This window comes from Carassius auratus, unplaced genomic scaffold (genome assembly GCF_003368295.1).
Source record: "Carassius auratus strain Wakin unplaced genomic scaffold, ASM336829v1 scaf_tig00013521, whole genome shotgun sequence".
Taxonomy (NCBI): Eukaryota; Metazoa; Chordata; class Actinopteri; order Cypriniformes; family Cyprinidae; genus Carassius; species Carassius auratus.
Genome location: NW_020524405.1, coordinates 124 through 72,212, shown reverse-complemented (window position 1 = coordinate 72,212; position 72,089 = coordinate 124). Strand labels below are relative to the sequence as shown.

At 36.1% G+C, this 72,089-nt stretch overlaps 4 protein-coding genes, 2 non-coding genes and 1 pseudogene across 9 annotated transcripts; 4 read left to right on the top strand and 3 right to left on the bottom strand.

The window, feature by feature from the left end:
* Nucleotides 1–18,715: 18,715 nt before the first annotated feature.
* LOC113074045 (GSK-3-binding protein-like) lies at nt 18,716–20,346 on the top strand. The gene has a single exon (XM_026246758.1). The coding sequence runs from the start codon at nt 19,102–19,104 to the stop codon at nt 19,540–19,542; it is 441 nt and encodes a 146-aa protein (XP_026102543.1). The 5' UTR covers nt 18,716–19,101; the 3' UTR covers nt 19,543–20,346.
* Nucleotides 20,347–33,058: 12,712 nt separating this feature from the next.
* Nucleotides 33,059–40,762, bottom strand: LOC113074047 (potassium voltage-gated channel subfamily V member 1-like). The gene is made up of 3 exons (XM_026246759.1): nt 40,370–40,762; nt 37,363–38,331; nt 33,059–33,861 (listed from the first exon to the last, which is right to left on the bottom strand). The coding sequence occupies exons 2-3, from the start codon at nt 38,306–38,308 to the stop codon at nt 33,353–33,355; spliced, it is 1,455 nt and encodes a 484-aa protein (XP_026102544.1). The 5' UTR covers nt 38,309–38,331; nt 40,370–40,762; the 3' UTR covers nt 33,059–33,352.
* A 3,951-nt stretch (nt 40,763–44,713) lies between these two features.
* Nucleotides 44,714–44,785, top strand: trnae-cuc (transfer RNA glutamic acid (anticodon CUC)). The gene has a single exon. It is a non-coding gene; the product is annotated as a tRNA-Glu (tRNA).
* Nucleotides 44,786–45,262: 477 nt separating this feature from the next.
* Nucleotides 45,263–49,945, bottom strand: LOC113074044 (protein DEK-like). Of its 2 annotated transcripts, none has more exons than XM_026246757.1 (11): nt 49,812–49,945; nt 49,098–49,275; nt 48,425–48,633; nt 48,215–48,309; nt 47,832–47,952; nt 47,384–47,683; nt 47,154–47,273; nt 46,666–46,777; nt 46,435–46,580; nt 46,015–46,083; nt 45,263–45,925 (listed from the first exon to the last, which is right to left on the bottom strand). In XM_026246757.1, the coding sequence occupies exons 2-11, from the start codon at nt 49,258–49,260 to the stop codon at nt 45,914–45,916; spliced, it is 1,347 nt and encodes a 448-aa protein (XP_026102542.1). In that variant the 5' UTR covers nt 49,261–49,275; nt 49,812–49,945; the 3' UTR covers nt 45,263–45,913. The 2 variants fall into 2 exon arrangements, with proteins under 2 accessions (XP_026102542.1, XP_026102541.1); XM_026246756.1 differs by having other exon boundaries at nt 49,685–49,821.
* Nucleotides 49,946–55,621: 5,676 nt separating this feature from the next.
* LOC113074043 (protein DEK-like) lies at nt 55,622–57,765 on the top strand. Of its 3 annotated transcripts, none has more exons than XR_003280586.1 (6): nt 55,622–55,973; nt 56,110–56,229; nt 56,567–56,678; nt 56,794–56,942; nt 57,093–57,206; nt 57,311–57,379. XR_003280586.1 is itself a non-coding variant. In XM_026246755.1 (6 exons), exons 1-6 carry the CDS (start codon nt 55,689–55,691, stop codon nt 57,609–57,611), a joined length of 732 nt encoding a protein of 243 aa, XP_026102540.1. In that variant the 5' UTR covers nt 55,622–55,688; the 3' UTR covers nt 57,612–57,765. The 3 variants fall into 3 exon arrangements, 2 of the variants coding, with proteins under 2 accessions (XP_026102540.1, XP_026102539.1); XM_026246755.1 differs by lacking the exon at nt 57,093–57,206 and adding an exon at nt 57,600–57,765 and having other exon boundaries at nt 56,125–56,229; XM_026246754.1 differs by lacking the exon at nt 57,093–57,206 and adding an exon at nt 57,600–57,764.
* A 1,657-nt stretch (nt 57,766–59,422) lies between these two features.
* trnae-cuc (transfer RNA glutamic acid (anticodon CUC)) lies at nt 59,423–59,494 on the bottom strand. The gene has a single exon. It is a non-coding gene; the product is annotated as a tRNA-Glu (tRNA).
* A 386-nt stretch (nt 59,495–59,880) lies between these two features.
* LOC113074042 (sterol regulatory element-binding protein cleavage-activating protein-like) lies at nt 59,881–70,599 on the top strand (annotated as a pseudogene).
* The last annotated feature ends 1,490 nt before the right edge of the window (nt 70,600–72,089 follow it).

Genomic DNA, 72,089 nt, shown 5'->3' with positions numbered 1-72,089 from the left:
ATACATAAAATACATAATGGGGAATAAAAAATAAAAAAAAAATATATATATATATATATATACATATATATATATATGATATATAAATCAATATAAATTGTTTTGACAATATAAATACATCTTGACATTTTAGATATTTAAATCATATTCATGTAAACACTGTCAAATTTTGGGGAATAGGTTTAATACCCCTAGAGTAAGTTTGATCTGACTTCTTGCTGAGTCTGTAAATCTGTGTGAAACAGGTTTATAGGGGTATTCAGATGAGTGTAGGTTTACAGTTCAGTTCACTGTAATATTGCATGTTTTTTATGTGTAACCATTGTTGTGCAGTATAGTGATCAACTGAATTGTTAATGAATTGATTATGGTTTGATTGAATGTCCAAAAAAATTGATTTTTCGCCTCTTCTCATACATACAGTAAACAGCTGTCCTGCATGTGTGTGTGTGTGTGTGTCAGTAGGGAGCTGTAATAGACGCATACGAACAGACGATGTGTCAAACTCTGGACTTTTAAAAATACTTGAGTGACTGAGATCTGGCCAGCGAGCAGCTGTTCGCCCCATTTAGACACCACATCCGTCCCACCTTAGCGATTAAATATAACACATCTGCAGTGCCACTGAAAACTGCAGCCTCATCTAGTGATGAAGCTGATCCTCAGCACCAGTCACCCGAGGTGAGGAGTGATATTCCGCTCTATAGACACTTACCAAGGCAGCAGGTGCCACGTACATCACCAATTTGGAGCTTCGAGCTTTAGAGGCTGATTCTGATGTGGGAGATAATGGGTGAATCTAACTTTAGCCTGGGATTGAAAGCTATGGCAGTGTGTTTCACCTTGGTGCATGGACATAATGAGGGGAGTGGGGAGAGTAGGGGAGAGATAAACTCCTATTCTCTAATGGCATCTACTGAGAGAGAGAGAGGGGCAGATGTGTTTTCAGCAATGCTATAAAAAAAATTGCAGTTGTATACATAGGTTAAAAAAAAAGAAAAAAAAGACAATTCTAAAAGCAGCAGAGGAGCATAATAAGGAGCCGCGGTCTTAGATTGCTATGGCTGCCAGTATGTGGCCAGCTTTAAAAATGTGACCTTGCATGATAAGTTGACAAAGGAAACTGAGGGCCCACACACACACACACACACACACACACAGCCTTTCAGTATTCATTATTCATGTGACCTCCTTCATTTTGGGCTTTCTATACACATTTTAAACACCACTGGATCTCATTTGGATGTTGGCAGTTGGTGAGGTAACATCTCTCAGAGCTGCATCTTTAATATTGTTTACTGTTTTGTTTAGTTATCCATCTCTCCACATTCTTCTCTCCCTCATGCCTCCAGTCCGTTTCGTTTGAGGGGCTGAAGGCTGACGAGGCCTCTGGCGACACACGGCAGATCCAGTGCAAGCCGCTAATCATGGATTCTCTTCTCTGATCTCAGATGATGTACAGATAACACATAGGGTGCCCTTCAAAACATTATGAATCGAGCTAGTTATAATTTTTCGAAAACAATTTTATTTTGTATACAACCTGCATCTATCTTACCATTCAAAAAAAAAATTGGATTTGGTAAAATGTTTTGGTAATAAGTCTCTAATCATTTATTTGATCAAATATAGAGTAAAACCAGTATTGTTGTGAAAAAAGTTTACAATTTAAAATAATTATTTTCTATTTTTTCAAGAGTCCAAAGAGTTCAAAGAACAGCATTTGTTTCCATTAAGATATGCTTTTCTCACCATGGTTATCATAGTTTAAACTCTTCAAATCTTTTTTTCTTCCTTTCTCTTTTTTATTTTACTTATTTGTTTTATAATACTATATTGTGGTTTTGGAGTTGTTATTATTCCATTGTCTTGAGTCTTTATGTAAAAGGTGTCTCTGTGCATATTTGGGCTAAGTCTAAATTGCATTTAAATAATTTCGACCAACATGTGGTATTTTAATAAACAGTACTGTTTCCATAACTACTTTTTTTTACAGCAATAAATAAGCAAAATAACAATAAAATAATCTTCAAATCACTAGCAGACCATTTATATTTTAAGGAAATACAGTTTCTCATGTGGAAATATTAGATAATGTTGTTATATTAATAGCATTGGTCATTTTAATGCTTTATGAACTAGGTCTCCTCTAAGTTAATAAATTCTAAATATTTTAAGGATTGTTGGGAGCCATTCCGGATGAACACAGGCTGTTAAACTTGCAGTCTGTAGTGCAAAAATCTGATGAAATAGAACAGTAATGATTTCACTATAATTCCTCTGCCCTAAAGATTTTGCCATCAGTCTGACGAATCTGAGAGCAGAAATGAGGTGGGCCGCACTGACTATGCAGGACTGATCAAAGACAATGTGTTGTTTTGAAAAAGCCAGAACAGAAGGAGACGCAGCACAAAGGAGGAAGAGAAAGTGTGGTGGAGGAGACGGGAAAAAGAAAAGGAAAGTTTTAATAATGCAGTCTCGATCCTTGAGTCCAATTAAGTATAAAATAGTAATTCTCTGCTCCCTTTGCTGTGGGGTGGCGCAAATGAAAATGGACCAAAGCTAAAATGTTAAGTACAGCTTTTCTACTGATTTTCCATGACAGTTGCTAGTTATTTGGCTTAGGAAAGCCACTGTTTTTACCAGCTGGTTTTAAGAATAAGTTCTTGATTTTGAAAGAATAGTAAAGAGTGGTAGTAAAGAGTAGTAAAGCTTTGAAACATCCCGTCAAACTCAATGTGGAATAAAAGACCTCAGCTATCAGTTTTCACTGCCTAAATGATGGCTTATAGTTCTTCAGATGACTTCACTTAGAATATTTAATGCATGAAAGAATCTTAGGTTTAATCAATTTAATTCAAATTGACAAGACTTTTATCAGTTGACTTTGAATCACTGATTCTAAATGATTTATTGATTCAGTTACTTTCAAACCGATTCAGTTCAGTTTGATTCAGTGCGATGTAAATCTGTTCAATGCAATTCTTTTGAATTGTAGTTTTCACGTAGATCAATTTAACTCTTTTCAATACAATTGAATTGTGAGTTATAGTTTATTGTGGTTAGTTAAATGTAGTTAGTTTAATTAGTTTAGTTTGATTTCCAGTCTGTCAAATACAAATCACATATATATATTTTAAGTAATTCAAGTGCTTTGTTAATTATATTGTTTTATTAATTAATTATTTCTATCATTTTATTTCAGCTTTTTATATATATATATATATATATATATATATATATATATATATATATATATATATATATATATATATATATATATATAATATATATATATTAATGTTTTTAATTTTGGTTAACCCTGATCCAATTCGGTTCAGTTTAATTCATGTTTAGTTTAGTTTAGTTATGGTAGTGAACAAAGTAAACCAAACACAATCCCTTACAAATGCATGTCTATAAGGATTCATAATGACTTGAAGGAAAGCACGCATGCAGGCTTTATGATTCAGCTCTTTGTAGCATTAAAGTCAAACAAAGGTGAATTCTCACTCTCAATCTCAGCAGTACCCATCAATGATGTCATTCTTCGCCGGGCACATTTAATTTTAGGGCCCAACCGCGGCACTGTGCCATTTTCTAATCATCATGAGCAGAGAACAGAAGAGTGAGTTAGAGAGAAAGCATGCAGTTTGTGGTGGATCAGCATTCAGCTTGAGTCGTCCGATGCACCGCGTCGCCCTTCTGCTGGCAGTGACAGATCTTCTGCAGCTCGTGAGGGCCTGGTTCATTTTGCCCTGCTTGTTTTCCGTGCACTCCAGCCTCATTGTTTCTGAACCCTGACAGAAGTGACCAGTACAGAATATACATTTTCACAGTCTATTGGCCTGCTGGAAACACACAGGGACTCTCTCTGCTGAGGAGATAAATGAGGATGGACAGAAGAAGAAAAAGGCTGAAAACAGAGCAGGAGATAATAGACAAGGATGATGACTTGTGTCAGAGCTAAAGTTCACTATCAGAGGGAGGTAAGTATGCAAGAATAAAAGCACAATCAAGGTTCTTATCACAACTGATTAAGCCCAAAACTATTTTGAAACCTGTAAAACTGTGCTAATTAGCTGAGAGGACAGAAAAGAAACACTTTGATGGCAAAGGTCTGCCCTCAACAGGCATTTTAATAGGTGAAAATATTCTTCACTCATTATGGATGCACAAATTCTCAGTCTATTTCCATTTTGCACAAACCAATGCAACTAAAACGGTTAGTAACACCTTTTCTATTGAAAAGAACACTTTTTTTTCTGGTTAAGGTGCACTTACACTTACAGCAATTAGAGAGATGGAGGTCACAAAGCCACTGTACTATATGTTGCTACGGTAAATCTTACTTGACTGCTGTATGGGTATCTGTTTAGTGAGGTTATAACGATTAAAAAAATCAAAGGGGTAAAATAAAAAATTATCAAATGTAATAAGAAAATAGAAAAAAAAAATAAATTCTAGTATATTAACATTCATTTATGATACAAAAGTATATTACTGTTATATATTAAACTGTTTTCAATTAATTATTTATAATAAGAAATGTTGCTTTGGCAGCAAATATATATTAAAATATTAGAAAAATCATGTGACACTAAAGACTGGAGTATTGACTGCTAAATATTAATCTTTGGCATCAGAGGCATAAGTAAAGTCATCACTTGCACTTCCACAATCTGCTTCAGGACAGTCCAGACTCCGGAAACTCTCCCCACCTCTCTCTCTCTCTCTCTCTCTCTCTCTGTCCACTGCAGGGCGCTGTGCCTCTGTAAACCTTAAAAATGTTGATTGTTATGATGTGATGTTCAAAGTCTGATAACACCAAATGCAAATTCACTAGTTTATATATACTATTATATTATATACACTAGTTTTATATATATATATATATATATATATATATATATATATATATATATATATATATATATATATATATATAAATGTAAAAAGTACAATAACATGGTGTGTTTGTGTGTGTGTCTGTCTGTGTGTGTGTGTGTGTGAGTGTGTGTGTATGTGTGTCTGGTCAGCTATCCTTGTGGGGACTCCATAGGCGTAATGGTTTTTATACTGTATAGACCGTATTTTCTATCGCCCTACACCAACCCTACCCCTAAACCTAACCCTCACAGGAAACTTTCTGCATTTTAGATTTTCAAGAAACTTCATTCTGTGTAATTTATTAGCTTGTTTACCCGTGGGGACCTCAATTTAGGTCCCCACCGTGAAACGAGTCTCCATTAGTCTGTGCGTATTAAGGTTTAAGTCCCCACCAGAATAGAAAAACAAGTACACGTGTGTGTGTGTGTGTGTGTATCTTTGTTCTTGCTTTGCCTTAGACAAGGCGAATGGTGTGGCCAGTGTGCAACAGAAATGTGTTACTGGTACAGACATAAAGGGGGATTGAAATATAAAATAGACTTTTACAAGGATGAAGATAACTGATCAGGCTCAGACTGGATCTCTGTCTCCCCAGTGTGTCTAAAAACAGTACTGCTGCTTACAAAAAGGCAATATCATAGTATTGTATCAGATGAAAATAACAACATTACTTTAATATACACCATGGTATTTTAATAATACACCAAAATCAGCCATCCTATAATTTACAACGAGGCCTGTATTTGCAACCAATTGCACCTTTAACAATAGCCATATTTATTCCCCACCTTTATATCTGTCCTGTGAGCCACTGCAGTGATTTGTACATTGTATTTTAAGATGCTAAAAATGTAGAGGTGTGTACCCTGAACGGTCTGTGTCATTGTCTCTGACACTTAAGTCAATCACCTCATCCGTATTTGACCATCTCCCTAACCTGACCTTCGCCTGCTATAATCAGAAGCCAGTGGCAGCATGCAGTCGGTTCACCTTGGCAAACGCTGTGATTCCTGACCTCTGCTGGATGGATTGCCCTCCCGTTCTGTTATACAAGCATAACTCACTGGGCATGTTTGGTTACAAGCCTGTCAGGGGCCAGTGGAAATCAGGGTCAGATGTTGCCATACTGATATCTCTTCTGGAAGAGCTGGATAGATTGTTGTCATTTGTTAATTCATGTACTGTAGAACAGTGTTTCTCAATTGGCGGGTCACAAGCCAATAATGGGTTGCAGGTTTGTTGATGGGATTGTTGACAACACTGAAAAAACAATGCTACATGAAAATGATAACATGTATAATTATATTAATGCATATACAGGACAGCAAAATCAACTCATAAAGCTGTAAAAATTAAGAGGAAATGCTTCCGTTATCTGTTATATGTTGTTGACGTCAAAAGTTGTGCATCCAGTCAAATTCCACAGTGTTTTTCATCTTTCAATTGGAAGAATCCATATTCAAATGTACATTTAAATTTCAATGAGAATGTTCTAGCATTGTTTTTTATTATGTTAATTATATATATATAATACATTTTGTCTATTTTGTTTAATATGTGTTTATGTTTATTCTAAAAAAAAATTCAAACCTTATATAAATTGAGTATAAAATAAAACAAGTCATATAATATTTACTTTGACCTCCAGAAACTGGCAGTCATCCTTTTCTGGAGGTTAAGAGTTTCAGGCCCTATTTATTTTAAGGTCAACCTGTCATTATCTGAGCATCTTTATTACTATGCAATGACTTTTCTTGCAGCTGTCCTTCTTTCTCTAGTCAAGTGCTTTGTAGACACCACAGGGAGCTGTAATTAGTGTTTCTCTGTGATCCCGCATGTCTCAGACAGATAGCCATGACCTGGAGGTGCTGCAGCGATCGTGAAACTGCACTCTATTTTTAGGGGGTGCAGATGCTTCATACAATGGGAGCTAGAACACTTATTATACTCCACGAAGACCTTCTCTATCCCAACTCCACTAAAATTACTTGATGTCATTCTTCTGTCCTTCTAAGCCTACAACATGAAATAGCTTACAGAAACCATGAGACAATAACATGTCAATATTTTCATTAGAGGCAGGGGAAATATGATAATGGTTAATTCTTAACAGACTTGGAAAGTTCAAACACCATAATTGTGATGTTTTAGAACTTTTCACCAGCAGACTCACAAACATTACAAACAAGCTCACTTTGTTTCATTCATCTTTTGACTGAGGGCCAAACATCTGAAGTCCTTGTCAAAGACATCACTGCTTTGTAGTGAACTTCAGGGACCTGATCTGTTCAGATTACTGATTGTGCTGATTAAAGCTGCTTGTTTTGTGGCGGTGGCAGAGACGAGGCAGGTTATTTATGTTTGTGTGAAGCAGCACCTAAGAATTCACTCGCCAGGGACAGCACTGTAAACAACAGCAGTCAGATACAAGGCCTGCAATATCACACACACTTACAGACAGTCAAGCAAGACTTTAAACAACACATAAATCACTGGAAAATTAGAATACATCCTTCTTATGTTTAGAGAAAGTGGGTACATTCCGAAAAAGTTAGTGGAGGTCAAGAAAGACCTGTTTTGCATGTTAAAGATTATTTATTTCAGGATTAATATTAACAGGTTACAGTTTTAACACTGACCATACAAACAGGTCGCACTCTGATCTTGTTGAATATACTAGACATTTATATAAGCCTTTATGAGTCAACAAAAATAATGGTGGGAAATAACACCTATCGTTTAAAAAATTATTTGTGTCAGGTTTGCTTGATGCAAAATTCTAGCTAAAAATGAGCTAAATGCTCTCCTCCAGAGAATGTATCTCATTAATTTTAAACTACTTTTATATATATATGTATGTATGTATGTATGTATGTATGTATGTGTATATATATATATATATATATATATATATATATACATACATACATACATATATATATATATATATATATATATATATATATATATATATATATATATATATATAAATTATTTTATGACATTTTTTATTCATTTTTAGATAAAAAAAAGTCAAATATGATATGATTTTATGATTTTAATGGACTGTATGCAAATAATCCACTTCATAGCTGTTATTTTAGTATTGTTAACATAGTATTAATATTTTGAATTAGCTTTTATTTATATATTTTTCATTTTAATTTTAGATTAATATTTAGAAATTTGTAATGTGCTTTTGTAGTTTTTTTATTTCTATTTAGCTGTCATTTATATTAATATATTTTATTTTATATAGTCAGTTTTAGTCATTTTAGTATGTCAACTTAAATTTATATCAGTTAGTAGCAAATGGTAATGTTTTTACATTTTTAAGTTTTAGATTTTATTTAAATCACTGAAAATTATTTTTAATACTTTCAGTTCTACTTCTGTCCTCTATGTTCAAAAGTTTCATTGTTTTACAAAGACAAATCACTGTTTTTCAGAGTGAATTGTGAATTGATTAGAACCATTTTTATGACCAATTCCTTCAAAGTAACTGAAAAAAATAAATAATAATTAATGATTCAGGAATCTCTATGAAGAAACTTTAACATCCATGGAACCTTCCCACAAAAGGTTCTTTAAAAAATTATAAACTGTTCTTCAGAACACATATGTAAAATGCAACTGTGTCACATAAAACATGACAACAACAGCAATCCACTAGAGAGACAACTGTTCTGTACTTGAGTGACCTCATCTCAGTAAAGTGATACGGAGCAGCTCAGAAAATATAAATAACTTTCTGTAGAATATTTATAGCTTCACATAGTCAATTCTATAGATACCGTTAAGCTTATATGGCTCTGGGCTTGCATCATTCAACTGAGCCTACATAAAAAGGGCATGCTTTGAGACTGACACATAGAAATGGTCTGCCCACAAAGATCACATCTTCATGTAGTATTTTGTTCTTGCTGTGAAAAGAGCAAATCAATCAATGTTTTAACATTAAAAAAAGAAAGAACATTCAGAATGAAATACCGTATTTTTCGGACTATAAGTCGCACCTAAATATAAGTCGCATCAGTCCAAAAATACGTCATGACGAGGAAAAAAACTTATATAAGTCGCACTGGCCTATAAGTCACATTTATTTAGAAACAAGAACCAAGAGAAAACATCACCGTCTACAACCGCGAGAGGGCGCTCTATGCTGTTCAGTATAAGCTTAAGGAGAACTGAGTAGCATAGAGCGCCCTCTCGCGGCTGTGGACGGTAAAGTTTTCTCTTGGTTCATTTCTCCCGGTTCATGTTAAAGGAACACTCCACCGTTTTTTGAAATAGGGCTTATTCACATTATTTCCTACATTTAGATAGGTGGGCAAATGCATTTTTGTGTCAGTGCATGCATTGTTTTAGTTTGACTGGGTCGGCGTTAGCTTAGCTTAGCACAATGAATGGAATCCTTTGTTGCCAGCTAGCATGGCCGGATTAAAAGTGATCGAAAAAAAAAAAAAAACACCTAATTACTTCTTGTGGCCTGCGTATTCACAACGAGTACAAATAGCGATCCAGATTAACACTAGGCGATTTCCTAGGCAGATATTGACTTGGGACTATATTATGGGGAAGCACAGGCGAAGCACTGCTACTTCGGTGCAGAGAATCACGCAACACATGAAAACTCTATGTGAATACAGGTATAATATGGGTCGATCTATACATGCGTCATGATTAAAATAATCACTTACTCTGTGGACAGCTGTCCATTTGGTCCATTCGGCGTGGGGCGTTTTTTCCAGTTCACTTTGTCACACCGGAAAAAAAAATCGAGTACTGCAGAATGGATCAGCGCCGTGAAATCCTCTGTATATGTGACACACACAACTTCGGGCACGCTCATCTTGATCTGACGTGTTGAGCCTGGTCATCAATGGCAAAAACATGTCCCACTCTCTTCAACACAGACACTCTATTTCCGTCGGCATAGATTGGCATATTCCCCCACATTCACACCACCAGTTCATGTTGGCTCTCATCCTCACGTCCTCAGGCTGTTGAGCGAACGCAACCTCCTCCTCCTGTCGTTCTATTTCCAAAGCACGCAGCTCGGCTTCTGTAAACTCTGGTTCAAATAGGTATGGTTCTGGTTCTTGACTGTCTGAGAAGTCACCCTCTTCGTCTCTCTCAAAATCAGCCATGTTCATCGCCATTCGTGTACTGTAAGGAAAACAGCCAGGCAGCTACCATTCACGCCGGTGTGTTGACGGAAGTCGTGGGATTTCATGTGTTGCGTGATTCTCTGCGCCGAAGTAGCAGTGCTTCGCCTAAGCAGCAGTGCTTCGCCTGTGCTTCCCCATAATATAGTCCCAAGTCAATATCTGCCTAGGAAATCGCCTAGTGTTAATCTGGATCGCTATTTGTACTCGTTGTGAATACGCAGGCCACAAGAAGTAATTAGGTGGGTTTCTTTTATTTTTTTGATCACTTTTACTCAGGCCATGCTAGCTGGCAACAAAGGATTCCATTCATTGTGCTAAGCTAAGCTAACGCCGACCCAGTCAAACTAAAACAATGCATGCACTGACACAAAAATGCATTTGCCCACCTATCTAAATGTAGGAAATAATGTGAATAAGCCCTATTTCAAAAAACGGTGGAGTTTTCCTTTAAATTAATTTTGATAAATAAGTCGCACCTGATTATAAGTCACAAGACCACCCAAACTATGAAAAAAGTGCAACTTATAGTCTGGAAAATACGGTATATATATATAAATTGCCATCTAGTGGCCACATGCTTTTTTTGTTGAATATTTTATTCAGCATTTACTGTTGTATACATATATGCATATGGTGAATAATATTAATCTTAAAACCCAAATAATTGATTATAAAGATTACAGCACTATGAGGGTGTTCATTTTTACCAGTCATATAAACACATAATCTGATCACAGGCATGGAAAATGAGAGTCGATTAAAGTGCTCCATCTCTTTAAAAGTGAAGTGTATTGAACAGCGCTTCTGAGACAATGAGTTATGCATTTTTCTAAAAGTTTTATACTGTAAGTGATTTCATTATCATCTGTTAATTATAAATAAGTTAGCTATTACAATATTTTTTAGCTTTCCATTGTATGTGTGTGTGTGTGTGTAATAAAATACATATAATAAAAAAGAATAAAATGTATAAAATATATAATATATATAAATAAGTGATTAATAAATAATATATTTTATTATTAAATAATTATTGAATTCTAAGATAATTTGATTTGTATATTTGTTTTATGTTCTAGCTATTTGTGTGTGTGTAAACAATGTATATATTTACAAATAATTCAATATATAATTATTAAGTAAAATATTAAAAATAGTTACACTGTTTTTAAATACAATTTTATTTATTTTCATGTATGTATAATTATGTAAATATGTGTATATTTATATTCATGTACACATCATTTAGCATAAAAATGAACAAAATGTATATATTTATTTGCATATATATATAATTAAATAATTAATAAATAGTTACTTATCAATATTTAGATTTTATATTTTTTTATCTATTTATATGTACATACAGTTTATTTTTATCATACAGAATTTATTAACCTACACACACACATTTTAATTGTATAAACTGATTTGCACATTATTTCATCGTGATTTATGATCACCACGGGATGGCGCTAGAGAGAGCGGTTATTGCGCGCTACTAAATGGTCCAAAGAGACAAAACCAAAACACATCCAAACACGTAACATTCTTTACAAGGAGTGGCTGCCCCATACATTTCCTTTACCCAGTGTTTCCAAGTAACCTGTTACTACATGACCTGTATCATTTTACAGAGCATAAACATAAAGTTAACTAGGACTTTGCGTTAACAATGTGGAACAGCATTGGCATTCATTAACATAGCATTGGCTATAGTGTAAGACTGACCAATGCAGTTTCTTTGAAATCATATAACTTTACTTTAATATAAGTATACAAGCTATGCTGAGACTAGTCTGAAAACAATCAGTTTCAACATACCAGACAACAAAGCGAAAGTGTTTAATGGTTGCTCTTCTGCATTACAACCCACAACTTCTTAAATAAACACACACACACACATGCTTACACATGTCATGAGAGGAACAGGTGTGTTGTACGTGAGATATGTGCACGTCTTAAGTTAGGAAGAAGACCCCTCTGCTGCTCACCTCATTCATTACTATCTATGTTTTGCTTACTCTGTACTGAGGTCAGTGAGAGAGTAAAAGGGAACAACATCATCCAATGCATGTGCTGCCCTTCTAGGGCCACTTTTTTGACATCATGAGGGATATACTGTACTCTATGGATGAATTAAAAACTGTCATGTCACTCACTCTCTGTTTAATGAAATTACATTTCAGATAATTACTCATGATGGATCAGAGCCATAATTAAACTGATGCATAAAAAAATGTTGGGATCAAAAGATGTTCAACTTTAGACGTCTTCAGTCTTCAGATTTTAAATGTGAAATAGGCTATATTCTGTCAAATGGCTCTTAAGGGGCTGTTCAAACAACACAGATGTGATTGACTGTTGATGGCGCCTCATAGCTGCGTTTCACGCACGACACCATGTTCTAAAAATGCAGTGTCAAGTTAAAAGAAGTTCTAAAAGAACTTTTAAATAATGTGTCCCAACATTTTTTTTATTTATTTAATGCAGGAATGTGTTTTGTATGAAAGCTTCTGAGGCATAAAGCCATATCCCAGGTAAAAACAAAATTGGTTTCCAGGACTTTATGGGAACGTTCTCTTTATAATAAAAGGCAACATTCCTAGAACATTCTTATTTGGTAAAAAAACAAATGGGAACCATGCAGGAACGTTAGGGGCATGTTCTGTGTTTGCTGAGATAATAATCTTGTCACACAAACATAAAACGAAGGGGGTGTTTACACAATGCTGTTTCCAGCTCAAAACTGCAGTTTTTGATGCATTTCGGCCATTGGTTTACATGACATTGGTGTTTTGGGGGCCTGAAAACTCAAACTTTTGAAAACAAGTTGAAAAGGGCACGTTTTTGAAAGCAGTATCGTTATTGTCTCAGTGTAAACTACAAAAACACAAATAAGTGATAATGTTGATGTGCATAGTGTTTCTTTACAAAGTGACATCGCCAGCCACTGGCCTGGCAAACAGCATTTTAGTCATTTTTGCAGAGCCATTTGAAACAAGGATCATTTTGACAATGTTGTCACCTATATGCAAAACCTTCCAAAAATCATTATTAGTCATTATTCACTGAAAATCTTTCCCTTCGCTGTACTTAAAATTTCATGGCTTGAAGTGGCAACTGACTTTAAGGCTCAAATCCTAAATCCCACTTCAACTGTATGGAAAACAAAAGCTTGGCAATCTCCTTGTGTGTTCTTTGGAAGAAGAAAAACATCATAAAACATTTCATAAAGCAGACTCTAATCTAACAGCTGTTTGTCTGTTGTACAAGCGTTTCTTAGAACAGTCCTCATATTTCCACACTGACCACTCTATTGGTAATTGTGCTACTCCACAGTCCAGGTCATTTGGGACTTGCTTCACGTTGTGATTGTTCTGGCATGAGCTCTGCTGTGTGAGAGGGGTTTATGCTTGAGACATACGTGCGTGAGGCTCCAGTGAACCGGTGCTGACCACAGCACTTCCCTGCGTTTTCAGCCACCAAATGGAAATCCAGAGAAAGTCAAAAAGCAGAGGGAGGGGAGTGCGCCGTTGTAAACACAGTCATTAGAGCTCGTTTGTTGGCTGAAGCCCAAGAGCCGAGGGCAGTCAGTGCAGCGCTCAAACACGTGCTCCCGCTGTACACAAACACGGCCTCTATCAACAGGGGAGGGCCGCTGATTCTAGGAAACCAAAACTGACTGAGAAAAAAACGCAACCTTCACCAAAACTAACATGTGCCAAGGAAAAATTCTCCCGTCTTCCGTCATGAGCGAGATGTTTTAGCGCCTCTTTAATGTTTAGTATTTTATGCAGGCTGAACAGCCACTCATGCTTTTTTGAGCACTTATTTTGAGCAATATGCTGGATCATATATCACACACTCATACTATCTACCAGGCAGTCATGTTTATTTCTAGACTATGATAATGTCAGGAACGACATAAACACTTGTTTGTTAAGAGGCATCTTCGAGCAACGTGTTTTTACTTACTGTGTTTATAAAAAAGTATACAAAAGTATACAAAATATACAAAATTCTGATATTTCGTTTTAGCTTATAGCGTTATATACATGCATTAACATTACCGTTTTTGACAGTTTTGGGTCATGTAAGCACCTTATATAGCCCAAATGCTTAATTGCAAAAATATCTTATGGACAGTGTTGGGAAGGTTACTCTGTTACACTGTCACCGTTACTCTCCAACACTGCTGTTGTGCTGCATAGTATGTTTGTGGAACAGCAATACTTTCAAAAGAAAAGCGTTTATTTGAAATAAAAATCTTTTGTAACATTGTAAATGTCTTGACTTAGCCTTTAATAATGATTTCATAAGACACTGACTAATAAAAGTATTCATTTCTAAAAAATAAAAAGTCTACCTTCGAACGATGGTGTAAACTGATTGTTGTCTCACTATGTATTTCAAGTAATAAACTGATATGATCAGGAAAAGTGTAGAGCATGCAGCTCTCAGCCTTCTGGTACTGTCCCCGCTGTAATCTCAAACTCTGATCAGGATGAGCCTCTCTAAAGTTAGACCGTATGAGATTTACTATTGTCCCTTGAGCAGAAGAGCCCAACCCCCAACTGAGTCCAGTCAGCAGCTGTAACTGTGCTGAGTACATGAGTACACTCGTCTGAGGAGGTCAACAACAGGCAGCTACACTAACATTCCTTTCAGGAGGAGTTTTCTGGTACAAATCTAATTGAGTGCTTTGTCGAAAGTTAGTATTGTTTGCGTTTATTCAGACACCATTTATCCACCCCCACATTTCACACCAGTATAATGAATCAGGCAATTGCAACTTGACAGAGGAACATTATTGGCATCTGTGGCTCCATGAAGAAACTTTAGCATCCACAGAAACTTTCCAGAACTTTTACAGCGAAAAAGGGTTCTTCAGATTATTAAAATATTCTTCACACTAGAAGACGGTTCCTGTACTGAAAGGTTCTTTTGGGAACCAAAAATAAAAAATAAAATAAAATAAAAAAAACACCAGTTTCGGAACCTTTATTTTTAAGTGTAGATATGGCACACAGAACAAAGTTCTTTATTCACATCTATGGTTCTATTAAGAACTTTTGTCCTTAAATGCAATAACAAATTTGTTATTTTAAAAAGATTCTGCAGTAGCTCTTCTATGGCTCTGCTGTTAAAAAAAAAAAAAAAAAAAACCTGTAAAATAATTTTAAGCCCTGCACTTCAATGTTTTTCATGTAAGCTAGTCAGATAATAATAAACATGTTGCCCATTTAAAAATAAGCTATAAACATGCACCCATTTATTTCTGTATTAAAATGTTTGTAAGACTAAAGCTGGTCTTTAAACAGGAAGATGAAACAAATAAGGAATAAAGCTTCTCTCTTGTAGCTATAAAGGATTATCTCATTGGTTACTTTTCCCTGATTTATTGTATGCTTCCATTTTAAACAAAGCTAAAAAAAACAAAAAACACTTAGAAATCCCACAACCCACAACACAGTCTAAAACCAGATCCCTTAAATACTTGAAACAGACACAGTTCTTCCTTCCTCATCATTGATCTGTATTAAGTTTTTCTGTTTATTAGCCTCGCCTTCGACAAATAACCCATGCTCCCCACCCATATAAACTTCAAGGACTGAGTGTTCTTCCTGTTCTTTCCTTCTGAGAAATTAAGCTAGCTAAGATAGTCCAAAAGAGACAGAAGAAGTTTTACAACTTTCATGATAGCTTTGCAGGTGTATGAGATTACAGACCATTATAATCTCCATTCATATCAAACCTTTTATTTAGACTTACATGTAGAGTTCAGGGGTTTTGATACCAAGTTCCTCCAAATATTACGATCCCCTTGAGGGACTCCTCCTTAAAATAAAAAGCAGCTATACTTTTTTCACTATATACAAAAATAGTGATTATATGCTAAATTAATAATTTGCTTTTATACTGCTGAAGCCAAAACAAATCATCTGAAAAATATTGACTTTTTATTAGGTGAAACATTTTTATACCCACTATTAAAATGTTAAATCCAAGCTGTATTTTCACAGTAAACATATATTGATCACAGTAAAAAATTATACATAATCTATTGAATCAGAGAAGAGATCTTTTGTAGTTGCTTGCTCATATATATATATATATATATATATATATATATATATATATATATATATATAATAGCCACATAACACATAACTAGATCACTAGATTAACAAATTAGCAATATATTTCAGTCAGATTCTTATAAATGCGAAAACACATTTTTCAAGAATAAACATGATTTGATATGACATTCATGTCTGTGGCACATTAATATTTAAAGATCAATATATCAATATTTAAGATTAAAGTTTAACCCTACCTACTAATAGTACCAATCATTCTGTGAATGAATGTTAGGCGTATGCTCAGACAACGTATTAAATATTTACTCATATCACGATATACTAAAATGTCTGAATAAAAAAGAATGACCTCAACCTCTTTTATCTCAAAGACCACATGGCACATTGGTTTCTGCAGTGAGGTGATTTCTGAGAAACAAGTTCCCTGTGGGCATGCTGATGATTGAGACAGAGAACAACGGCACACCAGTAGCCTGTGTTGATACATCGACAAAGGCTCAGTCTGTTCTTCAGACTGTTCTCCTGCTGTGAAGTAAACAAGGAAAGCTGCTATGGTTGTTGGATAGTGCAATCTGTGCACATACAAAATCAAATGGTGAATCACAGCTTGCAGGAAGACATGCCTATATTTTAATTTACCATGAAGAGGATATAAGAAACATCATCTCATTTTTAGATGTAGAATAAAGAGTTTAAGATTAGTCCATCTGCCATAAGTGGTTCAACTGTAAGGTTATGAAGTGACTAGAATACTTTTTGTATGCGAATAAAACAAAAATAATGACTTTATTCAACAATTTGTCTCCTCTGTGTCTCTACACATCACCGTTGTGCCATTTTGGAGAATATCAGCTGAACGCAGGCAGCTTACGCTCTTCTGTGTCAGCCGCGCCACAATGATGCACTGTTTTCTTTCAGATCATAGCATGAATATATGTAGAAAACAGTGCATCATTGTGGCTCGGCTGACACAGAAGAGCGTAAACTGCCTGCGTTCAGCTGATATTCTCCAAAATGTGGTTACATAAAGTCTTTATTTTTGTTTTATTTGCTTACAAAAAGTATTCTTGTTGCTTCATAACGTTACGGTTGAACCACTGATGGCAGATGAACTATTCTGATGATGCTTTTCAAACTTTTTCTGTACCTTGACAGTGTTTTTCACTTGGCAGTCTACGGGACAGTCACAAGCCTCCTGGTTTTCATCCAAAATATCTTAAATTGTGTTCCGAAGATGAATCAAGCTTTATGGGTTTGAAATGGCATGGGGGTAATTGATTAATGACAACATTTTCATTTTGGGGTGAAGTATACATTTAATGACAGAATTTTAATTTTTGGGTGAACTATCCATTTAATTAAATGGTTTGGTGCCATATATGCAACCAAACATAGTAGTTGTGTTAAAATAATTCACAATCTGTTTCTAAGAACTCAGAGGCCTCTTCCTCTAAAAGAGGACGTGGTCAGACTGACGACTGTGAAACAGAACTGAAAGTACCAGAGTACATTTTAAGAAATACTAATTACATTGTGGCATAATGTTACAGGAAGAGTTCACTTCAGAATGATTTTTCACTCATAAGTGATTTGTTCATTTACAATAAACAGGTAGGCCTACTGATGTTTTCAAAGACACAAAAACATTTTAAAGTAGTCCATACGACTCTTGCACTGTATTTTGAATCAACCAGTTTTGTGAAATTAATTCACTGAAAACATCTAACTCAAAAGAATTATTTACTCAAAGCGAGCTGATGTCAAGAGTAACATAATAAATAATAATAAAATAAATACATTTTGGCCTGTTTCTCACAAAAAAGCACATGACTCATGGACCAAATGGTAAATGATGAAGAATTTTCATTTTGAGTCGAAGTATTCTTTTAATTTGTGAGGATGATTAAACAAACAAACTGCTACAGCTCGGCAAACAACTGTAATGAGTCACTGCTGCAAGTCTGAATAAATCCAGTTATTCAGAGGGATTTTTGACACAGTTCCATAGAGACAGATCACACATTTAATATTGGCAAGACTGCAAATATTATGCAAACACACCCATAGGACACCTCAGTCATTACCTAATAGCTACACACATGCACATAGCTAGCTACAATATATATATATATATATATATATATATATATATATATATATAAACACACACACACACAGCGAGATGTCATAGATCTGCATACCTAGGAAAACAGGACCATGTTAACAATCACAACCTTTACTCCTTTTACGGCGTCACTGCCTACATCTCCTAGTTCAATCTATTTGTCATGTTTATTTTATATCAGTGTGTATGATACAATTGTATTCTAATATTCCCTTGATTACTTCCCACAATAACTGCCTAACACGTGCCTCACAAAACAAACAGGTCCTTCTTTCCAAATATGGCTATGAAGTTATCAAGAAAGATACTGATTTGATAGCGAGTGTAATTCAGATTCTTAGTAAAGTTACATGAAGTAATGTCACATTCAGTTGCACCAGCATTTGGGTGCATTGAGTGCACACATGTGGCTGTCTACAACGTTTTTTTACAATCGAGAACTGTTATGTAATGCTACAATTGATAATACAGAGATCTGCAGACACGTATGGCGGTGCCAAGATAATTATAACCGCTAAGAATGATAAAGGGAGCAGACAAAGTAATATATGTAGCAGTTGATCCGTATAACATCACTCTGCAACTTTCTGATAACAATATAACACATGCGTTTAGATTTTAAAACGACTGAGCATGCGCCCCTCTCGCTCTTAAATGGTACGTGCCGGATTCCGCGTCATCCATTGTTTACAAATCAACCCTTGAGCTGTTTCTGTTGAGCAGCGTGGCGGACGCCGACTAGACAGTCCCATCCGTTTGAATAAAAACAACCATCAGGGCTGGATATTTGTTATCTAAAGCTATATTGAAGATGCCTTGTCGAAAGGAGAACTATATCTTTTTGGAACAGTCGGTAACGGTGGATTCAAAGGAAGTAGACGCTCTCGTGTCGAAAATCGGCGAGGTGCTGCAGCTCCACAACAATAGCTCGAGCCAGAAGGCGATGTCACGTCTTCACGGTAGCAACAACAACAACAGCAGCAGCAGCGCGGCGGGCGGACAGCGGTGCATCCGTATCCGCAGCCGGAGTTTACGTTCCAGGCGGGCCAGTCCGTACAACCCACCCGGATCCAGCGATCAGGAATGGGACCATTTCAGATCCTCGTGGAACCGAAAGAAAATCGACGAGGACGATCCGCACCAACTCCTCCAGGAACTCATATTGTCGGGAAACCTGATCAAGGAAGCGGTCAGACGACTACAGTTTCCCTCGGAACCAACGGAGCACGACATCTCCAAATCTGTAGACTGACCTCACGAGCCCACAGATGCATGGACGTCCTCACGTTTTCAGAGCTCATTATTATACGTTGGTTTTTTACAAACTTTGATATCGCACCCTTATGTTTTTTGTTTTTGTTTTATTGTATATTGCTGAGATGGAAACGTTTTGTATTTTGGACTCTTTAGCAATGTGACCCTACCTTGTTCTCTCATTTTTAAATATCAGTGTTCGGATTGAAATGCAAGTGTAATGCAAAAAGCTAGTGGTTTATAGCAATGCATTTTATTATAGTATTAACTGGCCTCTGGCTGGTTTGTCCTAGAATGGTGCATCGTGTTTTGGTTTGCTGGAGTTTAGCACTCTCAAGAACTGCTCAACTGTTTTGTTTACAATGTAGATGTGCTTGGGCTGCTGGCTTGCGGTCCTCGCCTAGATAAGGCAACGGGTCACACTTTTTGTTTACTCCTTTTAAACCTATGTTTGGATACAAAGATAATACTAATTTGGTTTCAAGCAGGTCCTGTGTGCACCTCATGAGGGCCCTTGTCTTCTGTCCCTTTGGTTTCCAAGCAAGGACAACACTCCTTAAAGAGAAACTGAGATCAAACTCTGTGTGTGGGTAAAAGTGTTAGACATGTGGGATGTGATCACAACACAATGACACTGTGGTGCTTTTTGATTCCAATATGGATTTTTAAAGTTTTTTTCTAATGATGTTTTGTGTTTTCATTTTCACTCTGTAAACTCTGTGTATGCTTCGAAACGAAGTGTTTTTAATAACTCTGATTGTTCAGAGAGTTTGGTGTCTAATAAACATGGTGTTTTTGCATACGATGGATTCATACGTATGTTTCTATAACCAATTTTGGTTTGCATGCACATTTTTGTTGTTTGTACCAATTACGTGGATCACCAGCATTATTATGAGGCAGTTCTTCAAAGATCAAACATCCAAAATTCTATGTTAAAACAAGTTTATGATATTAGTGACTTATTCTTATGTCACACATGGTACTTTACTGCACTCATAAAGAAAACATCAACGTAGATTGTCCAAAAATATGGCCACATTATAATGATAAGTAAAAATACAAGCTGACTCACCACAGCTATGATACCTGAAGTGATAAATGTAGCCATGCTCTTTGAACACACTTTGTGATTTAAAGTTAATTAATGACTAGTAATGTGTATACATGCAAAAAAAAAAAAAGTCCCACTTCCGTGTAGGCATATGCCCAATCGCCCAATAGATGGCAGCACAATGCAAGTCACAACTGCGCTGTAGGATCCGGGGGAAATATGAGAGGGATAAATACTTATTTCACGAATAACTTACTGTAGTATTCCTCAATATTGCAAGAATTGATTATGCTAATGTGGCTGACATGGCTTACTTGATTCTGATTGGTGGATCACGACACTGAGCGGAACATATTTTTAATATATGTACTGTAGATTTCTATGCACAGTCTACTACATCCTGAATGAACTGTAAGTCGCTTTGGATATAAGCCTCTGCTAAATGCATACATTTAATATCTTAATTTAATTTTAATTTTATTTTATTGTTATTAATTTGAACTATGATGTAATTCCACCAACTTAATATATATGTACACACATAGGATATATGTATTTATAGAGAGAGCGACCCCCCCCCCCCCCCCCCCTTTCTGGTTAATACATCCCCGCCTCTGCTGAATTATTTTTATCCCCCATGGGGATAAACATCAACACCAGTCAACAGTCACGCTCTGAATCAAATGATTCGCGATTCGATTGAAACGCTTCGAAACAGTGAATCATTTTGTGGCTGATTCGAGTTTCAAACAGCTCTTTTGATATTGTGTTCTTTGGTCGCTTTGACTATATAATTTATTCGATGCTTGAATAACCGTGGAAATGAAATCATTAGCCTACAGTTAATTGTCCTAGCTTGTTTTTAAAAGATCGGGCTCATACAATTCCCGTCGTATTAAAAACATTTCATGACACCCATTAACCCATATGGTACTTGCCTATAAAAAGACGGGTTTATAATGTGTTTATAATGTTAGGCTACTTAGGGTACTACAGCCTTACCCTTACCTATCACCTATGGAGAGAGAAAAAGTTTTCAAAAGCATACCCCATCACCCCCCACCATATGCTTATATTTTAGGACGTTTAATTTATTTGTCATAGTACTTCTGCATATTATAGTGTTGGGAAGTATGCATTAAGCAAGTGTATTTCCGTTTGCTAGTTATACTTTTCAACACAAGGTCACTGGCGCCATCTTGCAGTTTAAAAGGGTACTAAAGAAAACTTGTTAAAAATGGCCTGTGGGACTTCAGTGTAAATTTTTATGGTGAATATAAACATGTTGATAGCTCAGGGGTCAGTTCAAGCAAGCAAATGAAAACATTACTCAAAATAACAATGAGTCAGCTTAGAAAGAATATACACTAAAAATATGGAGGGCTCTTTTTGGTTCCACAAAGAACCTTTCAGTGAACTGTAATTAAAATAATAACTTTTTCTTATTAGTGCGAAGAACATTTTAATAATCTGAATACATACATATATTTATAAATAAAAATAAATGAGTAGATATTTATTTATTTAGTTCCTTGTATAGTTCATTGGATGTTAAATGTTTATCATGGAATCATATATGCCAATGAAGAACCTTCATCAAAAAGTAAAATAAAGAACTACGGTATATGCTAAACTAGCCCACTAACTTGAATTGTAGATGAATATATTATTTGCTATTTTAATTAATGTTGATGATATCTTAAGATTTGTTGAGCATGTTATTGTCCTGATATTTTGGCAATTTTATTTATTGACTCCCAAATCTTTTGACATTCTTCATATTCTGTCAGGACGTTATTTTGCAGGAGTAACAGAAATGAACTTTAACAATAGGTTTAAATTGATTTTTACCTATTATAAGGCCATTTTTCTAACCTATTTAAATATATGCATCATCTTATGTGTCAATTTCTTAAACTTAAATTCTAATAAGACACTAGGGCTGTTACCAATCAAAAATCAGTATCAACAAAATTTGTGTTTGCAGTGCAGAGTTGGGGTGTGAGGTGGTGAGTCATTGACTCATTCAACCAATTCACAGACTGCTTCATGTAAAATAAATTATCTGGGATGAACCGTGATTATTGCCGACATTAGGCTATTACATTAACAGACTCGATAACAGAAATTTAATGAATAAAGCTGTTTCAGCATAAAAAACACTGGATATTTTGTGCTGATAATCCTGTCATAAAATCAATAAAAGTGGATCTGGCCAATTCAATCCAAATTACGTGTTTACGTGTGATTTTTTTAATTCTGATTTTGTTAGTCGGATTAGTAGTGACAAAGGCAGTGATTTACCGCCACCTACTGGCGCTTTTAGTTTCATTTTTGAAAAAACAATTTAATTTATTGAAATAATTTAGTAGCCTACTTCTGTATTAAAATCTTTATATTTAAACATTAAACTCACCCTCGTTAAACAGTCTGTAAATATACATAAATGTCACATTTGTGTTCTTCTGTACCACCTCTGCAGTGCAAAGTTGATACTGATTTAATTTGATTGGTAACCTAGTAGTTATGCTTCCTGTGCTGCATTTCCCAAAATGGTTTATGTTCAGCGTAGGCGGAAATGCATCTATAATTGTGTCGTATTCTTATTCCGTTTATTTGTTTCATTTAAGTTTTTTAAAAGGTTGATAATATAAATTTATGAATTTGACATAAAAATGACATTTAATAAGGTTAGAAAAAATGCCATTACAAAGGCGCCCCGGTGAGTCAAATCAACTCATAATGGGAAGTTTCTTTTTCAATGTCCTATTTTTTTTTTTTAGGAGCACAAGTGCTTATTCCCCTTTTTTTATTATTAAACACAAAGTTTCATTCATGATGCTTACATTATCACATGTGCAGATTCCTACACAATGTATGAATTACATAGGTGATTATCTCCAAGCAGAGATTCTGTTGAATGAATGAGTTTGTGCCCCAAATAAATAATGGATGTTGTTCGTTGACCTGTAATGTGATCTGTAATCTCAAGATAGACAGGAAAACATTGAAATTAACAAATGGAAAGATGAAATGTGTAATGTTATTCTAAATTATAAAGGTTTTTATTATTAAATACGGAAAAGTCATCTAAATTGACCCAAACCCCTCCAGGCAGAGTTCCCCAAATTAATTTTGGTCATTTCCACCACTGTATAAAAGTAATTAGGGGACATTTTTGCCCCAATATCTTGAATTTAGGGGGAATCCTGAATGTATTTTAACAGACTAAATCAGAACATGAAAGCATTAACTAAATGTGCGTGCACAGTACTAGTAGTCTAACCTACATCACAGTGTACGCGTGAACTTTTTTCCTATGCATTTTTACTCTGCTTCAGTCTAGAGACCCTAGACTCTTCAGAAGCTGCTTTTTAACTTTTCACAAGGCACCAGCTGTCTTTGTCTGAGTGCATCCTCAAAGTCACACGGGAACGGCACAGTTCTCACCTCACATCCCCAGCCACCAAAGGCTTCTGCTGTTCCTTCACATGTCACCAACACCCAAGGCTCAAAAAATTATACGTAAGCCTTACATAAGAGCATTTTTTTCCCCTCATGTCTGTCCTACATTCTGACCTACATCACAAAGTGACGATGATGTATTAGGGGTTTCAAGATCCAAACCAAGAGAGTGTTACTGATTTTCTTGCTTTGAAGGCAAGGATGAGCCACACCAAGGGATATTTCACTTTTGAGATCATGTGGTGTGTCTCTTCATTTCTCATGATGTGTTATGCAGCTGGACATCTGACTTAAGTTGGCCAAATGGAACATGCAATGTTTTTTAACTGATTGCTATGCAGTTGCTATAGGGGTTTCTCTATATAGTTGCCAGGTTGTTCTTTGTGGTTGCTAGGCTAGTACAAGACAAGTCTACTGCCAATTTATAAAATGACTTGGATTCCTCCTTCAATGTTTATATTTTTTGTTTTGTATAGAGACGGACTATCAGTTTTTTTCAGTTCAGCCAGTTGGTGCCAGCAAATGAGTGACTTTTCTTTATATGTGAGTCATAAAATCATTTATTTAACCAATTCATTGAAAAACACATTCAGCAACAAAACACCACAATGTTTGTTGCTCGGAAATGTGAAACAGTGAATTCTGAGATGGCTTTTTCGTGGAACAAAACTAGTGTAAATTATAATATTCTACTTAAAATGTAAGTTAATCACAATTGACTTTTGTCTACTGAACTCTTGTGTAAAAGCAATGTCACACTTGTTTTAAAGCACCCTTGTTCTAATTATATTGTTTATTGATATCAATAAAGTTTCCATTAACCAACACAGAAATAAGGTCCAGTTCACACAGAACCCATTTTTGCATTCCACTGCTGCTTTTTGTTTTTCTATATAAACATGCGTGCGGCGTCCCGCTTTTGCATAATGTCTTTTGTACACATTTATGGGAGGAACAGAGACAGTTTTCACTCCATATTGAAATGCCCATGCATGTCACATTTTAAAGACACAATGTCAAGTTAAAATAAGGTTATTTGTCTCGCAATTTTAAACTCGCAATTTTAAACTCAATACATTTTTTTCTGTACAAATGACCACTAAGACACAAAATCAGTCTAAATTACATCTGCACCTACCAGACAAAAAAATAGATATTTTGAATACTAAGTGGAAGATGCTGATTTCAAAGAAAACCACACACAGACCCAGACGCGCACAGTCTGTTTTTGTCTAATTAGTGCCCATTGTGTGGCATCATTCTCTCTGATCAGATACCCGCTGGTTCACAGAGCCACTTCAGGGCACACCTGTGAGCAGTTGGAACATGAACAAACAACACCGAAGACTAATGTGTAGCTAAAAGCTGAGATAATTAACCTCATCATCAGGGTCCACCTGGGAAAAGAACAACCATGAGAGTGGCCTGTGACCGCAAAAGCAGCTGTGAATGAATGCAGCTAAAGGGTGCATTAATATTTGATTGAAATGGTTATCATCTCTGGGCCCCAATCCAAACACACATGCAGCACTTCAGCTTTAGATAACACTTTAGAAATTGTATTTATTTATTTATTTCACAGTGTCCTTTTTACCAGGGTCTTCTAATGACAGCACTGTGAGCGGAATAAAAGCAAATGGCACATCTTGAATTCATTTAAAAGTACATGGATGTGTCCCTTCTATGCATATTTTAAACAACACTTACAAAAAAGTACCACAGTGTTATTAATGTATTTTGAACATAGTATTTTGGAAATGTACCAATCATTATATTTTAATATAAATGCGATAATTATTTAATATACAGTGTTCACAAAAAGTTTTGTCAGGAAGTGTCTTGAAATTACATTTATATATTACTAACATAATATGGTTACACATTTACAGTATACCTGTATAGTAAAATATACACATACAGTAAAAACATTTTTTTAAGTGGAATGTTAAAGTTTTGCCTCCCCTTAAAATTGATGACACCTTTAAAAAAAAAAAATCATCATTACAAATGATATCAGGTGTAATTTACATATTCATCACAACACATGGGATGAGGGAAACTTTTCCCAGTTGTGATTTGATAAAACACTTTCTTATGTAATGTCAACCCTAACAAACTCCTTTTTTGTGAAATGTTTTGCTCCAGAAGTATGTTTGTGCTGTATGTCTGTGAACTAAATGTCTCTTGATCTGATATTTTGTTATATAATAAATACAATGACATTTTTTAAGGGTGAATTGTTCTCCTGTACTGAAGTATATCATCTGATATCATCCATACAGCACATTTTTGTGAAGGAAGCTCTTTAGAAACGATACATTTGGTTTTGAATGAAGTTTTCTCACAGTCTTTGTGAATTACTGCTTTTGTCATCCTAAAAAATTGCAGTCTTAAAGAAAAGTGCAAAACACAATGGGTTTCCACTGCTTTTCATCTCTTTTTGATTCACTCTTCACCGTCTTTTCTAGCTGGCGTGATGATCCATGAGCGGTCAGCCCCCTAGAATCCCGTCTTCAGCATTGGCTGAGATTGTGACTCACTGCAGCATTTTTGGCAGGTATTTAAAAGCCGTCTGAAATCCCTCACATCATGTGTTATTCCAGATTAGCAATTACATGGCATTTGCGCTAGAATTTAAATATTTGTGGTGCACAAGATAATACAGTTTGAGATTATCACCTTGCAGAGTGTGGAAACAGATAGTGTTTTGAAATGTTTAATGCTTTTTGGTTGTTCTGAGAGGAAAAAAAGCATTCTACTTCTCAAACATAACATGAATGCTTCTTCTTTTCTGCATTTATACAGTATTATATCTGTTCCATTATACCTGTATTTTAAGTCATCATCAATGCACCCCAGATGGGAAACCTGTTCCAAATCCATAGGCAAGAGAATTATGTTGCTACGTTTGGCCAAATTCTAAGTCAGCACCAAATGCAGTATATTATACCATTATATTTATTTTACCATTACTGTTAGGTTTTGGAACGGAGTTAATGTGCTTAACAAAGCATATGGAGCACACTTCCAGTCAACTTACTCGAACTTTATTTCAAATTGTTTCATATTTTGTATACCTGCTTATCATTGCTCTCAGAATATATCAGTGGCATAACAAACCCACCATCTTTCACATTTTACATGTAGAGAATATCAAGAAAAAGTCATTGGCGTACAAGCAAATGATTTCTGACACACTTCTGCATTAGATATGGGATAACATATTCCTCCCACTGACACAGAAAAGAGAAAAATATCAGCTGATCTTCTCTTGAGCTACATAAGTATAGCACTAATGTTTGATCCACTGCAGGAAGTGCTGTAGATAGTGGTTTAATCTGCCATCACAGGTCTGCAAAAGGACCAAAGAGTTGCTAAATTGAAACATACTCTCACTTTGAGGTCCTGCTGAAGGGCTTCCCTCAAACACTGCATCCTTCTGCATTAAAGTACAGTATATTAATGCAATGCTGGACATATGCATGTGCAGATAGCGGAGACTTAGGACCCGTCCACACGGAGACGGAGGAGTTTACCCCAATCCGATCTTTTTTTCCTCGTCTCAAGAAATATCCGCGTTCACACGAAACCGCATAATGATGTAGTATACATGCCAGACCAGTATGTGGCACTGTAATTCTCCCACAGAGATACACTAAAAACAGAGAAGAAGACTTGGACTATGCTCGTAAACCTTGCGCGTGGTACACAAACGAACATGGAACAATACATTTATTAATCAGTGTTAATGTTAGTTAATAAAAAGACAATCGTTCAGTGTTTGTTCATGTTTTTGTTGCTGTTACGTGACGTAGAGCTGTCTGACTAGGGGGGAGACGTGGCGAAAACCGTTTCACCTTGCGAAAACGCCGGATCCGTGTGGACGAAACGCCTATCCGATAAAAAATTTGTGCGTATTCACAGAAACGCGTCTCCGTGTGGATGGGGCCTTAGATAATAGATAATCGTCCCAGTTACCCATTTAAAAGGCCTTGTGGAAATTATTTTATGGAAATGGAAGGGCCAAGGATAAGGCCAAGGATACTCCTTGGGCAAAGATTAGTTGATACACTAAACTCAGTTTATCGGTCATAAAACAGGGGCAACCATTAGCAACCAACAAGTTGACTACAGATGCATAAAGCTTCTTCCCACACAGGCAGTAGCTGTCTGGAACATTGACTGTTAAAATATGAAAAATGGGGCAATTATTTAATTGTCACCACTGTCCACAAGCAAGTGTGCTTCTGTAAAGGCTTAAACTAGTTAGTGAATGTCCAAACTTGAGTTTTCCTTTAGGACTGACTGTTTAAAAACCAAATGTTTGAAGTCTGACATCAAAGACTTGTGCTCAGGCGATCATTATTTAATCAAAGGAATCTTTTTTTTTACGGTTGAAAAACATAAGTTACACAACTGAACTATCGGTAAAATTATTCAAAGGCCAAAAGACTTGCTCCTTGGATAAAAAAGTGAATGGGAGCAGTTCTCCAGCATTAATTCTTCTTTTGCATATTTAAGGTCATTGCACAAATGCATGTTCTCGGCAAATTCATATTCAAAATGTTTCATACAGCTAAAATAAGCACATCCTTGGTTTCCAATTGCCTTGTCCTACTCATGTGTCCCAGCTGTGATTTGTTTGCATGTCTGCCTTGGGCATTCTTCACTTTACTTCTACACTTATATTTACATTATGGCCTTCACCTGGCCTCCATTTTGACTTTGCTGCTGTCCTGCCGCAAGTCTGTTTTCTAAGAGTATGATCAGTTATTGGAAAACATAACTACAGAGATGCATAGAGATGCATTGCAGAGCTGATTAAATGAGCTATATTTAAGAATGGGCTCACTTTTAATTCATTAATTAATTACAAATTATGTGGAATGACAGGAAGAGAAATTTATGTTGTTTTAATTAGATAGACAGACAGACAGACTAAAATAGTTAAATTTAGGTCCATGAAGTACCGAAGTGTTGCTCACCACCATCCTCAATAAACAGTCATGAAGCCTCACAAAATGCTATCCATGCTTGTGCTCCAAAAGACCGTGGGGGCGTCCAAGTGCATTGCCCTGGGCTTGTTCAGATCGAAGAGGTAGGTTGATGTTAAAGAAGTCAAAGAGCATAATACTGTGGTGCACAAGTGCGATGAGGTTCTATCTGAGCAAAACTGTGTTTTATATACAAAAACATGATCCACTTCACTTTGCCTTGATGTGCCAGTTTGTGTTTTATTCGACATGGGTGATGTGAAATTCATTTAGTGCAAGCATAATCAGTGGGGCAGTTGCACAAACATGGTAAATCTACAAGATCTTTCGCCATTAAGGTAAGTGAACCAAAGGGCAATTTGTTTAGTGAGCGCAATATGCGAAGAGAGAGGAGAGCTGTATTTTACATTCTGTTAGATTGTTTGAATGTCATGATGTGGCGGATAATTGCTCAAAAGAGGATTTTCAAATGAAAGAACAGAGACGTAGAAGTCTTTCATGTCAACCCTCGAGGGAATCTACTTCACTATACTGTTTTGATATGAATGAGGACCTTTTGTGTAGATGATATTTATTTAATCAAACCTATATCACCAGTGAATTATTAAGTATTTGAGCATCTTTGCACAGTCTGTCTTTTACAGTCTCTGTTCTAAGCTCGTGCTCGTCTGTCTCTCAGGAGCGGCCCTTACCCCTCCCCAGGTGCCCTGACCTAGTTGTGAGACGCCTCACGAAATCACGGGGTCATATTAGCAGTCGTTTTTCATCACCGCTGTCGGGAAAGAGAACAGCTTGACCAGTGTCCTTGGCTTCAAAGAGGAAGGATGTCCTGGTTACCAGATGATTTTATAACCATTAGTTGCACACAATGTTATAATCTAAGCCAAGCATCATTTTGCTCTAGTACTAACAAACCTAAACATACTAAAATCATGCAGATTGTTAAGTGTACTGTTACTTTGAAGTCAGCCTTTGCAGTTTTTGGCTGGTCGATGATCAAATATCATCAATATGGACAAATAGCAGATTAAAGGGTTAGTTCACCCAAAAATGAAAATTAGCCTGTTTACTCACCCTCGAGGCATCCTATGTGTATATGACTTTCTTCTTTCAGACTAATCCAGTTATATTAATAATTGTCCTCGCTATTCCAAACTCTATCACTGGAGTCAATGGGTGTTGCTGTTGAACAATACACAAGTGGTCAAATAAAGCGCGTGCATCCATAATAAAAACGTGCCTCACACGGCTTTGGAGGGTGAATAAAGGCCTCCTGTAGCGAATCTGTCTTCCACGTATGACAGATAACGGAAGTGAGAGAAAAGTGTTTATTATGTTTGAAATATGGATATTTTTCTTACAAAAACGCATGGATTTATTACAGGAGGCCTTTCTTCACCACATTTATTTTCCATATTTTGCCTTGTCCTGTTCATTTCAACTCATGCATGTATGCATGCACACGGACTTGTGTACACACTCACAAATGCAGCTGGACAGACAGTGCACTCTAATTACACGCTGGCCCCTTGGATTCACATCTGAATTTCTGGTGCCAGGAAGACAGGTTGGGGAGGCGTCAGTCACCTAGGGAATAGACACAGCCCTTATCTGTAGATCAAACACATTCAAATGCATCCTATATATAGCTCATCCAGGGCATGTAGAACGCTGTTTACCTCTTGAGTCCCAACTAAATCAAGTCAGTTTGAATTTTCTGAAGGTAGTTGGAAGTATGAAGAATGAAACTCTCATTCCCATATGGACACAAAAGTTCATCTTTTAACTGCAGGTTCAATCAAGAGCTGTTTTATCTTCCTGCACAGTTCACTTACAGAAAATGTATATCTGCTGTAAATTCAATAAATATCTAGGAAAACCTATAAAAGAAAAGATTTATAAACTTTATTTTGTTAATTTGAATTTGTTTCACTTTTAAATACACTAACCATAATGGTTGTCATAATCTAATTTGTAGGTGCGTTTAGATGGTTGCAGCAGAGTTTAAACTTCCTTGAGGTATTTAAACATCTTCAGGAGTTTGAGCCAAAATCCCTTAAATGTCCTTGGAACAGAACAAGCAATTTGCTGTTAGAGGAAATAAAAGGCCCATTTAAGGACTTTCATATTCGGATATTTCATGAGCGACTGAGAGGAGGTATTCTTGTTCATTTGGAAAGTTTTCAAAAGGCACTAGAGATAGAAATAGCACAAATCCAACATATCTCCAGGCTGTGGATTTAGCATTCAGCTTGGATTCAGGGGATTTAATTGGATAGCAGGCCTGGTGATGCCTTTTTTTTCATTGATAGATTATTTTCAACCTAGGATTTTACATATTTTCCCCCATCATAACATGATACTAAAATGTTATGGGTAGTTACTGGGCATTGCTATGCGGTTGCTAGATATGGTTCATTTCCATCCATCATGAAAGGCATATATATATATATATATATATATATATATATATATATATATATATATATATATATATATATATATATATATAATATTTTTTTATATTAAATAAAATTAATTTTTTTAGCAGCTTGGACCAAAAATCTTAATTCAAATAATTTACTGAGAAAAGAGCTTGCACAGCCACAAAAATGAAATTTAGATTAAAGGTTGTGATCCATTTACATGTCATATCTTGTCAAGTAATAACATATTCCTGCAGTGCAAATCATTTTTACTGTCTAGCTGTGGTCAGTGGAGCGAATGATTCTCTCTATGCTTTTAAGCTCTGAATGTCTAGCTGCAACTGTTTCTGAGTAATGTGTCAAATAAGCCATGCATCTTTGAGCAGACCTGTTGCTCTTACAGGGTCATCATAATCTTCCGGCCATTTGTGATATTTTACAAGGATCAACAAGTCGCAGGGAATATGCACATTTCTCTAAGGTAAATGCAGCCCTTAAAACACAACCAAACAGGAAAATCCAGACACAGATTTTATTACAGATCTTCAAAAGGAACAGTAGGAACTACTTATATTACAAACAATCAATGAGTTGCACAAGGATGAATAGAACTGGCATGTAGCAATTTTTGAAAAATCATTTTGATGATTATAGTGTCACATTAAAATACTTTCTCCAGCTTAATGTGCAGAGACAATTTAAAGTAAGTCGTTGGCTGATTCAGTCGAAACATGTAAACACTGTGCCGTTTTCAGAATTTTTATGGTTGTTTTAAGCAGGATGGAAACACTGATGCAACCAATGGTGAGAATTTGGGGTGTGGCTAACTGTTGTCCAACCAAGGGCAGTGTAAGGGAAACCTGTTTAAAAAAAAGCATTTCTTTTTGCAATTCTGTTTTGTGCCACTAGTGGAGTAGAAATCATTCTCTTCACCCTAAAATGGGTCTTATTTTTTCCCCTGAGGTTCATTATCAAGTTTTATTTTTCTTATAAGAAAAAATTATAATATCAATTCTAATTTAGTTTTAAGACCATTTTCTACTCTGTTAAATGGTCTGTTGGCATGATATGGAATGTTAATAATAATGCATGCTATTGATCTTATTGTGAATGATTCAACCATGTAAGTTTCATTTTTATTTAATTTCTTTTTTACCTCATTTATTCACCCTCATGTTGTTTTAAAGATATTTTGAAGACTGCTGGTAACCAAACAGTTTTGGTTCCCACTGACTTCCATTGTATTATTTGCCCATAAAATGAAAGTCAGTGGGAACCAAAACTGTTTACTCTTCAACATTCTTTAAAATATCTTCTTTCATGTTCCAAAGAGGCAAGAAAATTATACAGGTTTGGAAAGACATGAGTGTGAGTAAATTATGACAGAATTGTAAATTGAAAACTTGAAAATTTGAAACCCCTCTTCTTTCTTACAATTACATGCACAATTTCCTCCATCCAATCAGCTTCACTTGGATTTACATCCCAGTATGGAAGAAAAGATCTGTTGCTTCTTCCATTAGATCGCAACATTAAGAAATTACCCATTTGCATTTGAAATGAGCAATAGCACTTTATCTGCAATGCTGCAGGTTTGGGCTCATTTCTAATACAGTGTTACCACTGTACCATTTTAGCCACTTTGCAAAGCTGCATTTGATTGTTACAGGATTGCAATGTTTCTACATCGGAAACACTAGAACGTTCAGTTGTTTTTTGCAGGATGATTTTGTTTTTCGAATGCAATAAACTCTAAAGATTAAGCAAATTTTGAGCCTTTGATGCCTTTAAAGGTTTTGAGATCCTTAAAAGACCACTCTCACTCACTTGATCTGTCTCTCTCTCAGGCCGCGTGCAGGCCTACTGTTATCACCAAAGATCTCCTGCACTGCTGCGTGTGCTGGCTCGCTCTCGCCCCTGCAACCGCAGCATCTCCAGTATGCTTCTGCCGTAGGCGTCCCGTAAGTTCACCCCTATCGCTGACATATCTGAGGCCGAGCTGCGAGTCAGTCGTTTCAGCGCCTCCCCGTGCCGCAGCGCCACCTCCTTCATTTTAAGTGTGAAGTAGCAGGCGGAGAACCGATCGTTGATGATGGCGATAGGTAGCGAGAGAATTAGAATGCCAGATAGGATGCAGATGAAGGCCATCACTTTTCCTAGTGCCGTGTCCGGACGGATATCTCCATACCCTACTGTGGTCATGGACGTGGTGGCCCACCACCAAGCGCTGGGTACATTGGTGAAGGTGGTCTCTGGCATGTCATGTTCAATAGCGTATTCCACTGTGGCGAAGATGGAGATGCCCACGGAAAGGAACAGCATCAGGAGGCCAACTTCCTCGTAGCATTGGGCGATAGTCATGCCCAAAGACTTGAGACCTGGATCACACAAAGAAGAGATAAAGTTTTTTCATTTTTAATTTTTCCTTTTTTCAGACTTGTCAGTAAGACAAAAAGCCATTCAGAAAAAATATATATTTGTATGGCATGTGAATATTGGTGTCGTTCTGAACAGACCCACTGGGAAAGTTCACCCAAAAATGAATAGACATTGTAAAAAGTGACTTTAAAACTGTTTTTTTTTTTCTATGTCAGGTGCATGATTTGGTTTTAAAACCTTTTATTTTAAAATGTTTTATTGTTTTTTTATGATTCAATTCACTAAATAAATGTGTTAAATTAACAGCCCTAATTTTAAAATTATTACTGCATGCCAAGAGGATAGAGACTATTGCAAATAATTAACCTAATTACTAAATTACTGTTAACCTTTAAACAATAGCATGGAAAAAGGAGAGGCATCTCAAATAATTAGGGAAGGAAAAACATTAGGGCACTTTCTGATAATTTGTGTAATTTGTGTCAGTGTTCCCCAATGCATGGAACTCTATGTAACAAAGAATCAAGCTACAGCAGGTGTTAAATGCTGTGTCCTAATTTGCTTATTCTACGCCCTTAAAGGGATAGTTCACCTTCAGTTGCTGGCCCACATTGACTTCCATATTATGAAAAAAAACTAGCAGTAGATTTATAATAATACATAATAGAATCCTTCACCAAAGCACAATGGTTTGTGGGGCATATTAGCTATTAGAATGTCCACGGATCCACACTGCAAAAATCTACCTGAAAAAGTAGACCATCCAGGGACATGGACGAGTTTTTTCTTTTCTTTTTATAATAAAAAATTATAATAACAATTTATTTTAATTTTCTATAATTTATATTAATGAATTTATAAAAAGTAATTTAGTTTTAAAGACCATTTCTACTCTGTTAAATTGTCTGTTATTGCTGCTGCTGCCTTTAAAATTGGCATGATATGGAAATCCTACCTATCCACCCTTCAAAGATCTACTTGAAAAAGTAGACCATCCAGGGACATGGACGCAGGGATAATGTGTGTGTGTTTGTTTGTGATGGTTATTAGTTACATTGTTTCACCATTAGATGGGGACAAGAGACTGTTTTTATGAGTGAGTCAGCGGTAAAGACTTTTATTTTGAAAGAGAATGAATCAGACTTGTAAAAAATAGTTATTTTTTTTACTTTCAACACCACCTTTTAAGATGCAGCCAACAAAATAAGGACCAACGCTGTCATTGAAAATCACCCTTAACAGATGAAAGTATAGTACGACAAAGATATCGCTTTCTTCAGCAGACATTCAGACTAATGTTTTATTGTGAATATGAAATTGAGCTGAAGAATGAATGCTGTTGTCAGATGAAGGTAATCACACTCGCTCACTTATTATGCTCTTATAATACTCTGCATAATAAAATTAGCTTTTAATACAGTGATATAATGAGCTTGCAAAGAAGCAACTCCTTTTCAAATTAGTAACAGAGGCTTGGACTCAGAGGTTAAACTGTCAACTTGAGATCTGAGATGTTGAGAACATTTGCATCTGCCAGTTTGTGAATATTACTGCAAAAGATAAATCAAAAAGTTTATAACAGTTATCAAATCATCCAGATATTCTAGCTTTTAAATATAGACACCTGAGAACAGCTGCTATACTCTCTCACTACAAAATGTCACGGCTTCCTGAGAAATGCTTTTTTTATTCTTTTTTTAGCAGCCCCACTGAATACATTTACAGACAGAACATCAAGAATCTAAAGTCGACACCTAGCCTACTTACTGTGTGTATCAAAGCATGCCCTTTTATTTTTAGAAGCAGGAACTGTATTTTGTCATTAATACGCTGGCTTTTATGGCCCCTTAACCCACGTCTGAGGTGCTGGAGTCAACATGAGCTTCTGTGAAAGACTAAGCTTCTGTTTGAAAAAATGAAAATGCACTGGGGAGCACTCAAAAGATTGATATTGAATTTGTTTTTTCATTCACTTTCATTCTCATCTTGACTAACGTGTCACATTTGTCTGAGCACAGTTCATATTTGATGTTTATGGCTATGGGGTTTGCCTGACTCCATTCACTTTAATTTATTTTGTGTCTTCTGATCAGACGAACCACTAATGAGAATAAACACCTTCAGAGATGCAGAGAACGCTGTAGACAAGAGGGACCGCATTATTAAAATGTGACGGTTATGAAAATAGTCGCTCCCATTCCCTCTGTGGATTATCTGTCAGTGTTTTCTTCAGATATCTATCCTGAAAACCGAACCGACCTTGTCTGATTAAAAATGTGTTAAATCTAAACAATGATAGTGAGACCCTGTGAAAAATTCAGTCTGTTATTTAGTCACGAAATAAAATATGGCTTTATATCCTTTAAAAGAGAAAAAGAACCTTCCAATGGATAATTTATGAAACTCAGTTTTCCCTAATTATACATTTCCACATGAAAGTTGGCATGAAAAGACCCTAGTCACACCAAATTCCCCAACCGTACCCTTGTATTTTAGCCCTTGCATATCATGTTGTTTAATTATTTGTGACTTTATGGCAGCATCTTAGAAAGAGATTCTTTCTTTTCACAAAAATGCAAGATCAAAGCCACAGGTCTGTTTTCAGTAACTTTGTGTATGTAAGGATATTCCTTTAAGTCTCCCTGGGATACTGTCAAAATATGAATGATGAATATATTTACTCTCTCTCCCAAAAATAGACTGACATCATCATGAATTATTTCATTCCCCAGGTTGAGAGTCCATCAGGACCATGTTAAAATGCCCAAAAAGGTCAGTCGTGTGTTTTACGAGTACCTTTGGCAAACCTGCAGCACTTGATTCACATGTGCAACTCACAACAGTGCATGTTCGAAAAGCTAGACATTCATTAAATCACTTAAATCACTTTTTTTTTATTAATTACAAAAAAAGTACACTACCTTTCAAAAGTTTGGGCTCAGTATGATTTTTTTAAAATGAAATTAATGCTTTCATTTTGCAAAGATGCATTAAACTGCTAAAAAAATTACAGTATAGACATTTGTAATGTTACAAAAGATTTCCTTTAAAAAATGCTATTCTTTTAAACATTATAACAGTCAAAGAATCATTAAAAATGTATAATGGTTTCCACAAAAATATTTATTATTTATTAAAGGTAAAAAAAATATATATATATATATATTGCACTAATGTGTTTAACATTGATAATACATTTTTCTTAAGCACCAAAACAGCATATTATAATGATTTCTGAAGGATCATGTGACACTGAAGACTGGAGTAATGACTGCTGAAAATTCAGATTAGCCATCAAAGGAATAAATTACATTTCAAAATATGTTAGAATAAGAAAAAATATATATTTTACATTGTAATAATAGTTTGCAATATATTCTACTAAATGTTTGATCAAATAAATAAGAGACTTTTTTCAAAAACATAAAACATTTTTACCAACCCCAAACATTTGAACTGGTAGTGTATGATTATATGATAAGTTTCAATAGGTATTTCACCTGTTGAGTGTCGGCCAAGTTTTAGCATCCTGAGAGACCTCATTAGGCGCAGCACCTGAACTACCCGTCCAACGTTCTCCAGCTCCGTAGATCCACCATGCAGGCTCTCCACGGCCAGAGTCACATAGAAGGGCAGAATAGCCAGTAGGTCAATGATATTCGCCACACTCCTGCTGAACCTACACTTATCTCTAACACACATGAACCTGAGCACCAGCTCACCGGTGAACCAAATGATACAAATGTACTCGAGAGCATCCAAGATGATGGGTGCACCAAGTATTGTGAAGTCCAGTGAAATCAGAGCAATGTTCAGGATGGACACCACTACAAAGAACATGGATAGCGTCCCAAACATCTTGGCCGCCTTAGAGGAGTCCGGCTTCTCCATAAGATCCCATAGACGTTGGCGTAACTCCTGGCACAAAACACCGGTGAAGTCCTCCTCCTCGTTGTCTATTACTTCAGCATCTTTACGAATATCAAACGAATCCTTCATCTCCTTCCGCCGATAGTATCTGTCCCTACAACAGCTGTCTATGCGGATCTCATCGATGCCCCAGTACTCGATCTCCTGAAGGAACGAGATCACACACAGCTCCTCTCGCACATGTAAGTGACCCGTCTTGTAGAAGTTCATGATGTACTGAAAGGTCTGCGAGTTGCGGTCAAAGAAGAACTCGTTCTCCAAGAAATCTGCATCGTCGCATAGATCTAAAGCAGAGTCTCGACTAGAGAGGGCCAGCTTGCCCAGACGAGTCTCCGGGTGAGAGGCCAACAGTTCCTGAGAGAGGATATACCGACTGCCTCCCACATTTATAATGAAGAAATCCAGCGGATCGTTGCTAGGTAGTGCAGGCTCGCTGAAGAAAACACTAGAGTCCAAGGACAGCAGTGAAGCATTGTCCTCGTAGAACTCTGCTGGACTTGATGAATCTGTGATCATTGTGTTCTGTGTAACGCTGAGCCCTGAGAGACCCAGTGAAGGAAAGTGCATTAGTATGACAGAATGAAAAGAGCAGTATCAATAATAATAAGGATTTGGCAGCTGGTCTAAATTTAGGATAAAAATGTAAACTTTTCACACTTTAAATGGTCTCTCATAGCCCTGGGCAAACAAAATCTTCAGTTGTCATACTTTATGATATAGTAAAAAATGATTTATTCCGATTTTGAGATTCCAGACTGTATTTGTGAACCATTGGTTAATGCAGATAACCCTATTGCACAAAATGAGTTAAATAAAAATCTGTCATCATTCAGCCTCATGTGTTTTCAAACCTGTATGACTTTCTTTTTCAGATATTCTGAAATATTAAATACAATGTTTAAAATATATTTAAAATATCTCAATTAAGGTCAGTGGGGTTCAATGTTGTTTTGTACAAAACAGTTGAAACATTCTTCAAAATATCTTCTTTTGTGTTCCGCAGAAGAAAGAAACCATACAGGTTTGGAATGACATAATGGTTAGCAAATGATGACAGAAATTAAATATTTTTTGGTGGACTTTCCCTTTAAATCTTCTGAAACATGCAGCAAAAAACAATAGCACCTCCTCATCACTCCAGTTAATGCTTTTGCGCTGATGCAATAACTTTCAGCTTTGCAAGTTTGTGCAAATGTATAAAGCATATGAATATTAATGACGTAAGCACTGAGACTAACGTGCAAGCAACACATTGTTTCACCTTGAAAGATTCATAACTCAGGGTTAAAACTGACCTTAAGTCTGGGTTTAAAAAGACGTTAACACAGGTTAACAAGCCCTATTATATGTTTTATCCAGTAAATATCACACATTACAATACTTCATCTGCCTTATGATTCTCAACTAAGCATTTTAATAGATATAAAAAAAGACAGTTTGGATAGTCTGTGTATACAGTTAGCTAAGTGTAATACCAACTTATTGATAGCTCTGTGTATTGAATGAGTAAATTCCCTTAATGAAAATGTTTTTTTCTCTCTCTCTCTTTTACGCCATCACTGGCATACATCAGACACGGTAGGAGGGAGAAGAAGCCTTTGGCAGTGTCCTACTTCTTCAAAGCTGTGTTGAGATTTAAATATTTTAGCTGGCCTGTCTAATTAATTGAACTAATGGTACTATTTTTGTAATCATTAATTCTCTTTGGTACGGTCCTCTATAATATTGTCACGGTGGTCATTTTTAAAACCTGCATTTTTAACAAGGTCCCATGGGATCACACTAAAGAGATCTGAGCACAATGTAAGAACAACCTTTGAGAAGGCATTTTCACTAAAGCAAGCCACTGTCAATGTACTGTATCACTGTAAAAAGTGAACACAAGCACTGCTGTTTATACCTCATCTCATCCTTAAAAACACTTTCATTAGTGTAACCCAATAGACTCAAGTCAGTCCAGTCACATTAGATTCTATTTCTGACTGAAAACCAGTCAATACAGAATTAAGTACATTTTAGGATTTTAAGTTAAATGGTTTCTTCTTCTTTTTTACATTCTCAAAAACATAAAAACCTAAACCTAAAAATAGACTGAAAATGCAATTGAAAGGAAAACACTGTCTTCTCTTATATTAAAATAAAATGCATGGAAGTAAAAGCATTCTAAAAAATTTGAGCTCTACTACAATTATACTGAGAATCTTTTATTTCCAAACAAACTCTAGTTCAATGTTAAACATATTCAGTGGGGAATATAAAGCAGAGGTTTGTGCAGATCCAGAGAAGTAACAACAAATTAATATTTTACATAATTCAAATAATTCCCATCTCTCAGTCTGATAATGACTGTGCAAAGTCATGCACTGTTTGTCAGTTATTTTACAAGGTATTTAGTGCACAGTTAAAGCGCTATACAAGATTCTAAATAGAAAATAATATATAGAAATCAATTAATACTAAAATGGGCTGTATGTAAATAAGTTTTAAACTCATGCAGCCTTTTAAATATCAGCTGGATATCTAAAAATACAAAACATAAAGAATGATACAGGATCAACAGTAACTGTGGACACCCACCTTCAGCCTATAAACCTACACTGAAAGCTCGTGTGTGAGGTGAGCTGGATCCATCTGTCTCTTCACTCTGTTCCCACTTCAGAAGATGCTGATCCACTGTCGATAAACTAAAGTACATAATGCAAACAGAATATTCCCAAATGCTCAGAGAGAAGTACTGATGCGGCTCGCGGTTTCGCAGGTTCATCAGAGTTCGGAACAGTTCTGAAGCGCGCCTCGTGCACCTTTCAGAAGCGTTTTAACGCGCTGGAGAGAGTGCGAGGTATCAACCAATCAGGAGTCATTTTCAGGCTGCTAAGCAACAAACTCCAGACACTTAATACAACCAAAGAAAAAAAGAAAAGAGAAGAAGAAAAAAATTAGACGCGTTGTAATCGTCTGGAAAAATCAAAGCTTCGCTGTCACGAGATCTACGCTTGTATGCGCGCGCACTCGCGCAGCACGTAGAAAGCAAACCATGCTTTGATCCTCGTGGGTGGGTCAACTTTGCCCTTAAACCTACGCTTGTTTCAAATAACTTTTCCCACACATTTCAAAACAAAGTCCATGGTTTGGTGGTACGAAAAGGGTGGACATGCAGCTGCGAGTGGATTTACAAACTCTGATTTTATAGCATAAAACCCGAGAAACAGGATTTTGTGAGAGGATAAAGGTTTGTCGGTCCCTGCTTTTAGGAAACCTGAAATGTAGAATCACATGACAAAACACTTTAACACCTCAGATGTTTATTTTACTGGTTTTTAGTATTATATTATATACCGATTAATATGATATGAATATAACAACAGCAATAGCCTATGGAAGAAAATGTAGTCTAATCACATTGATTAGAACATTTCTGATCTCACTGCAGGTCTGCATATTGTATAACTACCTAATTGTATAACTGGTGATGTATTCATGAATGAATGAGTAATTATTGAATCAGCAGGTGGATCACAAATGTGTGGAAGGAGATCTGTTTTCAGAATAGCATACCATCATTATTTCACTATTGCTGAATGAGCACACATTTTCGGTACACAGAAATTATTAGCTTTGATCTATCACAGGTTTTTCTTTATTCGTTATTTGGTCCAACTTTCTAAAGTTACAACATTTTCTACACAAAATGTAATTGAAATGTAAAATAACTGAAGAATTTAACTTGCAGTGTGAGTGAAAAATATCAAAAGATGTATAATGTGCACCTGATATAGTGAATAATTTTGGAAATGCTATTTCACTATTTCTGAGCCTATTTCTAAAGTAGCATGTATTTCACTATTTCTAAAGTAGCATGTTGCCCCCTGCTGTTGTGTTGGTAAAATTACTGGAAATAATTGTAACTATATAAATACTCAGCTGAGAGAACCTAATTAAATTAAATACATATCTTTTATAAAACATACTTTAATTAAAATTTCGGGGCATTGCCTATAATTTATTTTTTGATGTTCTAAATTAAATATAGGCCTAAATTATATAGTGGCCTTAAAAATATTTGCACAATTAAGTCAATGAATGCCACATCTAATGGCATTACTTTAGAACAGACAAACAAATTATCAAATTGCATCTAGACATGGAATAAAATACACTAAAGTAAAATTTGGATATCATTTTAACAAAGAACGATAGCACGAGCACACTTTCAGCAAAACACTTCACAAGGAGAATTTTGTTACATTTGAAAATATACAATTGTTATGAAAACATAGCCTATAGGCTATTGTAATGCATATAAATGAATTCCGACGGGAAACTAAGTTGACCATGTGAATGAATTAAGTATATAGGCTACTTTTTATTCACATTAGACCTATATTTTTGATACCACACACCCAAAGGGACAATTTACCAACCATCTTGTTCCATACTTGAATACTGTTGTTCCTTGGAGAAGTTATTGACAGGCAACATCCAGTATTCACTTTAACCTTTTTTTCATACAACAAAAGTGAATGTTGACAACAGAGAGGTTGTAATTCAGAAATCCCATCTCCACAGTAGAAAGAAAGACTTACTAATTCGAAACAAGTTTTGGGCTTGTTACTCCAAACACATTAGTTACTCCTTTGAAAAGTAATACTATTACTTTACATATTACCAGTGTTGGACAGTAGCCTAGCTAGTTACTAATAGTTGCAGTAATAATATTCATTTTTGCAGTAGCTGACTAGTATTGCGACTAATTACTGATATGATTTTAGTAATATTACATTTACCATCCATAAAACAGCTTGTTACTTAGTTATTTTTGATGCCTCAGCCCATACAGATTTGAAATCCAACAATCCAATTATTTCAAGATTAATTTTCAGAATTTTCACAACTTGCACAGACACATGAAGTCACCACCAGAGCTTCGGGGAAAGCTAAAAAATTTGGAAATGCTTACATTTCAGATGTTGGAAACAGTGGCGGCTCCAGACAATTTTGATTGGGGGGGCAATGGGGGGGTCCTGGTCTTTTCAAGGGGGGTCTCATGAAAACCAACAAAAAATACAGTGGACACGGCTAATAACTGCATATTTCTGCTACTAAACAACAGAAACACCTTTGCAATGTAAACAAATGACAGGCTACATTTGTTATTCATATCCTTCACACTGCACTTTCATGTCAGGTATATTATGCATTTTTATTGACATTGATATTTTTACATTTATGTCCAGAGATATATTATTGAGTTTACAGGCTAAAGTGGTCTTGCTGTTGTAAACACTGTTGCTATTGTAGAAAAAATATTTGCATCACATTTAAAATCTGAATTGTTTTTATTTTTATAATGATAATTCAGAGAATGAGAAAATCTGAATAAGCCTTACCAGTGTTGTGATAATTATTTTTACGTGTTAAAAATAAATAAGTACTGTAATATAATAAAAGTTTATTCAAATAACATAAAAAAGACCAGACCCCTCGATGCCTGTGAAACTTTTCTCCCTCAAACAGCACGCTAGTGTTACTTCTACACTACAGGCTACACACAGCAATATAAACAACGTATCTGCATGTTCTCACATCACATCGTTCTTGTAAAATAATAATAAGTAAATAAACATCAAAATCACTTCGCTGAGAATGAAACACCACTTACCAGCTGCCACGATGTTGAAAATATCCTCTAGCAATTAAAAAATGCGCGTGCAGCATGAGGAATCTTCCCGGTTGGATGAGGTCGTAGTCAGGTGAACTGTCATCATGTTGGTCATTTTATTTACGGCTTAATTATTATTAATAAATTGTACTAATATTATGATTGGGCGTGGGCAGGCATTCACAAAAGTGTATGTTATTACAAAAAAAATTGAGGAAATTTTGCTTTGACAAAAGGGCACTTAAGGGGCAAAGGAGCAGGTGCTCAAGTGAACCGGTTCTTTCGGACAATTCGATCAAATAAACCAGCTGAAAAAAAAAAATGGTTCACCGGTTCTTTTGCGCTCGATGTAATGCCGTCATTGGCGATGATTGCCTTCATTCAAGCCTTTGGTTTACCCGCGCTTATAACATTAGCACAGAATCAGTTCAGAATCAATCACCAAAAGAATCAGTTCGGTTCAGATGCGCTCTGTGTCAGTCTGCTTCACGCTGAATCACGCATGCGCAGTTATCATCAGCTCATCTGTTCTCGAATCGGACGCGTCCGACAGAAACGGTTCTCGGTTCAGTGTATGAATAAATGTCGAAATAATTATTATTTATTATTGTTCTGCGTCGTTTGAAGAGAAACATTTTTGGATCTTTATCCCGAATATATATATTTTTTAATCAGGAAGAGGCTGGGGGGTCAAATGGGGGGTCAAGGCATTTTTTGGCAGGGTCTTGAGACCCCCCAAGACCCCCCCTGGCGCCGCCGGTGGTTGGAAATATTGCCATTACACCGATTTTGTAGTTTATGATTGACTGATTTTTCATTAAATTTTATAAAAAAGACAGTAGACATTTATGATATAAAAAAGATTTATATTTCAAATAAATTCTGTTTTTCTGAACTTTCTATTCATCAAGGAATCCTGTCGATGTTTCTGCCATGTTTCTCCTCCCGCCTGCAATCAGGAAATGTTAAAGCCCTAAACGAAGTAAACAGTGTGGCGTGAAGACAATAATTTCTTCTTAAATTTCTCCTAGTTTGTTAAATGATAGTGATTTGTTTGCATTATATGAACTCTATGTATTATAATGTATGGACAATTTTCAGTTGTCATTATTTGTTGGCAGGTGATTTTAAACACAGAAGTCCTTTAGAAGCACTGAGGTGTAAGCCGTTGGTTGATTGTCTAAATTTAATTTATTTTAAAGAGAGGATCGTACGCTTTATATAACTTCTAATATGACATTTCTTGTACCCAACTGCAATAGTCCCTGGTGGTCTAGTGGTTAGGATTCGGCGCTCTCACCGCCGCGGCCCGGGTTCGATTCCCGGTCAGGGAACGAGTGCTTTTTTTTTCTTCTTTTTTCATAGAATAGTTCAATAAAGGTAGAAACTTCAAATCTATCTGTTGCCAACAGATATCTGTTTGGAAAATGCCTGTATTAAAGCTAGGAGGGCGAGATCCACTAGGGGGCCTTAGCAAACACCTAATGTGTGCAAACACCTTATGAATAACACACCCCAACCCCCAATATTTTCTGGTTTCCCATTTTTTGTTTATGAAAGAAAAAAGTTTAAAACCAGCAATTTTGATGTAATTTTAGCAAAAATATTGGAATTTGGGGAAAATAAGCTTTGCATGTTTGACAAATGAGGGGTTTCTATTCAAAAAGGTTTACAACTGCTCCACAGATCAACACATTAAAACAGTTTAAATTGGAACGAAAACTTTGAAGCACAACACCATGGAGTGGCAATTGAACCTTAGTCTTAATAAACAGACAGGTTATTTTCTATGAAAAATCAATTTATTTCAAAATAAACACACCTCTTTGTTTCTGTTTTGTTTTTGTGACACATTATAACAGAGCCATATGTCTGATGATAACTGATATATTGGTTACTGAGGTCAGTGTAAACAACAGAAGTCAACCCAGGACTTATCAGAGAACCTGATCTTACACTGACCTGCAGGTATGAGTAACATCTCAAATTAAGAGATACAATTGTTCCTTATGACTTGCATTAAAACAGAAGAAAGAAAAATGCACATATAAAGTATATTTACAAAAAATCATCTAGAAATGAGAGCAAAACAAAGATAAAAAAAACAATGTTTTTTTGCTCTTTTCAAATTAGAATTAATATCCCAAATTTCTTTAAGCACAACACTGAAATGGAAGCTGACACTGCCAAAATATTATTATTATATTATGATGAAATACAATAACAAACCAAACAATTAATTTCTAAATGTGGCATTTTTCAACAACCAATCCAAATCATTCACTGTCAAATTAAAAAACAATTTAACTTTAGAAAATACTTTTTTTAAAATACAAAAAAGCAGAATTTGCTAAATAGTTGAGAAACCTTATATAAAATAAAAATAAGAACTACACAATAATGAACAGTGTTATAAAAATCTTCATCCTCACTGTCCTTTTAAATAAGGCATTTTCTTCACTTCAGGATATCAACTGAAAAACAAGAAAATTATCCATTACAAAAGCTGCAAACTGACAATATCGATTATAAAACAATGGTTTAGTATTTTGGAGGTACTTACACCTTTAACTGTCTCTCGGATGAATTCCTTTCTGCTGCTCAGATCAAAGTGAGGATACTTGTCATAAACCTACAATGAAGCAAAACAAAGGAAGTTCATAAATAAGTATCTGAAAACGTTTCAGGATGTCAAACATTAGTGGAACATATCTATAGCTATTGTAATGAACTACACCTGTGCTAGGACTCCTGCATGAACTTAAAGGAACTGATTTCATTAATTAAAAATCACTGGACTTCAGTTGGTTACATACAATTGCAAAATGGATCAGAAAAGTGAATATGCACCTAAGGTGAAACACCTCATTAGTTTGAAGACACCATTCAAGTTTGATATTCACACATTTAAGGTATCGAAAAAAAGCCACTGTAACCGCTCAAAAATCCATTTTGTCCCGATAAATGCTTTGAAAAAACATACTTTTCGGGTAATCTGCTTCATCGTAACTTCCTCCAAGTTGGCATCTTTCAAGAGATCCTTGATTGCCTCCTTTAACTGTTCTTCAGTAGGTGGTTTTTTAACCATCTTGATCAATGGCTGATCATCATCAGAGCTTTCACTTTCATCTGGAAGAATAATACAGCATAAAAAATAAAATTCTTAGATTTTAACTTCTAGTCTTGCATCTTGAAGCATTTGCTGCATTATTACCCTTGCTCTTGCTTGCTTTCTTTTTCCCTCGGTTGCTGCTGCTGTCAGCTTTCTTGGTTTTTGGGACAGGCTTTGCTGGAGCTTTCCTCTTTGTTGCAGGTTTCTTTTTTGTCTAGGAAATTTGTGAATTAAATGGTGAGTTAAACGTAGTGTGTACGGTCACAACAGCAGTTAAGAAAATCAGAGGGAAAAACTGAACACATTTCTGGGGCATCTGCAGATCTATAAATCAAAAGTGCAACAAAAGTTGTACTTGTTATTATTATTGTGCCATAAATGAAATTTAGCTATTTCTTTCAATGGCAGTTTAAAACTCATTTTTCATTGCCCAATTAAGCTGTAAATTAACTAATTGTTTATCAGCCATTTTTAATGACTGACTTAATCAACAGGCCAAGACAACACGCTCAAATAAGCTTAAATTCATTTGAATTATGTGAAAAAAATTCTGAATTCACAAATAATACTAGTAAGTGTTTTTGTCTAACCTTTTTTGCATTCTTATTTTCATGAACGTCTTGGTCACTTTCATCTGATGCAGTCTGTTCTGACTTTTCTGATTTCTTTGTAGACTTTGTGGTTGAAGATTTCTTCTGAGGAGGAGATTTCTGTTGATTTGCGGACACAATACAAGAAATTTACGAATAGTAATATATTGCCTGAACTGTAAAACAAAAAAATCTGGAGCATTTAGAAAAAAAAAAAACTTTTCACTCACTTCTTCCTCCTTGATCTCCTCTTCAGGAGCATCATCATCATCATCATCATCATCTTCCTCTTTATCAGAAAATTTATCTTCACTGTCTTTATGTTCTTGATTTGCTGTTGCAGACTTCAAAGTGTCCTTACTGTTCTCTTTGCCCTCTTCATCATCTTCGTCATCATCATCACTACTTGAATCAGTGACAATGGGTTTGGACTTCCCGCTTTCTACATTTTTCTGGGTCTTTTTACTTTTGGATGAAGACTTTTCTCTTTTGGCATCTTTGGTCATCTTCTTTTTCTTCTTTAGGACAGGCTGCAGACAGTTAATACACAAAAAGCCATTGGAAAACAGCAAAAGACAAACTAATCTCCAAAATACCTAGTATCACATGATATGAACTGATATAAAAAGTTGCATTGTTATTGTTCAGACCCAAAAAACAAACAAAAACAAACCTCACCTTTCCTGAGTTGGTTGGACATGTAAGAAATTTCATGATCCTCTCTGAAAGAATAATTTGCGTTCCAGACCTCTCCAGATCAAGAGTCTGACAAATGATTCTGAGTTGTTCCTTGTGAAGCCTGCCAGACAGAAAAAAAAAACTAATTACCACACCCACTTTAAACTAATGACAACTAGAAAAATATTTGACTTTATGAATAATTATCCGGGGACCTCTTGTGGAGTTGACATGGAATAAACCACAGGACAAAAACTGGTCTGACAATGTCACTGTCAATAATACCTATCAGAGCACACATAATCTGTGCCTTCATCTCTTTATACACCACTGACGTGTAAATATATTAAGAATAACAGAGTCAAACCAGTTAAATGGACTACCTTTTCACCTTCTCCATTTTTTTGCTGTAAAGGTCACTGTCCTCCCCAAAAGGAAATCCATTAAACAGCCGAAGATTTTTACGCAGTGTTGACGCCTGTAAGAACATCAAGCAGCATTATTCAGTTACAAACTGAAATCTAACAACAATCTGTAGTAACATATGCTTTTGGCCATTTATGTGTTAAATGAGTTCTAAAACTAAACCTTACAGCTCCAGGGCGATCATATACAATTTTATGTAGAGGTTTGAGCAGAGGCGCTTTAAGCTTTCCGATGGAGTGATTAATCCGTGCAATGTCTCCCAGTTTGGCGCCACTTCCTGTGCTCTCAATCTTTGGCTTTTCCTTCGGTTTACTCATCAAATCAAGTCTCTGGATGATTTTTTTCTCCCGTTTTCCTTCAAGAATTTCGGGCTCGACTGCAAAGATGATTAAAAGGACATTACTGCTCTGTTCATAATGTACATACGATCCCTACACTGCATTCCTATTTATATTCTGTATATACTCAATACTGTATATAGCAACTCCACTGTACATTCTGTAAATCATAGCTTCACTTACTCTGCACTTATATGTATATAAAACACTATATTCTTGCACTTCTGGTTAGATGCTAAATGCATTTCATTAGCTCTGTACTTGTACTCTGCATAATGACAATAAAGTTGAATCTAATCTAAAAAACCTAATTACTAAAAGACATGGAATCAGGTATGATTTAATATATGAGCTGAATTATTTATTTTTTCATAAAAACTCAAAGTAAAAAAACAAAGTAATGATACTGTAGTCTGTAAGTAACTGTAATAATATTATTAACAAAAATAACAATTCTTGAAATAAATGCTTTGGCATCAAATGCTGATGTGAATTAACTTACACAATTTGGGTTTAGACCTGCTTTTAGGTTTAGGGCTTTCTGATTCATCCTGCTCTGTATCATCAGATGGACTCCTCTTCTTCTTTTTCTTCTCCTTTTCTTTTATTGAATTTTCGTCCAAAGGAACATCTTCTATGTCAACAGCTTCCATTTTTTCACTCATGATCTCAGTTGCACCCTAAATAAATGGATAAAAAGACAAGTCGCTGTGCTATAATCGTGAATTCAACAGAATACTGTTATTAGACGTGTTATTATTACTAGTATAATTCACATAAACAACAGCTCCATTCGTCGCCTTTAATCACATTATCAATAGTGCGCTCGTGCTGCATAACGAATTTGGCGCGTTTGTGTCTCTGTTGTATAAACCCCAGATACAAACCTTCTGCGTGCTAACAGACTAGGAAACTACCACCAATGTGAGGTAAACTATGTGAAAACAGCGGAAAACGTAAATTACACAATCAAACGTGAGAAAAATAAACGTTTACTCATACATAACCTGGCGACTTAAAGCTTTTAGACTGATAGCGCAGCAGAATAGCATATTCATCCCGCCTACTTGATCACAAAAACAGAATTACATTTCCTTTTGCAGCAAATCGTGGAAGTCCTGCCTTCGTGTACGTGAACATAAAATTGAGAGAAAATGTTACAGACTGTAAAACCTCAGTAAACCTCGTGGACTCATACTTTAATACATATACTCACTGTACGTTAGTGTTGCTGCCAATTGGTCGCGACGGAGGTGCGCAGTAAACATGGCGTTTGAAAAGAGAGGGCGGGCTATCACGTGACCACGCGGACATGTCTATGCATAAAACCTATTCATAGGTTTCACATGACGTCACCATAGATTTCAGTGGGCGGAGCAAACATGAATATTCATGAGTTCAAGATTGGTTCAGAATGATATTTTAATCAGTTTTATTCGGGTTCCATCACACGTAGGTATAAAGGGAAATGAGGACGTAGATAAGTTAGCATAAGTTTAGACATTCCAATCTAAATAGTACACTCAGGATATTGGACTATGTGAAGAATGCAAAGTAGAAGAAACAGTAACTCATGCAATTCTTGAATGTAAGAAATGTGAGGAAGAAAGAAGTAGTATCAGATGGGGTTACCAGGATGTCATGTTTGGGGGGGGGGGGCATTTGGCTTGTTTGGGGGGGCAACATAAACACTTGAAAAAAAAGGGTGCAAAATTAAGCTATAAACTATCTGTTTTAATCAAGCGGCAACCTCGCGCTCTCTCTCGTGAGGCCAATAAGGAAGTGACTAAAACTGCAATTCATCGTCTGGCCGCTTGAGGCTGGCTGCAGAAGAGAGTCAGTGCCATAGACTCCCCATGTTAAAATGCCCAACTTTACAGCAGAAAAAAACATGTTTACAGCCTGATTCAAAAAATGATTTTGGTCTATATTGCTAATTTTGCCTTTCATGACAACTGTGAGGGGGGTGAATTTTTTTATAACTCATCAGTTTAAATTATATTGAGCCTTAAAGTTCTGCATAATTAAGGGCGTGGCCACTTGAGTGACAGGTGGATTGCCGCTGCTGACAATGCCGTCGCGCTAGGTGGGCGTGGCTTCAGCAATCAGCTCCCGCCTTTTTGCCCATTTTCGATTATCCGGGAGAGTCGCGCAGTGACGCGCTGCCAAGATGGCGACGGCCCGCTCTGCACACTTTAGGCTTCAAAACCGCTGTTGAGGAGTCTATGGGTGACGTCACGGACACTACGTCCATATTTTTTTTTACAGTCTATGGTTTTAATGCATATCTTTTCTAAGCCAGGAACCCAGAGATAGGCACAGGGCCCCTATTATAGGGTTATCACGTAAAAGTTAGTTAAACCAGGTCAACATTAATGATATGATGATGATATTATTATTATTGACAGATTCACATATATAACAGATCACAGTGATTGCCTCATGATGAGTGACAGGTCTTTGTGTGAGAAGACATGCTACACGAGTAGGACGAGAGACTTTTTAAATGAATCTGAAGTCACGTTTGTATAGACAAATTTATTTCTTCTAAGCTGTTCCAGACATAGGTGCTACTGTTAGGGCTAAAATGCTTAATGAATTACTCTAAGTAAAGCACATTAGGAGTCTAAAGTTATGAATGACGCCCATTATTTTTAGGAGTTTCTCAAAAAGTTAGAATAAGTTTCTTTGTGAATGTGGCCCCAGGTAAAAAAAAAATGATATGTTCTTTTGAACAGTAAGAGAACAATATTTGAATGTTATTCTCTGGTTGTGAGTGGCTTTGGATAAAAGTGTCTGCCGAATGAATGAATAGATGTAAAGAAAACATGTAGGCCTAGATAAAAGGAAACATATTAGGCTAAAGGGGGTCAGGAGACCTATTGAAATAAAAGCTATTTTTGTGAAACTATAAGAACTGAAATTATGATATAATTAACAGAGGCAACATAACTTATTATTATTTGTTTTATTATTATTAGTGGTGCTTGTCATAGGCAAATATTATTATTATTTTTAATATTATTATTTATTTTAATGGGGTTTGGAGTCTGGGTTTGTTCTCCCTCAGCTAGGGGTGGGTGATATAAGCCTAATAAAAATCTAACAAATCTTTATCCTGATTCTTTGTCATGTTGGTTTTTCTATTCTGCAAGCTGTTTGAGCATCACAGACAAATTAATTTCCCTTGTATAAAGCCTTTTAAATATGAAAAAGTGTGGCAGATATTTAGGCCGAAGTGCATGGGTAAAGATATAAATCTTTATTATTAATATTTATTAATATCAATATTAATATTAATTAATATTTATTAATATCAATATTAATATTAATTAATATTTATTAATAATCTTTATTATTATATATTTGTCTTTATTTTATCTTTGTTATTAAAAAATGAGAACAAAGATACACATTACAAATACAGATATTATACAAATAATGTGTTTTATTTTCAGGTACAAGAGGTGTATTTAGCAGGAGCATTAATAAAATTGAATGAACAAATATAAAAATAAAGCCTGATATACAATGATTCCTATTAAAGCAACTGAATTAAAGTTTTTCAGTCAAGACTATTGAGTGATTTTTCTCTGTGTGTTTGGTGTTTTATTAACATTAAAGGAATAATTCAGCCAAAAATTTAAATGGTGAAGAAAAAAAATCTGAATGAGTTTCCTTCTTCTGCTAAACATAAACACTATTTTGAAGAAGGTGGAAAACCAAACAGTTGCTGATTCACAGTGACTTCAAAGTATTTTTCCCCTACTATCAAAGTTAATGTGGACCAGCAACTGTTTGGTTATCAGCTTCTTCAAAATATCTTCTTTTGTGTGCAGCACAAGACAAAAAAATATTGTAGGTTTGAGACAACATGTGAGTGAATAAACAATGACATAAATTACATTTTAGGGTGAACTATCCCTTTAATTACAGTCGACAGCATATTCTGTAGCCTACAGAGACTGAGGAGTCACGTGCCGATTTGGGTTGATATGGGAGGGGTCTGAGCCGGTCGGCCCTGATGGAAGGATACGCTATCTGTTGCCAGGGCAATGCCTTCAGAACTTCACAGAGGCGCGACTAAACATTTCAGAGCGCTTTCATTTTTGCGCATTTATTTTGTCGACGGAACAGATCGAGACGGATCTACGAATACGCGAAAAAAAAGGAAGAAAGTAAAGCAATGCAAAAACATAAGGCGAAAGAAAGGGGACCTTACAGTAACAAGCTCACACCAAGCGCAAAACAGCGGTGTTTGGAGAAGCTCTCAGGCAGCTCCCTGCAGCGGCACAGAGACCTGAACAATTTACCTCAGTGCACACATATGGACATTGGGAATTATATTGTTTACGATGTAAGTCACTTTGCATTCACGCTGTTACTGGCTTAATCTAACCCGGACATTTACATCTCGCAATCACACATTTAACTACCCTAGCTAACCCAGAACTGGTTTGTCCACTTTGCAGCCCCCAACAAAAAAACCTGGTACAGTATGTGTCATTGGGTTAAAATCAAATTATAACTAAACATACACAGCTTTAGCCTACATCAAAATATGTTGGAAACGTTCGTATACATTGAACATCTCGTTACAATCTAGTGTTCATTCGCAGTTAATTACTTTGCCATTTTGGTCAAGAAGTGCATTCTAAATGCAATGTAATTACAATACGCTAAAACGCATGTGAATACACTTACTTTGGCCAGTACAACACTGTTTTCATCACCTGCTGTAGATGGACCCAGCCACAGCAGAAAGCCTCGTAACTTTTCAAAGACTTGTTACTTTTAAACTCCTGCATTGTGTAGTAACTTAAACCAAAAAAATATATAATTCCCAATGTCCATATGTGTGCATGGAGGTAAATGGTCCAGGTCTCTGTGCTGCTGCAGGGAGCTCGTATGGGTCGATATTTTGTATGCTTGAGAGCTTCTCCAAATACCGCTGTTTTGCGCTTGGTGTAACCTAAAAAAAAACTGTATTCCATTGTTCCTATGTTTTCCATATGTATCGTGTGAGGTACTGCAGTAGTTTTTAACGCAGCAGTAACTTCCAGGCATGGTAAAACAGTGCAGAATTGCGAGAACCACCTCTTAACAACATGTAAACGATCCTGTTTCGCCGTCGGTATCCTTCCAACGTGGCGGAGACTGTGATATCGATGGAGGGGCTTTGTGCTATGACGACAACTTCTCATTCTCAATACTGTACCCAAGAAGTAGCCGCACACATCTAATATACAGACATTTGATTATTTCAGTTGTTTACTTTCATTTAAGACATATCTAACTGAGTCTATACATAAACCTTGTGTGTTTTGACAGTATTAGCACAAAACATAACTTGCTAATCAGGCACAGTTTGAAGGGCTTTTTCGTTTTCGATCCGCGCTTTGATTGTGCTCAGAAAAACCGCACGTCTGAATTAAAGCAGATAAAAAAAAAAAAAATTGTAGTGTCCCGCTGAGTTAACTGTTCGCTGTATATTCATTCAATGCAACGATATTTCTTCGAAAGCAGATCGTGGATACATTTTTATCGTCCACAACCAAAAATATTAACATCTTACCCTCGGCAGAAATCGAGGACATAGGGCAGACCGCACCGCGAGGGCAATTTAGCGTTGGACCTCAAAGTCAGGGGCTCGAGGCTAGAGGTGGGCAGATCGATACTTATATCGATAATATCGATACCAACGTTGGTATCGGTATTGATCGATACCAACGGGAAAATATCGATACTTAAGTTTCAGTTTCTCTCGTTTTGCGACCTGGCCGTGTTTGTCAAAATGCTGCTGCTGTCACAGAGCAGAGCAAGCTCTCAAGAGTGCTGCTCGTGCTCGACACTGCTCTCCGCCCCCTCTCCTGTGTTGTACCGTCACGTGACTCACCACTAGCGCTACCACCAGCAGTCAGGCGCGCGCACCGCTCAGCCGCGCATTTCTAACAGCAGTCAGTCAGAGGCGGAGAGAAAGAGGAGCGTTGTATGGCTGTATTTCAGGCCGATCTACCCTTTTTGTGTTAGCTGTGAAAGGGATACTAGTTTCTATATTTAAACTTCACCTAGATGTGTACCAGACTTAATTATTTTTATTATTTTTCAATAGCTGATTCTCCAAGAGCAGTGGATATTACAAGGCGCCTATCAGAAATGATTGTGAAGGACCTGCAGCCTCTTTCCATAGTGGAAGATGTCGGCTTCAGGAATTTTGTATAAGGAGAATTTGTTTTATATTGTGAAGTAAAACTTTGTGACTTTAAGAAAAAAATACTGAAAAGAAGTGCACTAAAGAGGAGCAAATTTTTTTTTTTTTTTTTAACATGCTACTTGAAAAGAGAATTTGTTTTTACATTTTTTATATTTGTGAAGTAATCATTTTGTAACTTTGTTTATTTAAATAAATCAGAAGTAACCAAAAGTTGTTTCTGAACAAAAGCTTTTGTAGTACTGATTAATAACCCAAAATGAAAATCACAAAAACAAATTAAAAGTCATGAAAATTAATTTAGATTTAGGTTGAAGACACATCCACCTTAATTATTAAAAAGTATCGATATTGGTATCGGTATCGGCGATACTGGCCCTGTATTTACTTGGTATCGGATCGATACCAAATCTAGCGGTATCGCACACCTCTACTCGAGGCCACCTAAAATTACATTTATTTGAAAGCATTTGTGAGAGCTCGATTATGAGTAAATTAGTCCTTTCTGTCTGTGCAGCGCCTTGGATTACTTCCAAACACAAATATATTTTTGCTATAAATGTTCTGTTTCCAATCATTATGTTTCAGTCAAAATCCCATACGCTGCTTTATGGTGGTGGCAACTGGAGTGTCAAAGCTTATTCTCCCTTGTGGACATGCCACTGCTGTTTTAAAGCTCTGTCAGGTAAACTTTTCATTGGCGTTCTGTTCTCACATGATGCACTTTTTCTGAGCTCGTACCCCCGAAGCGCGCGCACACTCCGGAGCAGAGGGTGGCGGTAATGCCACCTAATTACGCTGGATTCCAGCCGCCGTTAAAAACCAAGTAGAAGAAGACGAAGGCATTGTTGTTGGTTTATCAACCTTCTGTCAGGAGCCAAGATGGGCAGAGGATCACCAATTCCCCCAATGCTGCGGCAAAAAATAGTGGAGCAATTTCAGAAAGGAACTTCTCGGAGAAAAATTGCAAAGAGTTTGAAGTTATCATCATCTACAGTGCATAATATAATTTTAAGATTCAGAGAATCTGGAACAATCTCTGTGCGTAAAGGTCAAGGCCGGAAAAAAAGACTGGATGCCTTTGATCTTTGGGCTCTTAGACGGCACTGCAAAGACAGTGAAGGTACATTTTCTGACAAAGAGGAAGATGATTCCAAGGAGGAAGAAGTGAGTGAAAAGGTTTTTTTTTCCCCTAAATGCTCCCAATATTCCTTTTTTTCTTCTTCTTCTTTTTTTTTTTTTTACATTTCAGGCAATATATTACTATTCGTAAATTGCTTGTATCGTGTCGCCAAATCAACAGAAATCTCCTCCTCAGAAGAAATCTTCAACCACAAAGTCTACAAAGAAATCAGAAAAGTCCGAACAGACTGCATCAGATGAAAGTGACCAAGACGTTCATGAAAATAAGAATGCAAAAAAGGTTAGACAAATTTTTCACATAATTCAAATAAATTCAAGCTTATTTGAGCTTGTTGTTTTGGTCTGCTGATTAAGTCAGGCATTAAAAATGGCTGATGAACAATTAGTTAATTTACAGCTTAACTGGACAATGAAAACTTTAAACTGCCTCTGAAAGAAATAGCTAAATTTAATTTATGACACAATAATAAGAACAAGTACAACTTTTGTTGCACTTTTGATTTATAGATCTGCAGATGCCCCAGAAATGTGTTCAGTTTTTCCCTCTGATTTTCTTAACTGCTGTTGTGACCGTACACACTACGTTTAACTCACCATTTAATTCACAAATTTCCTAGACAAAAAAGAAACCTGCAACAAAGAGGAAAGCTCCAGCAAAGCCTGTCCCAAAAACCAAGAAAGCTGACAGCAGCAGCAACCGAGGGAAAAAGAAAGCAAGCAAGAGCAAGGGTAATAATGCAGCAAATGCTTCAAGATGCAAGACTAGAAGTTAAAATCTAAGAATTGTATTTTTTATTTAATCTTTTTTTTTGTCTGAGTTTGAAATGCGGTATTTTTCTTCCAGATGAAAGTGAAAGCTCTGATGATGATCAGCCATTGATCAAGATGGTTAAAAAATACCCACCAACTCAAGAACAGTTAAAGGAGACAATCAAGGATCTCTTGAAAGATGCCAACTTGGAGGAAGTTACGATGAACCAGATTACCCGAAAAGTATGTTATTTCAAAGCATTTATCGGGACAAAATGGATTTTTGAGCGGTTACAGTGGCTTTTTCGATACTTTAAATGTGTGAATGTTAATGCATTAACAAAATATCAAATTTGAATGGTGTCTTCAAACTAATGAGGTGTTTCACCTTAGGTGCATATTCACTTTTCTGATCCATTTTGCAATTGTATGTAACCAACTGAAGTCCAGTGATTTTTAATGGATGAAATCAGTTCCTCTTAAGTCCATGCAGGAGTCCTAGCACAGGTGTAGTTCACAATAGTTTACAATAGATATAGATATGTTCCACTAATGTTTGACATCCTGAAAAGTTTCCAGATACTTATTTATGAACTTCCTCTTCATTGTAGGTTCATGACAAGTATCCTGACTTTGATCTGAGCAGCAGAAAGGAATTCATCCGGGAGACAGTTAAAGGTGTAAGTACCTCCAAAATACTAAACCAGTGTTTGGTAGCACTTTATTTTACAGTCCTATTCCTCATATACATACTATGTACTTATTATTACCCCTAAACCTAACCCAATCCCATGCAGTTACCTAGTATTATCAGAACTTTCTTATTTAAATAAACCAGTGTTTTATAATCGATTCTGTCAGTTTGCAGTTTTTATAATGGGTAATTTTCTTGTTTTTCAGTTGATATCCTGAAGTGATGAAAATGCCTTGTTTAAAAGGACAGTGAGGATAAAGATCTTTATTACTCGAAACTCGAATTTTATTACACTGTTCATTATTGTGTAGTTATTATTTTTATTTTATATAAGGTTTCTCAACTCTCTAGCAAATTCTACTTTTTTGTATTTAAAAAAATATATATTTTCTAGTGTGGGTTTCAAGAAGCCAATCATTGGCATATATTTTGGGAGTGCCCAGTGATAAAACCTTTCTGGGTGGAGTTTCATAAAGTAATGGAAAGCATACTTAAAACCACAATGCCTTTGCAGTTCTCTACATTATTTTTTGGAATAACTGATTTTCAAACAAGATCCTCTGAGAGATACCTATTTGGCATTTTGACATCTGCTGGTAAAAAAGCGCTTACAAGGCGTTGGCTGCTTCCTGAACCCCCCACAATACAAGAGTGGATAGATATAGTAAATGATATTTATGTTATGGAAAAGATTACTTTTTCCCTTCGACTTCAGATGAATGTGTTTAGAAAAGTCTGGTCTAAGTGGGTTGAATATGTAAAGCCATTACAGCCAGACTTTGTGGAGATATAAAAAAAAAAAAAAAAAAAAAAAAAAAAAAAAAAAAAAAAAAAAAAAAAAAAAAAAAAAAAAAAAAAAATGTACCCTTCTTTTCTAAGTGTGTAATGATTGTGTGGTACCTGTGGAGTGCTTTTTCCATATTGGAGGCCAGCGGACCCTCTCCACGGTCTCCAAGGACTGGGAACAAACTCTTGACTTTGTTTAGTATGGAGTATGATTATTGATTTTGTATCTGTCCTCCCCCGAATGATAGAAATGATTGTTATTATATTATTATTTAATTTTTATTTTATTTTGTTTGTTGTTGATCTTTGATTTGTGTTAAAAAAAGAGAAAATGGATGGGCAGAGAACAGTGTAATTGCATCTGCTAACTGTTGTTGATGCTGCTACATTAAAATAAAAAATTTCAAAAAAAAAAAAAATATATATTTTCTAAAGATTATTATTTATTTTTTTTTACGGTGAATGATGTGGATGGTTTTGGTTGTTGAAACATGCCACATTTAGAAATTGTTTGGCTTGTTATTGTATTGCAGAACAATATAATAATAATATTTTGGCAGTGTCAGCTTCCATTTCAGTGTTATGCTTTAATTCTAATTTGAAAAGAGCAATTTTTTAAAAATCTTTTTGCTCTTACTTCTAGATGATTTTTTTGTAAATATACTTTATATGTGCATTATTTTTCTTTCTCCTATTTTTATGCAAGTTATAAAGAACAAACGTATCTCTTAATTTGACATATTACTCATTACCTGCAGGTCAGTGTCCTGGGTTGACCTCTGTTGTATACACTGACCTCAGTAACCAGTATGTCAGTTATCATCAGACATACGGCTCTGTTATGTGTTACAACAACAACAACAAAAAACAGAAACAAAGATGTTTATTTTGAAATAAATTTATTTTTCATAGAAAATAACTTGTCTGTTCAATTGCCATTTGTGGTGTTGTGCTTCAAAGTTTTTGTTAGGTAGGTTTGTAGGTTTAATATTTTATAAACAAAAAATGGGAGGCCAAAAAATGTTGGGGGGTGTTATTCATATTTTATTAATAATAATAAAGATAATTAGAATAATTTTAAGTCACCTTATGCTCCATAAGGTGTTTGCGGAGGCCCCCTAGTGGATCTCGCCCTCCTAGCTATACAACGCATTTTCCTGCTGTAGGTATCAAGCAGATTTGAAGTTTCTACGTTTATTAAACTATCCTGTCACAAAACAAAAAAATATATAAAAAGAAATCGTTCCCTGACCGGGAATCGAACCCGGGCCGCGGCGGTGAGAGCGCCGAATCCTAACCACTAGACCACCAGGGACTGCTGTAACACAGCGCAAGAAATATCGAATTAAAAGTTATACAAAGCGTACTATCTTCTCTCTAAAATAAATTAAATTTAAACAATCAACTAATGGCTAACACCCCAGTGCTTCTAAAGGACTACCGTGTTTAAATTCACCTGCCAGCAAATAATGAAAACTGAGAATTTTCCTTACATTACAATACATGGAGTTAATATAATACAAATAAATCACAATAATTTAACAAACTAGATAAATTCAAGAAGAAATTATTATAATTACATTTAAGAAGAAATTATTGTCTTCACGCCACACTCGACTTAGTTTCTCGTTGTGGCCAGTAGAGTTCGCAGTACTATACGTTTTAGGGCTTTAACATTTCCTGTCATGGCCCATAGAGGTCGTAGGTTGCCGCTGAAGGTTGAAGTTGAGGGGTCATGACTCATGTTGGAGAGTGGCTTACACTAGCTGAAACGATACAGCTAGAACAACAGTAGGGACTTACATCCACCAGACTGCTGGAACTCAACAGGAGCCGATTCACCGTTAAAACAAACCCCCAAAGAGGAAAGGCAGAATCTGTCTTTAGGGTAAGCGATGGTTTGAGTGCTTTTATCTTGGTTTGTGTTCATATGGATTGCTGAATCAGCGTTAGTTCATTTTAGAAGCATGGCAGGCCGTTAGTACTATTTATTTCTGTTAAAAGGTCCAGTAACATGCAGTCAAAACGCTTCTTAGATATATGTATAATTTATAGCTTGACGCTGTACTGACGAACATGCTAACGTTAAACTACCTATCAGATTGTGCTACCGAAAATATATTTGCATTGTTTTAGGGGTAAGAGTAGGTGTGGACGGGTAGGTTTAGAGTAGGGGTAGTTATGGACATTAAAAAAAGCCTTAAACCACATGAAAAAGATGCTGGTAGCATAAACTGATATGTAGCATTTTAGCAAGCTAACTAACATAACTTATCTTTTTAACGGAAGGTAAGTTGGCACAATCTGAGCGAGTAGCACAAATCGGCGAAACACCGGCACATTGAGGTGTTTAAATGCGCATTAAATGTCTGATGTGTTCTATTTATTGTCTACACATGTCAAGTTAATCCAAATAAAACTGGCAGGTGCTTTATCCACGAACTATTGCTAATGCTAAAACGTTAGCCGCTCGGCTAAAGTTAATGTCATGGAAACGTGCATCAGTTTCATCTCCTTGCACTACACAAAGATAATAATATCTCATGGATTATAAAAGGCATGCAATGCAGGACAGTGCAGACAACTGAGTTAATGCAAAACAACTGTATTCATATGTAGTTCAGTGACCATAAGCTTTATACGTTTATTTGACTGACAGCAGAAGAAACGTGGAATTGCATCAGACTGAGCACCGCGCCTTGTATTATTACAGTATATTGCTTAACGTCAGTTTGATCGATACCGTAAAAGTACCACGCTACTATGAGTAACATAAGTATACATTTTTTTTAATGGTGTGACCGTCTCAATCATCACTGTACCTTGGTACTATTGTTTATAAGTCTGTTTAATAAACTGTAAACATTTCTGGCTTATATGCATGTTTTGTTGTGTTAGTTAATTATTTACAAATGTTGAATAATTTACTCCATTACTGATTTTTGAAAGGTATTTGGGGGGTGGGAAGTTATTATGAGCAGGCTGATATCCCTGACTGTTAGTAGATTTAAAGTCAGATAATTTATTAATACATGAGGTGGTCTTGATGCTTTCATTTAATGTCAGATTTGTGTTTTTTATTTACCTTCATTTTGGAAACCGATGTAAAACTGGTGTATTTTCAGTGCCCTATGTGAATAAAAGCATTGCTTGGTGAAAATATGACATGCACTGTTATATTTCAGGTGTTTGTCATTGTTTTAATGGTTCTGTACAAAGCAGCAACTTTGTGTTGGTTCTGTCCAAAGCAGCAACTTTGTTTTTCACTCTGAAGTTGTATCCCAGCATGCATGATAGTTACCAGGTTCTTGTGTCACCAAATTGTCAAGCAGGGTTGCTTGGCACAAACCGATCTGTCTGTCTGTCTGTCTGTCTGTCTGTCAGCTGCACGTGTTTATCAGCCTGCGCCTGCACATTCTCAAAAGTTTATGGTCATTGCCTTTTGGGTTGCCAGGATTTTCAGACTGGTGTCTCTGGACTCTGTTCTTTTGAAAATCTTCCAGATTCAGCAATCGACGGAGAGAAGTCATGAGAAAGAGAGAGACTTTGTCAAACTTAGTCTTAACCCTCTATGCTGGAATAGGAAAGGAACTCTTCAGATAAAAGTTCAGATAAATAGGAATAATTGACCTCAAATTCTTTCATTATTAATTTATTCACTCTCATGTTTCTTAAAATGTGCATGACTCTCATTTTAATGGCAAACAAACAGGTCTGTGTTGTTAGAGCTGTTGTAATTAATGTAAAAATTGGGGTTTCAAGCTTCAGGATGGATGCAAATAAATAATGAAATTATCATATATGTGTTTCTTATGACTACTGTTCTAGAAGTCTTATAAAAGTTTGTCGTTATTCAATTGTTGACCTTAAAATCTGCATTAGCTTTTAGCTGCATTAAATTATTGTTTGTAATTTTTATGCATTTACTGACAATTCTAATTTAATTTTTAATTCAGTTCTTATTGTCACTGCTTTTATTGTGTGTATTGATGCAGTATTGTATATACAACAATCCTAAGGTACTATGAAATTGATCATTTAAAAAATTTATTTATTGGATTAATTAAAATTGCATTAAAAGGATGACCAGCACAAACTTGAAGGTTTCTCCTTTTGTGTTCTACCAAAGAAAGATTTATGAATGGTATGAGGGGGAGTGCATGACTGATTTTTCATTTTTAGGTAAACTATTCATTTAAGGCATTCAAAGTTTCATTTGAAGGTTCAGTTGGATCCTTTGGGGAAATTTTCTAAAATTTCCTCTCAGCGCATCTCTTGAAATATCTGCCATTAGTAGCTTGCATTGTTGGTTTGAAAGGAGAGTGGCACTGGTTGGTTGGGTAACGGCATTACAGTAAGGTTAAAATCATTAACATTATTTATTGCATTGGGTATCATAAACTAACCATGAGCAAGACTCTTTTATTTTTTTTTATTATTTTTTTTTATTTTTTTTAGCATTTTGTTCATTCTAGGTGGGGTTTTAATGAATACACTACCATTAAAATGTTTTGGAGTTAATAAGAATTTTAAAAGAAGTCTCTTATGTTCACCAAGGCTGCATTTATTTGACTAAATGTACTATAGAAACATAATTTTTGTGAACTATTATTTTACATAGCAATAATATTTTTCTATTTTAATATTTTTTTCAAATTTTAATTTATTCCTGCGATTGCTTGGAAATTTAATGTTCAGCAGCCATTACTTCAGCCTTAAGCAATGTCTTCAGCAATCATTTTAATATGCTAATTTAGTTCCATTTGTATATTTCTTTATTAGTAATATTTTTGTAGAAGCAGTGATACAAATTTTTCAGGATTTTTTTTGGGTTTTATCAGTAAGTGGAAAAAAAAAAACCATATCCTTCACATCACAATGAATGAGATCCAAGAGTTAGTTGTGTAGTATGCTTGTTTGCGCAGATCCCTGGATGCCCGCCGGTGCACTCGCCCTGGCCGCACACGCAGACTCGATGGCCATCAGCTGACCCCTCCCCCCAGGATGACGGTGAGAGAGCGGCTTCGGCAGAACATCTCGGCCGCCTTCTACCGGCACGGCCTGCTATGCGCCTCCTACCAGTTCCCATCATTCTCTTCACATCTGCCAGCATCCTGGCCTGCTGGTGAGTCTGCAGTCATGATATTTTGATTCAAACAGGAAGTAATAGAATAGGAGCGAGATTTAAACTAATCAGGCACACAAAACTCTCTCAAGGTTGAAGTACTTTATGTACTCCTGTGAGTTGGGAAAAGTAGCTTATCCGAACAAATCTGTGAGTGGGGTGTTTTCGGCTGAGGAGAGGGCTAAATAGGAAGGAAACTGGCTTGTGGTCAGTGTTTTGCACAGTTTGATTCGAAAGCAAGATTGTGCCAGGAGGACTGTGTGTAGCACAAGCACAAAAGTGGAGCACTGAACGCTTTTCTCATGCCTTTTCTTTTAGCGTCAGTCAGCAAAATGTGAATTAAATGTCTGATAATTCAAAAAAGGGGGCAAAATCCATGTGGAAAAGAGTGAGTGAGTGAGTGAGTGAGTGAACATTTCTCTCAAAGAACAGCCCATTGTCTACAGCTGCCTGGAGGAACAGAAGTAGGCTTTGCCACACAGATGTCTGAGTTCTTTCTCAGCTAGAGACGAGAAGGTACTGGGCAGTTACACAGAATAGCTTGACTCCGCCTCGAGGACAGATAATAAAAGAACTTAGTTGAACTGAATTTGAACGCAAATTAAGCACACAGAATGATCATCCATCTGGAGAGTTTACCAGTCCTTCCTTGTTTGTATTGCAGCCTGCAGGCAGTATTGTGGGTCTTGAGCAATCATTTTCTTAGTAAAAACAAGAATTTTCCACTTTCTATCGTTGGCTTTCTTAGAGCTTGCCTGGAGGATATCAGAGATGACAAGTTAATCATACTGATCTGTGCTCCCCTCCTGGTGCAGCACCTGTGACTGACTGATTGAATGCTATAAACTGTCAGTAAACATGCAAAAACAACACTTTGCATACTTATCGCCCTTTTCATTCAAATATGATTTGTTTTATGGATCTTGTATGGCTCTTCATCATGAGGTACCGTGTCTGTGAGGAATTTGAAAAATAGATTGCTTTGTTTGTTCCATGCTTTACCCTTTTCTTTAACAGTTATCCTCTGCTGAAGCTGCCTCTGCCAGGAACAGGGCCTGTCGAGTTCACCACTGGAGTACGAGACTACTCCACCCCATCCCATGAGTCCCAGGGCGACCTGTCTGAGCGCCCTGATTGGGTAAAATTAAATGCTTTCGGTTTATATACAACAATATACAAATTTAAGTTCTGTGCATTTTAGAAATAAGCATTATTATGCATAGAAAATCCAAAGAATCCTGTTTCCACAAAAATATTAAGCAGCACATTTGTTTTCAACATTAATAATAATAGTAAATATAACTTAAGCACCAAATCAGAATGGTCCTGAAGAATCACTGCAGCTATATTGTTATTATTTAAATAAATGCAGCCTTGGTAAACATTAAAAAAATCTTACCGACCACAAACGTTTGAATGGTTGTTTACAATATAACAATTTTGAGGAATGTAGCCTTTCTGTGGAAATTTATTGGCGTGTTGCCAAGGCAGGCATTGGTTAGAGATTGTAAACCTTGCAAATGCTCGGTGTGCGGTGTGTGCTACACTGTTACAGACATTAATATGGGCATTGAATCATTTTGTGTATTGTACTTTCTTATCTATCTGACCTAAGAAGACAATTTCACCTGGTGGACAAAGGACCATTAATAGAAAATCCCATTGCCTTGCAATGTAAAAGTGACATCTACACTTGTGGCCAGCAAACAACCACCTGCCACACTTCAGCATCATGGAATTAGCTTGGTCAAGCACCACTGAGAATGTAAAAGTCAAGTTTCTTTGAAGACCTGATACTATTAATCTAAAAATGCTGCTTTTCGCTGCAGGTATCGGGGGTCCTCCGGTGGCCTACATCCAGCAGGTCTTGGTCAAGGCAGCGGGTCTCACCATGGGACAACAGTCTGTTCCTGTGGACGTGTTCCGCTCTCCCCTTGGGCGTGTTTTCAGTGTTCTGGAGGAGATCAGAAACCATGTTTACACAGGACAGGTCTAATATTCCCACCCTGAATTATAAGCTTCTGTTGATTGATTTCAAACGATTTATGTTTGCGCTTGTTACCACACATTTCTTAACCTCATTCTTTCCGTTTTTCATTATGCTTCTCTTCTTAGAAGTTTGGAGCGCTGTGCTTGCAGGTGACGGACCTGTTGCCAGGGTTGCGGCGCATGCAGGCGGTCCTTCCAGAGCACGGCTGCCTGCTGGTATCCCCTGGCAACTATTGGCAGAATCGGCGTGACCTGTTTGATGCAGATCCAGACTCCTGAAGACAGTCCACCAAACATGAACCCAAAGGCCTTCATACTTCAGCACTCTGAAAGGCAGGAATCTGCACAAATAAAATTTAATCTCTGCTCAAATTAAAGTTACCCACGCTTTGTTTAGTATCCTGTGCACTCACTCACCCCATTTTTACTCTGTGTGATTTTTAGATTTACTCTTTGGTGTCCCGGGGAAGCAGACGGGTGTAAGCATGTACAGCAAGAAGGAGATTTGGTGACGTACACCATCACAATTGCACTAAGCTCCTATGATGCAAGGTCAGCCTTTGCAATATTTGGAATAACTGTGGTTTCTAAGACTGGCGTTATATTTTCAAAATCTAGTTTTGGTTTTAATATTGTTTGTAGCGAACTAATCATAGTTTTCAAAAATGTTAAACATCTCCTGTGTGTGTTTGTGATTTTTGACAGGTTTGTAGCCAGTCTCCGAGCACGTCTGAAACAGCTTCATCCTTCAGTGAACTGCAGTCTGCGGGAAGACCACATGGTGCATGTCCATTTCAAAGAGGAGATTGGCATCGCTGAGCTCATCCTCTGGTCACCACCTACATCATCCTTTTGCTTACATCTACTTCTCCACCCGTAAGTGTCACCTCTACACATTTTCTGTGTCATTTATTTTTTTATTTTTTTTTAAGGAATTAATCATCTTATTTAGCAAGGATGCTTTAAATTGATCATTAGAATGACAGTAAAGACATTTAATAATGTTAAAAATGATTTCTATTTCAAATCGACTTTCATAAAAAAATACTGGAAAAAATGTTATCTTGAATTCCAGAAAAATATAAATCAGCACAAACAGTTTCAACATTAATTACAATAAGAAATGTTTTTCAACACCAGATCAGCATATTTGAATGATGTTCTTTTATGATTTCTGAAGAATCATGTCACACGTTGCTATCCTAGGCATTAAATTACATTTTAAAATATTTTTTTTTGCGATTTTAAAAATTAACGTTCCTTTATTAATATATTTCTCAAAATAATTTTATAATGTATTTTTAAATGCTGCTCAGAATTTAGCTTTTTTTTTTTTACTTTATTTTATTTTTTTATAAAGTGTAAAATTTTCACGATATTACTGTATTTTTGATCAAACACATGCATGTATGGTAAACATGAGACATCTTGAAAAAAAAATACAAAATTAAGAAATATTTCCAATCACCAAACTTTTTGCATTTTTTTTTTCCTGGTTTCGGAATATGTGTTGCACCTGTACATTCTTGACCCTGGAGTTAGAACAGAGTGTCATACTATTGTCTCTGATTTGAAACAATAGGTGATGTTCTCTTAACATGTTTGTAGATGTTTCCATAACTATTTTATTTAAAGGCGACCTATTCTCAGGGGAGTATCTGATGTGCATTTAGTTTCTATAACCTTCATGGTGAATATATTTGCACAGCATCAACAAAGAACTATCAACAGTGCTTATATTCTGATGTTGATGATTTATATGCACATCTGTTTATGGCCTCAAAAACATTTGGTTTTGTGTGATATATTGAAATTGCTGTAAATTCTGTAGTGAATTATTGCTAGTGTAATATTATTGAGCCTTTGATTTGTGTCCATTACTCTTATTATATTCACGGGAATGGCAGAGTCAAAATGACTGTAGATATAGTGGCTTGCCAGAAATGGGAATATTCATAGTGTTTTCTGTTGCTCTTTTATGTTCTTTCTCTAATTAATCATTCATAGATTTTTTTTCCAGGAGCCTCTGGGAAAAGCAGTAGAATTGGCAGCAGAAAGCTTTAGATTAACATAGCTGTTTGGGTTTCTGACTGAGCTTTTGCCAGAAGGTTGTTTCAGTCTGGTCTGGTGATTATCCTCAGAACAGCACGTTCAAGCATCAAGAATTCACATGCCTTCTTTCCAGCAGCATTTTAATGGATTTCAAGAGCTCAGTGACGTTGAAAATGCTCTTGACTAAAATAATTCTGGTAATCCCTGCCTCTCACTTCATAGGAAAGATCGACATGGTGAAATCCAAATGGGGCTTGGCTCTGCTGCTGTGGTGACGGTTCTCAGCTCTCTGTCTTATGTCTGTGGGACTCTGCACTTTGTTTGGCCTGACAACCCACGCTGGAACGGAGGGTAGGAGCTCAGCCAAAACACGCCTTCATTCATACCACTAGAATGATTCGGTGCATCAGTATCACAGGGCTGCTATAGACTTAATCCCTCGGGAATTAAAATGTCACTGTTTGATCTCTGAGCAGGTTGATGTATAACCAGACGTCAATAATAATGATAGCCGTTTAGGGGAATTATATTGCCAGGAAGTGTTTGAGTGGGCAGGGATAGTCGTCCTCCAGCCTATAAAGCTGCATGTGTGGACTTACAGTCACAGTGGTGTGAGCTCAAGCTGTCCAAACAAATTTGACCTGGTTTACTAGGACAGGCTGCAGTCAATACATACACACTATCTAGTCCACATGTGTACTCCATGTTGATCCAAAATACAACAAGGATGCAGAAAGTCAAGTCTGACAGAATTTGTCTTTTTTCTGATATTGTTATCAATAATGAGCTAGCTCCTCACGTTCCTCACATTCATATTATTTTCACATCAGAGATTATTTAAACAATTTTCTTTCTGGTTAGATTTGGTTGATTTTCAGAGGGTGATTTGTTTTGTCCGCTGCTGTTCTGCAGGGAAATCTTCCCTTACCTTGTGGTGGTAATTGGTTTGGAAAATGTCCTTGTCCTCACCAAGTCTGTTGTGTCAACACCTGTCGACCTTGAAGTCAAGCTGCGTATTGCTCAAGGTCAGAGATGATGCATTCATCTGCACTGTTAAAATATGTGCACTGAATTTCTTGTCCTTTTTTAGTACAGTTCATTCACTACTAAGCACTCAGTCTTACTGTTGTGTAGTGACACTTAAAAGGTTTATATGTATTAATTAAATTTTTGCCACTAAACTATATGCAAATTAGGTTTAAAAACTATGTATAAAAATATAGAATGTCAAAATTGCTACATATGTTTTGAAAAATACTGCTTTAAACATTTTATTATTGTAGGTAACGTTTATATATAAGTCCTTAGCAACTTCTTGTGCTGTTTGATTACTATTTTTTTTCCAAGTATGGGATGTGAATATTAGACCAAATTAAATCACCACTTGTTCTGTCTTAAGGTCTAAGCAATGAGAGCTGGTCCATCATGAAGAATATGGCCACTGAACTGTGCATAATTCTCATTGGATACTTCACTTTTGTACCAGCAATTCAGGTGAAACTCTTGTAAATAACTCTGATATATGATCTGCTTTTGGTGGTAGTTGTGCATTTCCCTCTTATTTTTTTCTTCTGTGTGTAGGAGTTTTGTCTGTTTGCTGTGGTGGGTCTGGTGTCCGACTTCTTCCTGCAGATGTTTTTCTTCACCACTGTGCTGTCTATTGACATCCGCCGCATGGAGGTGAGAACCACCCACATAGAGAACATTCTAAAAATTTATTTTACAGTACCACATGAAATGCACAAATCATTCATTGCTTCATTTGAGTATCTGGAATGTTCTTTTTTTCTCACTTTCTCAATTCTCACTTCTCTATGTAAACAGTTGGCTGATCTGAACAGGCGTCTCCCAGCTGAAGCGGGATGCCTCCACCTAAACCAGGCCCTTTACGTCCACGAGAGACCCCTCCGCCACCCCGCCCTTCTCCCCACACCATCACCCTTCAGGCTCCTGCGTTCCGAAACCTCCGCTTGCCCAAGAGGCTCAGGGGGTGTGTACTTCCTAGCCCGCACACGCCTGGCCCAGAGATCATCATGGTAAAAATTACACCCTTCAAAGGTTCATTGCAACATTTTGAGCTGAAAGCCATGCCAATGTAATATTAAGAATAAAACATTTATTTAGAACTTTTATTCATCAAATAAATATTAAATCGATCAAAAGTAACAGTACCATAGAGACATTTATATTGTTACGAAAGATTTCTATTTCAAATAAATTATGTTCTTTTGAACTTGCTATCCATCTAAGAATCCTGAAAAATAGTAAGCAGTACAACTGTTTTTCAAAATTGATAATAAAAAGAAACATTATTATCAATAATTATCAATAATAAGGTTGGAGTAATGGCTGCTGAAAATTCAGCTTGCATCACAGGAAAAAAAAAAGAAGATTTAAATATTAAAATAGTTATAAATTTAATAAAGTTATTTTAATTTGTAATATGTAAATAGATGTTGTTTTTTTTTATAAGATAAATGTAGGCTTTGTAAGCATAGATACTTATTTTAAAAACATTACAAATCTTACTGAACCCAAACTTTTGAACATTTTAAATTATTTGCATAAAAAAAAATAAAGAAAGCATACAATATTGTTTAATTTTATTTGAATGTGTGTCCCTGTATTTAATAGGTTGGCACTGTGATCTGGATTGGGATCTTGGTCTACACGGACCCTGCTGGTCTGAGGACTTTCATTGCTGCCCAGGTGTCAGAGCAGAGCCCTCTTGGGGAGGCGGGGCTTCCTCCTCACCTGGGCGTTGCTCCAGTGTTTCCTGGTGGAGACCCAACCAGCACACTGAGCGTGCTTCCTGCCCCTGAACCCACTCCTCTACCCGAAAACCAATCCCGGGGTCACCGAGCAGCCCGCCCAGAAGTTGCCCCTGTGTCCAGCCCCCAGATCACTTGGGGCCCTGAGGATGAGGAGCTATGGAGGCGGCTTTCTTTCCGCCACTGGCCCTCACTCTTTAGCTATTACAATATCACTCTTGCAAAGAGGTGGGCTACTCTCTCATTTCTTGATAGATGATATGATTTTGGCCCTTTCTTAACATCTTATTTTATCTTTTGTGTAACACACTTATGCCCTGCTGTCGTTGCCCTCAGGTACATCAGCATTCTTCCAGTCATCCCCGTCACGCTCCATCTAAGCCCACAAGAGGCCATAGACACACGCCATCCCCAGGACACACGCCACGCTCCTCCTCCCAGCATCAAGACCTCCGATCTGCAGACAGACCTCACACTCTACAAGTCAGTCACACTTCAGCTGTCTGGGTGTTCTACCTGCTTTTAGAAATGTCACTTCTGCAGTCACTAATTCAGTTTGAATTATTATAACAAATTTAACCATAGCTTGGGCAACAATGCACCAGATGTTTTTTAAGAAATGAAACACCAAATATACATTGCTGCTTTCCTATTGTTTTTGTTTATTTTAATTTTATTTATTTATTTGATTTCATTTAAAAGTTCGGGGTCTGTTCGATTTCTTTTAATGTTCATGAGAGTCTCTTCTGCTCATCAAAGCTGCATTTTATTTCACCAGTAATACAGTAAAAACATGAATTTTGAAAAAAAATATAAAATTACTAAATCGTTATTTTAAATTTATATTAATATTTGAAATGTAATTTATTGTTGTGATATTGAAGCCATCACACAAGTCTGAGTGTCACATGATTCTTCAGAATCATTCGGATATGCTGATTTGGTCCTCACATAACATTTCTTGCTATCAGTGTTGGAAACATTTGAGCTGCTTAATATTTTGTGGAAACTATGATAGGATGAATATAACATTTTTAAAATGATCAGCATTTATTTAAATAGAATTTTTGTTCTCGGTGAGTAAAAGTATATTGTCTTGTAAGTAGTAATTCTACTGAACCCAACTTTTTAATGATTATTTCTTTATGAATTAGGGTTATTATTAGGATTGAAGCATGACATAAATTTATAGCATGCTATACATTAGGTATTGCATTGTTTAGATTTTTTTATATTTATATTGCCCTCCAATTTTCAGTGGTCAAATGTATTGCCCCCTAAAGAAAATGTAAACTAATACCCTTTTTCTATAGTGTAATACTAGATGTAACTGAACTTACAGCAAGAATTGTAAGTGACACCACAAAAAAACACATTCACCGCCTTGTCATGTAACAATAAATAGAAAAACTGTCATAAAACACCATGATGTTTGGGTGTTCCTCAAGGTGGTTAGAATAGAGAGAATGGAATTGTTTTGTTCTTTTGTTCACCGTGTTGTTATTTATAGATCAGGCAGTAGTCATTTCATTAGTAATCTATTAGTTGCTCAAATGACTTTTCTCAGAACATGTATTACCGCTTTCCTTTTGGTCTTTCTGTGAACAAATGTCAAGGATTTAAACCTCATGGTCAAAATATTCTTTTAAAGAAAACAAACCCTTGCCTTCTTCATTTATACATGGAAAACTGTCATTGATTTACTACGAGTGCTCATTCAGATCTCATACTAGCACACACTGGAGATCTAAATATCTGGCTGCAGAGACAAACCCAGTTGTTTATCTAGGGAGGACATTATGGTGTTAGATACACATCAGTTGTATCTAGGTCAGTTTGCTCTACCTAATTCTTCCTTTGGCCCCCTGCCTTTTTTCTTTTTTTCTTTGGTATATTTACACTGTGAGGACATATTAAGAGTGTGTGCACGTGCTCAGATGTTGTTCAAAATCTGCATGTAATGCTTACCTCTG

Bases quoted from the DNA above. Each gene is read 5' to 3' on its own strand.
- LOC113074045 (XM_026246758.1), top strand. From the start codon at position 19,102: ATGCCTTGTCGAAAGGAGAACTATATCTTTTTGGAACAGTCGGTAACG.
- LOC113074047 (XM_026246759.1), bottom strand. From the start codon at position 38,308: ATGATCACAGATTCATCAAGTCCAGCAGAGTTCTACGAGGACAATGCT. The intron at 33,862-37,362 runs GTGAAATACCTA...TGTGTGATCCAG, and splicing joins ACTTGGCCGACACTCAACAG to GTCTCAAGTCTTTGGGCATG.
- LOC113074044 (XM_026246756.1), bottom strand. From the start codon at position 49,735: ATGTTCACGTACACGAAGGCAGGACTTCCACGATTTGCTGCAAAAGGA. The intron at 48,310-48,424 runs GTAAGGTTTAGT...ATGTTCTTACAG, and splicing joins TATATGATCGCCCTGGAGCT to GCGTCAACACTGCGTAAAAA. The intron at 46,778-47,153 runs GTTAGACAAAAA...CAAATTTCCTAG, and splicing joins AAAATAAGAATGCAAAAAAG to ACAAAAAAGAAACCTGCAAC.
- LOC113074043 (XM_026246754.1), top strand. From the start codon at position 55,689: ATGGGCAGAGGATCACCAATTCCCCCAATGCTGCGGCAAAAAATAGTG. The intron at 56,230-56,566 runs GTTAGACAAATT...CAAATTTCCTAG, and splicing joins AAAATAAGAATGCAAAAAAG to ACAAAAAAGAAACCTGCAAC. The intron at 56,679-56,793 runs GTAATAATGCAG...TTTTTCTTCCAG, and splicing joins GAAAGCAAGCAAGAGCAAGG to ATGAAAGTGAAAGCTCTGAT.